This window comes from Hylobates moloch, unplaced genomic scaffold, assembly GCF_009828535.3.
Source record: "Hylobates moloch isolate HMO894 unplaced genomic scaffold, HMol_V3 SCAFFOLD_3, whole genome shotgun sequence".
Lineage (NCBI taxonomy): Eukaryota > Metazoa > Chordata > Mammalia > Primates > Hylobatidae > Hylobates > Hylobates moloch.
This window is the reverse complement of record NW_026652278.1, coordinates 72255305-72319467: the sequence shown is the minus strand read 5'-3', so window position 1 is coordinate 72319467 and position 64163 is coordinate 72255305. Positions and strand designations below refer to the sequence as shown.

Sequence of the window (64163 nt, the reverse complement as noted above, 5' to 3'; positions counted from 1 at the left end):
CATGTGCCAACACGCCCAGCTAATATTTTGTATTTTTAATAGAGACGGGGTTTCACCATGTTGGCCAGGCTGGTCTTGAACTCCTGACCTCATCAGCCCACCTCAGCCTCCCAAAGTGCTGGGATTACAGGCGTGTGCCATGGCTCCTGACCACACTTTTATTATTTTCACATCGCTCTAGTGTATCGACTTTGGAAACAAAAGACATCATCCTGGGTATGGTGGCTCACGCCTGTAATCCCAGCACTTTGGGAGGCCAAGGCGGGCGGATCACGAGGTCAGGAGATCGAGACCATCCTGGCTAACACGGTGAAACCTTGTGTCTACTAAAATACAAAAAAAATTAGCTGGGCATGGTGGCGGGTGCCTGTAGTCCCAGCTGCTTGGGAGGCTGAGGCAGGAGAATGGCATGAACCTGGGAGGCGGAACTTGCAGTGAGCCGAGACTGCGCCACTGCACTGCAGCCTGGGCGACAGAGTGAGACTCCATCTCAAAAAAAAAAAAAAAAAAAGATATCATCCTATTTATAGCATTCTGCTTTTAGTAGTGATATTTCCATTGACAAAATATAGTAATTCTCAATTGCTAAAAATGTCAAATCCTAGAAAATGTAGCTTTTTTTTTTTTTTTTTGAGACGGAGCCTCGCTCTCGTTGCCCATACAGGAGTCCAATGGCGTGATCTCTGCTTACTGCAACCGCCACCTCCCAGGTTCAAGTGATTCTCCTGCCTCAACCTCCCGAGTAGCTGAGATTACAGGTACCCACCACCACACCCAGCTAATTTTTGTATTTTTAATAGAGACGGGGTTTCACTATGTTGGCCAGGCTGGTCTTAAACTCCTGACCTCAGGCGATCTGCCCACCTCCGCCTCCCGGGTTCAAGTGATTCTCCTGCCTCAACCTCCTGAGTAGCTGAGGTTACAGGCACCCACCACCACGCCCAGCTAATTTTTGTATTTTTAATAGAGACAGGGTTTCACTATATTGGCCAGGCTGGTCTTGAACTCCTGACCTTAGGTGATCTGCCCACCTCGGCCTCCCAAAGTGCTGGGATTACAGGCGTGAGCCGCCGCACCCGGCAAATGTAGCATTTCTTTTTTTTTTTTTAATTATACTTTAAATTCTAGGGTACATGTGCACAACGTGCAGGTTTGTTACATAGGAATACATGTGCCATGTTGGTTTGCTGCATCCATTAACTCATCATTTGCATTAGGTATTTCTCCTAACGCTATCCCTCCCCCTGCCCCTCACCCTTTATCTGAAATATATGATTCTCATGATTCAGATGATCCTGATGTTAGTTCTGTTTAGAATTAACTCCAAGAACAATTTTTCTATTTTCTATTTTCTTTTTTTTTTTTTTTGAGATGGAGTCTCACTCTGTCACCCAGGCTGCAGTGCAGTGGAGCCATCTCAGCTCACTGCAACCTTTGCCTCTCAGGTTCAAGCGATTCTCTTGCCTCAGCCTCTCGAGTAGCTGGGATTACAGGTGCCCGCCACCATGCTCAGCTAGTTTTTGTATTTTTAGTAGAGACTGGGTTTCACCGTGTCTTGAACTCCTAACCTCAGGTGATCCACCTGCCTCAGCCTCTCAAAGTGCTGGGATTACACTCCTGACCTCAGGTGATCCACCTGCTTCAGTCTTTCAAAGTGCTGGGATTACAGGCGTGAGCCACCGTGCCCAACAGTATTTTATTTTTACATTGAAAATCAGTCAGATTTGCTCCAAACTCAAGGGGTGTGTTTAGGTAAAATTAAATGAGCACTGGCAACGAGCTGCACTTTTAATTTTCTAAACAGAAAAAGGGTTAATAGATGCTAAAATTAGTGGGCAAAAATAGAATGAAAAAGAAGAGATTTGATTGGTCTCAAAATATGTCTCCAGAAGATACTAATTATAAAGGGGAAATAGTAACTTTACAGTTAATAAATGTGACAAGCATCACCTTAACCAATTGCTAAAAATTAACATGAGTCATAAGACATATTGGCATCTTGTACCTCTTGATAAGATGCACTGAGAAGGGCACAACATGGTTTCTGTAGTGTTCATGCCAAAATTGCATAACTACAACCTAATGATGAGGAAATATCAGACATAAGCAAGTTGACAAACATTGTGCAAAATAATGTTTTGCAAAAAGGTGTCAAAATTATGAGCTGTCTCAAATTGGAAGATACTAGGGACATGCGACAACTAAATGCAATGTGGGGGCCTTGATTGGATCCTGGGCCAGAAAAATAACATTAAATTAAGAGGCATTGGTGAAATTTGAATGAGGCCTATAGATTCATTATAGTATTGAATCTATGTTAACTTCCTGATTTAATGTGTTGCTATACAGTTTTTCATGATAGCCTCTAATGATTCTTTGTATTTCTGAGATATCAATTGTTATGTCTCCTTTTTCATTTCTGATTTTATTTGGGTCTTTTTTTCTTAGTCCGTCTAAAGGCTTGTCAATTTTGTTTATCTTTTCAGAAAAACAACTTTTCATTTTGTTGATGTGCATTTTTTAGTCTCAATTTCATTTATTTCTGCTCTGATCCTAGTTATGTCTTTCCTTCTACTAATTTTGGGTGTGGTTTGTTCTTGCTTTTCTTATTCCTTGAGGTGCATTGCTAGGTTGTTTATTTGAAGTCTTTCTACTTTTTTGACATAGGCACTTACTGCTAAATACTTTCCTCTTAGTACTGCATTTACCATATCCCATAGATTTTGGTATGTTGTATTTCCATTTTCATTTGTTTCAAAACTATTTTGAATTTTCTTCTTAATATTCTTTCATTGACCCAGTGGTCATTCAGAAGCATGTTGTTTAATTTCCATGGGTATGTGTGTTCTCTGAAGTTCCTCTTGTTACTGTTCCATTGTGATCAGGAAAGATACTTGATATGATTTCTATTTTTAGAGTTTGTTCAGACTTGTGTTTTGGCCTGAGATATGATCTATTCTGAAGAATATTCCACGTGCTGGTCAAAAGAATGTGTATCCTTCAGCAGCTGATGAAATGTTCTATAAATGTCAGCTAGGCCCTAGTATGTAGTTTTATTTATTTTTATTTATTTATATATTTATTTTTGAGATGGAGTTTTCTCTTGTCACCCAGGCTGGAGTGCAATGGCACGATCTCATTTCACTGCAACCTCTGCTTCCCAGATTCAAGTGATTCTCCTGCCTCAGCCTCCCAAGTAGCTGGGATTACAGGCACCCACAACCATGCCTAGCTAATTTTTGTATTTATAGTAGAGACGGGGTTTCACCATGTTGGTCAGGCTGGCTAGTATGTAGTTTCAGTCCACTATTTCCACTATTTCTTTCTTTTTTTTTTTTTTGAGGCAGAGTCTTGCTCTGTCACCCAGGCTGGAGTGCAGTGGCCAGATCTCAGTTCACTGCAACCTCTGCCTCCGGGGTTCAAGTAATTCTCCTGCCTCAGCCTCCCAAGTAGCTGGGATTACAGACACGTGCCACCACATCTGGCTAATTTTTTTTGTATTTTTAGCAGAGATGGGGTTTCACCATGTTGGCCAGGTTGGTCTTGAACTCCTGACCTCAGGTGATTGCCCACCTGGGCCTCCCAGAGTGCTGGGATTACAGGTGTGAGCCACCATGCTTGGCTTAACTCTACTATTTTTTTTTGTTGATTTTCTGTCTGGATAACCTATCTGTTACTGAGAGTGGGGTGTTAAAGTCTCTTACTATTATTGTATTGCAGTCTATCTCTCCCTTTAGATTTATTAACATTTGCTTTCCCTGGGAGTTCCAATGTTAGATGAATAGCTATTTATAATTGTGATATGCTCCTGAAGAATTGACCCCTTTATTATTATATAGTAACCTTCTTTGTCTTTTTTTTTTTTACAGTCTTTGATTTGTAGTCTATTTTACCTGATATAGCTACACCTAGCCTTTTCTGGTTTCCACTTGGCATGTTATATATTTTTCCACCCCTTCCGTTTCAGTCTGTGTGTGTCTTTGTAGGTGAAATGGGTTTCTTGAAGGTAGCATATAGTTGGGTCATGTTTCTTTATCCATTCAGCCACTGTGTTAGTCTGTTTTGCATTGTTATAAAGCATGCATCCCAGGACAGCTCTGAATGCAGCCCAACACAAATTCATAAACTTTCTGGAAACACTGTGAGATTTTTCTGCTATTTTTAAAAGTTCATCAGCTATCATTAGTGTTAGTATATTTTATTTGTGGCTGAGGACAGTTCTTCTTGGCACAGGGAAGCCAAAGGATTGGACACCCCTGTAATTTAAAGAAATACCCGAGACTGGGTAATTTGTAAAGAAAAGTTTATTTGGCTGACAGTTCTACAGACTATACAGGAAGGACGGCACCAGCTTCTGCTTCTGGTGAAGGCCTCAGACTGCTTCCATCCATGGTAGAAGGCAAAGAGGCAGTAGACGTGTCACGTGGCAAGAGAGGGAGCAAGAGAGAGAAAGGAAGTGCCAGATTCTTTTTAAACAACCAGCTCTTGCATGAACGAATAGAGTGAGAACTCACTCATCACCAAGGGGATGACACCAAGCCATTCATGAGGGACCCACCCCTGTGATGTAAACACTTCCCATTAGGCTCCACCTCCAGTGTTGGAGATCAAATTCCAACATCAGATTTGGAGGGGACAAATATTCAACGATATCAGCCACTCTATGCCTTTTAATTAGAGAATTGAGACAATTTACTTCCAGTGCTGTTATTGATAAGAACTTACTTGTCTCATGACCTACTTTTGGGGAGGTCATGGTTCCCTGTTTGTTGTTGTTTCTTGTGAGTATCCATCTACGTCTTTGCATTGAAGGGTTAGTTATTTATTCCAATTTTCTCCGTTCACTTTTGTTTTTTATTGAATATATCAGCTTAGCAAATCTTTGCTAGTAGGTCGCTGCCTCCGTTTCGGCTGTAGATGGCACCTCAAGCCCAAGTTCACGTTGGCTGTAGTAAATGGTCAGAGCCAAATGAGGGAGGTCCCAAAGGGATTGTCCAGGCAGTGTGGGACCGCTGGCTGGGGGTTTGTGCTGGGGAGTAGGGGTTGCTGTGGAATGTACCTCCTGCAGTGTGGTGCTACTGAACAGCCGCTGTTTGATTTGGGGTCTCCTTTGGCTAAGTTACAAAGCAGAGTTTCCAGGGCTGGGGATGGTATTCCCACAATCCCCCTTTGTCTCAGCAGTGGGATTGCTGGGTCATATGGTAGTTCTAGTTGTAGTTTTTTGAGGGACCTCCATACTGTTTTCCTGAGTGGCTGTACTAGTTTACATCCCCATCAGTAGTGTATAAGTATTCCCTTTTCTCTGTATCCCTGCCAGCATTTGCTATTTATTTATTTATTTATTTATTTATTTATTTATTTATTTATTTATTTTTTGATAATAGCCATGTTAACTGGGGTGAGATGATACCTCCTTGGGGTTTTGATTTGCATTTCCCTGATAATTAGTGATGTTGAGAATTTTTAATGTATTTATTGGCCATTTGTATGTCTTCTTTTGAGAAATATCTGTTGATCATTTGCCCATTTTTAATGGATGATGATGATTATTTTGCTGTTGAGATCTTTGAGTTCCTTGTATATTCTGGATATTAATCCCCTATCAGAGGAGTAGTTTGCAAATATTTTCTCCCATTCTGTAGGTCGTCTTTTCACTTTGCTGATCGTTTCCTTTGCTGCGCAGATTTGTGGTTCCATATACTCCTGTTTATTTTTACTTTACCATATACTATTTGTTTATACCGTATGCTATTTGTTTATACCATATACCATATACTATTTGTAAGCCAATTTATTTATTTTTACTTTACCATATACTCCTATTTATTTTTACTTTTGTTTCCTGTGCTTTTGCAGTCTTATTCATAAAATCTTTTCCCAGACCAATGTCTTGAAGTGTTTCCCCTGTTTTCTTCTAGAAGTTTTATCACTTTTGGCCTTATATTTAGGATTTTGATCCATTTTGAATTGATTTTTGTATAGGATGAGAGGTAGCTGGGCACAGTGGCTCACGCCTGTAATCCCAGCACTTTGGGAGGTTGAGGCGGGCGGATCATGAGGTCAGGAGTTTGAGACCAGCCTGGCCAACATAGTGAAACCTCATCTCTACTAAAAATACAAAAATTAGCCAGGCGTGGTGGCACGAGCTTGTAGTCCCAGCTACTCAGGAGGCTGGGGCAGGAGAATTGCTTGAACCCGGGAGGCGGAGGTTGCAGTGAAACGAGATCACGCCACTGCACTCCAGCTTGGGTGACAGAGTGAGATGTCTTTAAAAAAAAAAAAAAAAGATGAGAGGTGAGGGTCTAGTTTCATTGTTTTTCGTGTGGATATCCAATTTTCTTAGCACCATTTATTGAAGACACTGTCCTTTTCCCCAAAAGTATTGTTAGCACCTTTGTCGAAAATCAGTTGGCTGTTGTACACTATTCACAATAGTAAAGACATGGAATCAACCCGAATGCCCATCAATGACAGACTGGATAAAGAAAATTTGGTACATATACACCATCAACTACTATGCAGCCATAAAAAGGAATGAGATCATGTCCTCTGCAGGGACATGGATGGAGCTAGAAACCAGCAAACTCATGCAGGAACAGAAAACTAAACACCACGTGTTCCACAAGTGGGAGCTGAACAATGAGAACACATAGACACAGGGAGGGGAACAACACACACTGGGGCCTGTCAGGGCATGGGCAGCAGGAGGGAGAGCATCAGTAATGCATGCTGGGCTTAATACCTAGGTGATGGGTTGATAGGTACAGCAAACCTCCATGCCACATGTTTACCTATGCAGCAAGCCTGCACATCCTGCACGTGTATACTGGAACTTAAAATAAAAAACTAAAAAAAAAAAAAAAATCAGTTGACTGTAGATATGTGGATTAATTTCTGTGTTCTCAATTCTGTTCCATTGGTCTATGTGTTTTTATGCCAGTACCATGCTGTTTTGGTTATTAGAGGTTTGTAGTAGATTTTGAGTTCTGATAGTATGATACTTCCAGCTTTTTTCTTCGTTCCTTGTGCTCAGTATTGCTTTGGCTATTTGGAGTTTTTGTAGTTTCATACAACTTTTAGGATTTTTTTCCTATTTCTGTGAAGAGTATCATTGGTATTTTGATAGGGATTGCATTGAATCTATAGATTGCTTTGGGTAGTATTGTCATTTTAACAATATTAATCCTTCTGATCCATGAGCATGGAATGTCCATTTGCATCTTTTTCTATTTTTTTCATCACTGCTTTGGAGATTTCTTTGTTGAGGTTTTTCACCTCCTTGGTTAAATTTATTTTAGGTGTTTTATTTATTTGGTAGCTATTGTAAATGAAATTGCCCTCTTGATTACTTTTTAGCTAGTTCATTGTTCATATATCAAAACACTTACAAATTTTGTATATTAATTTTATATCTTGTGACTTTGATGAAATTATTTATCAGGTTTATTTTTTTAAGAGTACTTAGGTTTTTCTATACACGAGATCATGTTATCTGCAAACAGGGACAATTTTACTTCCTTTCCCATTTGGATGTCTTTTATTTCTTTGTCTTGTCTAATTGCTGTGGTTAGGACTTCCAGTATTACCTTGAATAAGAGTGGTAAGAGTGGGCATCCTTGTCTTGTTCTAGTTCTTAGAAGAACAGCTTTCAGCTATTCCCCATTTAGTTAAATGTTATCTGTGTGTTTGTTATATATGACCATTATTATATTGAGGTACTTTCCTTCTATACCTAATTAAGAGGTTTTTTTTTTAAATCATGAATGGATGTTGAATTCTATCAAAAGCTGTTTCTGTGTCTATTGAGATGATCATATGGTTTTTGTTCTTCATTTTATTGATGTGATGTATGAAGTTTATTGATTCATGTATGTTGAAACATCCTTGCATTCCTGGAATAAATCCCACTTAATCTTGGTGTATTTTCTTTTTGATATGTTGTTGAATTAAGTTTGCTAGTATTTTGTTGAGAGATTTTGCATTAATGTTCTGTAGTGATATTGGCCTGTAAGTTTTTTTTTTTATTATTGTGTTCTTGTCTGGTTTTGGTATCAGGGTTATGCTGGCCTTGTAGAATGAGTTAGCCAGAATACACTCTGCTTCAATTTTTGGGAATAGTTTAAGAAGGACTAGTACTAATTCTTCTTTAAAAGTTCAGTATAATTCAATGATGAAGGCATCTGGTCTTGGGCTTTTCTTTGTTGGAAGACTTTTTATTACTGATTCAATCTCATTACTTGTTATTGTTCTGTTTAGTTTTTTTTTTTTATTTCTTCTTGGTTCAGTCTTGGTAGGTTGTACGTGTTCAGGAATTTGTCTATTTCATCTAGGTTTTCAGATTTATTGGCATATAGGTTTTCATAATAGTCTCTAATGATCCTTTGCATTTCTGTGCTATCCTTTGTGATGTCTCATTTTTTTTGTCATTCAGTTTATTTGCTTGGGCCTTCTTTCTTTTAAAGTTTTAAATTTTGATGATGTACTACTTAACCTTTTTTTTTTCTTTTATGAATTGTGTTTTTAATGCCATGACCAGGAACTCTTCACCAAGCCCTAGGTCCTAAAGATTTTCTCCTATGTTTTCTTCTAGAAGTTTTATAGTTTTACCTTTAAATTTATAATCCATTTTTAATTGGATTGTTTGTTTTTGCTGTTGAGATGTTTGAGCTCCTTGTATGTTTTGGATATTAATCCTCTATCAGATGAGTAGTTTGCAAATATTTTAAGTTGATTTTCTTATAAGTTGTGAGGTTTAGGTCAAGGTTCATTTTTTGCCTATGGATGTCTACTTGGTCAAATACCATTTGTTGAAAAGACCATTCTTCCTGCATTGATTACTTTTGCACCTTAAAAAAATCAGTAGATTGTACCTGTACAGGGCTACTTTGGGGTCTTCTAGTCCATTGATCTATGTGTCTATTACTCCACCAGTATCACAAAGTCTTGATCACTGTAGCTATGCAATGTCTTAAAATTGGGTTGAATTATCCCTCCTACCTTAGTCTTCATTTTCAAAATTGTTTTAGCTTTTTAAGTTCCTTTGCCATCCCATATACATTTTCAAACAATCTTGTGTATATCTGTAAAAAACTTGCTGGGATTTTTATAGAAATTGTAGCAAAAGTATATATTAACAGCATGGTGGGTGTTGTAACCCATGAACATGCTATGTCTCTATTTATTTCTCTTTATTTTAATCTTTTAATTTTTTTGATCAGCATTTTGTCATTTTTTGCATTCAGTCTTGTATAGCTTTTGCTATATTCACACCTAAGTATTAGAAATTTTTATTACAGTCATAAATGGTATTTTAAATTTCAGTTTCCATGGATATATAGTAATACAAGTGTTTTTTTGCATGTTGAACTTGTATCTTTTAGTCTTACCATAATTCCTAGGAGTTGGATGATTTTGTTTATTGATTTTGTTTCGTTTAGGTATATTCCCTGAGGATTTCTACTTTTTTTTTTTTTTTTTTTTTGAGACGGAGTCTTGCTCTGTCCCCCCGGGTTGGAAGGAAGTACGGCAACCCCAGCTCACTGCAAGCTCTGCCTCCCGGGTTCACGCCATTCTTCTGCCTCAGCCTCTCTAGCAGCTGGGACTACAGGCGCCTGCCACCACGCCCAGCTAATTTTTTGTATTTTTAGTAGAGATGGGGTTTCACCGTGTTAGCCAGGATGGTCTTGATCTCCTGACCTCATGATTCGCCCACCTCAGCCTCCCAAAGTGCTGAGATTACAGGTGTGAGCCACTGCGCCCCACCTCCCTGAGGATTTCTATAGATGATCATATGATGTGCAAATAGGACAACTTTTTCTTGATGATTTTTGTGTATTTTATTTACTTTTATTTTTTTGAGACAGAGTCTTGCTCTCTCACCCAGGCTGGAGTGCAAAGGTGCAATCTTGGCTCACTGCAACCTCTGCCTCCTGGGTTCAAGCCATTCTCCTGCCTCAGCCTCCTGAGTAGCTGGGACTACAGGTGTGAGCCACCACACCTGACTAATTTTTGTATTTTTAGTACAGACAGGGTTTCACCATGTTGGCCAGGCTGGTCTTGAACTCCCAACCTCGTGATCCACCTGCCTCAGCATCCCAAAATGCTGGGATTACAGGCATGAGCCACCATACCTGGCCTTTATTTCCTTTTTTTTTTTTCTTTTTATTGTTATACTGGCTAGCCCTTCCAGTACTAGAAGTGATAAAAGACATCCTTGTCTTGTATCTAATCTTAGGGAGAAAGTATTCCATCTTTTACCATTATATATGATGTTATCTGTAGATTTTTTTTTGTAGCTGATCTTTATTAATTTGAGAAAGTTTCTCTCTTAAGTATTTTGAGAATTTTTGTTATAAATGAGTGTCAACTTTTGTAAAATTCTTCTTTTGCATCAATTGACATAATCATGTAATTTTTTTCCTGTAGCGTGGCAATATGGTAGATTACCTTGATTTATTTTCAAATATTGAACCAGCTTTGCATTCCTGAAATAACCCTTACTTGATGGTGGTGTATAATTCTTTTTGGATATTATTGAATTCTCTGCTACTTTTTAATAAGGATTATTTCTATATTCATCAGGACTGTTGATTTGTCATTTTCTCTTTTTAAAATATATTTGTCTGGTTTTAGCATCAGGGTAATATTAACTTTACGAAATAAATTGGGATGTGTTTCTTTATTTTCTATATTCTGGAAGAGATTGTGTAGCATTGGAGTTAATTCTTCTTTAAAAGTTTGGCATAATTCAGTGGTGAAGGCATCTGTGCCTGGAGATTTGGTTGGGGGAGGAGTTTTAAAATTAGGGGTTTAATTTTCTCAATAGTTATATGGCTATTCAAACTTTTTATACCATATTAGTTGACTTTTGGTCATGTGTGGGTTTCAAGGATTTGGTTCATTTTATGAAAATTGTCAAGATTTATGTGTGTAAAGTTGTAGTATTCCTTTATTATCCGTTTGATGTCTGTAGGGTCTGTAATGATATCTCTTGTTTCATTTCTGATACTGTATTTTCCCTCTTTTCCTTTGTCAGTCTGTTTTTTTTTTTTTTTTGACAAAAAAACCTTTTTTTTTGGAGTGCAGTGTTGTGATCTCAGCTCACTGCAACCTCTGCCTCCTGGGTTCAAGCAATTCTTGTGCTTCAGGCTCACGAGTAGCTGGGACCACAGGTGTGTACCACCATGCCTGGCTAATTTTTGGTTTTTAGTAGAGATGGGGTTTCACCATGTTGGCCAGTTTGATCTCGAACTCCAGGCCTCAAGTGATCCACCCGCCTTGATAGAAGTTTGTCAATTTCACAAATCTTTTGAAATAACCAGTTTTGCTTCATTAATTTACTATGTATTTTTTCAATTTCATTTACTTCTGCTATTGTCATTTTTTCTTCCTTCTGTTTGCTTTTTGTTTCATTTTCTTTTTTTTCCTTTTTTGTTTTGTTTTGTTTTGTTTTTTGAGATAGGATCTTGCTTTATTGCCCAGGCTGGAGTGCATGTGAGGATTTCAAGGATTTGGTGCGATCTCGGCTCACTGCAATCTCTACCTCCCAGGCTCAAGCAATTCTTGTGCTTCAGCCTTCCAAATAGCTGGGGTTACAGAGATGGGGTTTCACCATGTTGGCCAGGCTGGTCTTGAACTCCTGGCCTCAAGTGATCCACCCACCTTGGCCTCCCAAAATGCTGGGATTCCACCATGCCCATCTCCTGTTTAGTTTGTTCTTATTTTTCTAGTTTCCTGATATAGGACCTTGTAATATTAATTTGCAGCTTCTTGTCTTTTCTAATATAAATATTTCACTCAGTGCTATACATTTCCCTATCAGCACTGTTTTGGCTGCACCACACAAATTTGAATATGTTGTATTTTCATTGTCATTGAATCTTCATGTACGTATTGGTCAGTATAGGGACAGATAGTAAATACTTTAGGCTTTGTGGGGCACATAAGGTCTGTGTCACTCCTCCTTTTTTTTCTTTTTCCTTGTAACATTTTCTAAGTGTAAAAATTATTCTTAGCTTAGAGCTTGTACCAAAATTGGCTTGTGGGGCTGTAGTTTGCCTATCTCTGCTTTAGACCTATTTCTTACCTTTCACAGTCAGAGTATGTGTCTCTAGCCTAGCATAGTGTATGTCCTGGTTGAGCTTTTCAGCTTAAAATGCACACACACACACACAATTGCCTTCCTTCTTGCAATTTTTCTACAACCTTCTTTTTTTCTAGGACCCATTTCAGTTCTTAACACCACTTCTATGAAATTTGTTCTACCTGAGTCACTCTACATCTGACTCTCAGAAAACTTACTGAATGTGGGTTTGATAATACTATTTCGTGCTGAGCACAGATTGCCATTATTTCCTACTTACGTATTTTAATTTCATGTATTTTATTTCTACAACTGGATTGTAGGTTCCCGGAGAGCTAGAATTTATCTTAACTTCAACTATAATAATGCTTTGTTTTAAAACAACCCCTTCTGGATTATAAAGCTTTATATAAAGTGTTTTTGTGTGTGTGTGTCTGTGTGTCTGTGTGTTTTGGTTCCTCATGAAAATCCTGTGAAGCAGCCGGGGCAAGGAATTTTATCTATAGTTGATAAATGAAGAAACTGAGGCTCAGACAGTTAACATGGACCAAGGCTCCATGGGTAGTAAAGGACAAAATCAGATCTCAACCTCAATGCTGGCCCATTGCTCCCTTCAGCTCCCTGAAACCCAGCAGTGGGATGGGCATATCAAACATCCTTGACTTAGCCTGTTGAGTATTAATGTCCATTTCCCTGGCCATGTCACCCAGTCCTTAAGTCCATACCTCTACTTCTTCCCCTCCCTCTCCGCTGTCTTTCTGCTGCCTACTACTGTTGTTTCAGTGAGAACTTGGACTGTCGTCCTTTGAGAAGACATGGTCAAAATAGGAACCTTGATTCTTTCATATTTAGAAAAGTCCCTCTCTAGAGAAAGAGGACTGAATCTGACACTATATTCATTTCCTGGAGCTGTTCTTTTTTATTTTTTTGAGATGGAGTTTCGCTCTTGTTGCCCAGACTGGAGTGCAAAGGCACGATCTCAGATCACTGCAACCTCTGCCTTCTGGATTCAAGCGATTCTCTTGCCTCAGCCTCCTAAGTAGCTGGGATTATAGGTGCCTGCCAATTTTGTATTATAGGTGCCTGCCTAGCTAATTTTGTATTTTTAGTAGAGGTGGGATTTCACCATATTGGTCAGGTTGGTCTCGAACTCCTAACCTCAAGTGATCCACCTGCCTCGGCCTCCCAAAATGCTGGGATTACAGGCGTGAGCCACTGCACCCGGCCTCCTGGAGCTGTTCTTGATAGGAAGGGCCACATTCCAGTGGAGGGGGCATATCACTCAGGGGCTTTACAACTGTCCCCAAAGAAAGACCATTTCCTTGCCATTGCCTTGTCTTCCATGATAACACACTGAGGATGGGAGCCCAGGCCTGTTGGGCTCTGGCACATGAAATTGGCTCCTTTGGGGCTTCTGCATTTATGGTGAAGAAGTTAGTGGAGAATCTAGGGATGGGATTTTCACACCCCAACAAGTGACTTGAAAAACACAGAAGCAAATGAAGGCCTGCTCACCGCTGCTGTGAAACAAATACTCTATACTTGTCCCCACCATGAGCCGGATCTCCTGAGGCTTTGAGGAAGGTCTTCAGCTTAGATTTGAGATTTCAGAATAGCCACTCCCCTTCCGGACACCCTAAGCCCGAGCCTGAACCCTGCCTGGTGCGTGCTTGCCAGTGTCCTTGCTGTCTTCACACAGGCACTGGCCACACAGGCTCTGCCTTACCCGGGAAGGGCTTGCCCATCACTACCCCCATCCCAGAGCTAGAAGGCAGCCTGTGCACAGACCTTGTCCATGAGTCAAACTCCCCCAAATCTGACTTTCAAAGGAGAAGATAAATGGGACCCAGGCAAGGAGGTTCCCTTGAGCACATGATGGGAATACTCAAACACTGGAGGGCTCTTTCTTCAGTGCTCAACACCCGTTAATTAAAAAATAACACATCTAAATCAGCTGGGTGGCCATGGTTCTATGTGCCTATTGTCCTAGCTACTTGGGAAGCTGAGGTGGGAGGATCGCTTGAACCCGGATTTTGAGGCTGCAGTGAGCTATGATCACACCATTGCACTCCGGCCTGGGTGACGGAGTGAGACCCTGTCTCTAAAACAAACTCTAAAAACGCAAAACAAAGATAACACATCTATCATGCCTGGAGAAGCTCATCTTCCTATAAGACCCCTTCTTCTGTCCAGTCCTCTACAATCATTCAAATCTTTGTGAGTACCTCCTCCAGGAAGCCTCTGAAGGCTGGATACCTTGGGAGGATAAATAATGGATACCATTTACTGAGCACTTACTGCAGGCCAGCTGTGCTAGGCACTTTCCTCGCATTAACTTACTCTATCCCCACAACAACTTCATAGGGTAGATGCTATTATTCTCTGCACTTTATGGAAGATGATGCCCGGTCACTTGCCAAAAGTGTGAAGTTTAGTAAAGCAAAAGCCTGGAGTTCGAGTGCAGGTATGTGCTCCTGAACAGTACATCCTATTGAACCTCCCATCTTTCTATCAGTCAAGGACATTAGTTGCAGATAATAAAAACCAATCTTGGCTGGGGTCATCAGAAAATGAACCTCTGAAAGGATAAGAGGTGGCTCATAAAATCTCTGAGAGAGTGCTCACATATACCACATACCAAAATTGGAAGAATAAAATTTCTTGGAGGGTAAACCCTGGCTGAATCCTCCCCAGTCCCATTTCTACTTCCTAAGCACATAGGAAGATGAGGTTTCTCAGCCTGCCTTTCAGTTAGGCCAATGGAGCATAAGGGGAAATTAATGCATAGTGTTTCCAGGCCTGTCCCTAAAATTTCTTGCCATATCCTTGGCTCTCATGGTTCTGTGAAAGAGAAGGAACTGTGATGCTGGAACCACACTAGGAACAGCCCAGGGCATGAGTCGCTGCCTGGAGACACACTGCCCAGACCAGCTGTCCAACCCACATCCACCTGCGTGTGATTGGAAAGCAAAACTGCTGAAATGTTGAGATTTATTTGTTTCATGGGATGACCTAGCCTATTCTGACCAATAAGATTGGAAAGTTAAGCTTGGTGGCTTCATGCTGAAGCCCAGCATCCCAAATCACAGGCTAGAACTGCTTCGGTGAAGACATTAATGCCGTCGTTGCTGGCATAGATGCTGCAACTTGCACCAGTATCACTGCTGGCCCTGTACAGTGGACACTGGACAGAGCCTGTGCTGGCTGCTTCTGGAGAGTAGGAGCTGACACCACGCTTGCTCGAATACGTTCTGTGCAGCTGGATCATTAAGATACGGATTTGACCTTCAAAGTTCCAACTGTCTAGTCCGAGGAGTGAATATCCACAAAAGGCCATTGTAATAGAAGAGAAAGTGCTGAGTCTGCTGGCAGAGGACAGTTACTGGACTCTGATTCCTGGAAGAAGATAGGATTTTGGGTCAGGATAAGTTGCCTGTGTGGTTTTGGGCTCTCGGGATATTGTCTAAGTGTATGTCAAATTAAGTTACTATCTTTTGAAATTCAAGAACCTAAGGAAAGCTAGCAGAAGGCAAGAAATAACTAAAAGCAGAGCAGAACTGAAGGAATTAGAGACACAAAAAACCCTTCAAAAAATTAATGAATCCAGGAGCTGGTTTTTTTAAAAGATCAACAAAATTGATAGACCACTAGCAAGACTAATAAAGAAGAAAAGAGAGAAGAATCAAATAGATGCAATAAAAAGTGATAAAGGGGATATCACCGCTGATCCCACAGAAATACAAACTACCATCAGAGAATACTACAAACACCTCTATGCAAATAAACTAGAAAATCTAGAAGAAATGGATAAATTCCTGGACACATACACCCTCCCAAGACTAAGCCAGGAAGAAGTTGAATCTCTGAATAGACCAATAACAGGCCCTGAAATTGTGGCAATAATCAATAGCTTACCAACCAAAAAGAGTCCAGTACCAGATGGATTCACAGCCGAATTCTACCAGAGGTACAAGGAGGAACTGGTACCATTCCTTCTGAAACTATTCCAATCGATAGAAAAAGAGGGAATCCTCCCTAACTCATTTTATGAGGCCAACATCATCCTGATACCAAAGCCGGGCAGAGACAGAACAAAAAAGAGAATTTTAGACCAATATCCTTGATGAACATTGCTGCAAAAATCCTCAATAAAATACTGGCAAACCGAATCCAGCAGCACATCAAAAAGTGTATCCACCATGATCAAGTGGGCTTCATCCCTGGAATGCAAGACTGGTTCAATATACGCAAATCAATAAATGTAATCCAGCGTATAAACAGAACCAAAGACAAAAACCACATGATTATCTCAATAGATGCAGAAAAGGCCTTTGACAAAATTCAACAACCTTCATGCTAAAAACTCTCAATAAATTAGGTATTGATGGGACATATCTCAAAATAATAAGAGCTATCTATGACAAACCCAGAGCCAATATCATACTGAATGGGCCAAAACTGGAAGCATTCCCTTTGAAAACTGGCACAAGACAGGGATGCCCTCTCTCACCACTCCTATTCAACATAGTGTTGGAAGTTCTGGCCAGGGCAATTAGGCAGGAGAAGGAAATAAAGGGTATTCAATTAGGAAAAGAGGAAGTCAAATTGTCCCTGTTTGCAGATGACATGATTGTATATCTAGAAAACCCCATCGTCTCAGCCCAAAATCTCCTTAAGCTAATAAGCAACTTCAGCAAAGTCTCAGGATACAAAATCAATGTACAAAAATCATAAGCATTCTTATACACCAATAACAGACAAACAGAGAGCCAAATCATGAGTGAACTCCCATTCACAATTGCTTCAAAGAGAAAAAAATACCTAGGAATCCAACTTACAAGGGATGTGAAGGACCTCTTCAAGGAGAACTACAAACCACTGCTCAATGAAATGAAAGAGGATACAAACAAATGGAAGAACCTTCCATGTTCATGGGTTGGAAGAATCAATATTGTGAAAATGGCCATAGTGCCCAAGGTAATTTATAGATTCAATGCCATCCCCATCAAGCTACCAATGACTTTCTTCACAGAATTGGAAAAAACTACTTTAAAGTTCATATGGAACCAAAAAAGAGCCCACATCACCAAGTCAATCCTAAGCCAAAAGAACAAAGATGGAGGCATCACGCTACCTGACTTCAAACTATACTACAAGGCTACAGTAACCAAAACAGGATGGTACTGGTACCAAAACAGAGATATAGATCAATGGAACCGAACAGAGCCCTCAGAAATAACGCTGCATATCTACAACTATCTGATCTTTGACAAACCTGACAAAAACAAGCAATGGGAAAAGGATTCCCTATTTAATAAATGGTGCTGGGAAAACTGGCTAGCCATATGTAGAAAGCTGAAACTGGATCCCTTCCTTACACCTTATACAAAAATTAATTCAAGATAGATTAAAGACTTACATGTTAGACCTAAAACCATAAAAACCCTAGAAGAAAACCTAGGCATTACCATTCAGGACATAGGCATGGACAAGGACTTCATGTCTAAAACACCAAAAGCAGTGGCAACAAAAGCCAAAATTGACAAATGTGATCTAATTCAACAAAAGAGCTTCTGCACAGCAAAAGAAACTACCATCAGAGTGAACAGGCAACCTACAAAATGGGAGAAAATTTTTGCAACCTACTCATCTGACAAAGGGCTAATATCCAGAATCTACAATGAACTCAAACAAATTTACAAGGAAAAAACAAACAACCCCATCAAAAAGTGGGCAAAGGACATGAACAGACACTTCTCAAAAGAAGACATTTATGCAGCCAACAAACACATGAAAAAATTCTCATCATCACTGGACATCAGAGAAATGCAAATCAAAACCACAATGAGATACCATCTCACACCAGTTAGAATGGCGATCATTAAAAAGTCAGGAAACAACAGGTGCTGGAGAGGGTGTGGAGAAATAGGAACACTTTTACACTGTTGGTGGGACTGTAAACTAGTTCAACCATTGTGGAAGTCAGTGTGGCGATTCCTCAGGGATCTAGAACTAGAAATACCATTTGACCCAGCCATCCCATTACTGGGTATATACCCAAAGGACTATAAATCATGCTGCTATAAAGACACACGCACATGTATGTTTATTGCGGCACTATTCACAATAGCAAAGACTTAGAACCAACCCAAATGTCTAACAACTATAGACTGAATTAAGAAAATGTGGCACATATACACCATGGAATACTATGCAGCCATAAAAAATGATGAATTCATGTCCTTTGTAGGGACATGGATGAAACTGGAAATCATCATTCTCAGTAAACTATCGCAAGGACAAAAAACCAAACACCACATGTTCTCAATCATAGGTGGGAATTGAACAATGAGAACACATGGACACAGGAAGGGGAACATCACACTCCAGGGACTGTTGTGGGGTGGGGGGAGGGGGGAGGGATAGCATTAGGAGATATACCTAATGCTAAATGACGAGTTAATGGGTGCAGCAAACCAACATGGCACATGGATACATATGTAACAAACCTGCACATTGTGCACATGTACCCTAAAACTTAAAGTATAATAATAATAAAATAAAATAAAAAGAACCTAAGGAAAAATATTAAGGATAAAAGTGATACGGAATTAACTTTTACCAACCAAAAGAGTCCTACAATCCCCAAATACATAGTCTCAGTGTATATATAGGTATGTATATATACATTTATACTCCAGTCTTCACTCTTAGGTCAATACTTACCTCTTTCTCTTCCAGTATGGCCTTATTTGGCAGAGTGAAGTAAAAGGTAACTTTATTTTTTGTTGTTTTAATTATAGGACATTATGGTTTTTTTTAGATCTTTTATTAATGAACACAAAGTCCTATCCTTTTCCTGTCAGTACTTTCATTAATGGCACAATAACAACACCACCATCAATTGTTTTACTAGTACTCTTAATTGTCATTTGGGTTTCATGTCTGGAATAGTTTTCCAAAAAAAAAAAGAAAAAAATCTCATGGCATTCAAATGCTTTTCCAGGAAGTTTTATTTAATAGTTAATACAGAGAGCTGTTAACATTGACCTCCTCACAATCATTCTTGGTTTTTCTTCTTCTATTTTTTTTTGAGATGGTCTCGGTCTGTCGCCAGGGTGAAGTGTAGTGACACGATCTCGGCTTACTGCAACCTTCGCCTCCCAGGTTCAAGTGATTCTCCTGCCTCAGCCTCCTGAGTAGCTGGGACTACAGGCGCATGCCACCATGCCTGGCTAATTTTTGTACTTTTGTAGAGAGATGGTTTTACCAAGTTGGCCAGGATGGTCTCGATCTCTTGACCCCGTGATCCACCCGCCTCGGCCTCCCAAAGTGCTGGGATTATAGGCACATTATTGGTTTTTCATACTCGTCAATCATTCCTTCACACATCTAGTTTCCTGACTCATAACATAAAACATTGTATTTCTTAGTAGCCATTTAAAATATAATTCCTAATGAAATTATTAATGACATATTAATGTCATACTTTTACTATATGTTTATGTTCCCAATCTTCCTGGGTCCCTTGATGTTTGCTATTCTACAGGTGTTAATAAGGGATAGCAAAAGATTGGAAACAAGCTGAATATCCAGAGAATGGGAACTGCTTCAGTTACGGTACATCTCACAGTGGAATACTAGGTAGTGGTAAAAAATAATGAGGAGGCACTTCACGTTCTGATGTGGATTGATCTTCAAGATTACAGTGATGCCCTGCCTAACAAATGTTTTTGTCAGTGATGGACCACATATATAATGGTGATCCCATAAGATTATAATGGAGTTGCCCTATGCATGTATACCATTTTTAATCTTTTCTACCATATTGTTACTGTACTTTTTCTATGTTTAGGTGTGTTTAGATGTATAAATACTTTCCATTTTGTTACAATTACCTACAGTGTTCTGTAAATTAACATGTTTAGGTCTGTAGTGTAGGAGCAGTAGGCGTTACCACATAGCCTAGGTGAGTAGTAGGTTACTCCATCTGGGTTTGTGTAAGTACTCTAAGATGTTCACAGAACAACAGACAAAATTGCCTAAGGCCATATCCCTGTCATTAAGTGATGCATGACTGTATTAAGAAAGACAGCCAGGCTGGGTGTGGTGGCTCACGCCTGTAATCCCAGCACTTTGGGAGGGCGAGGTGGGTGGATCATGAGGTCAGGAGATTGAGACCATCCTGGCTAACAGGGTCAAACCCCGTCTCTACTAAAAATACAAAAAATTAGCTGGGTGTGGTGGCACACGCCTATAGTCCCAGCTGCTCAGGAGGCTGAGGCAGGAGAATCGCTTGAACTCGGGAGGCGGAGGTTGCAGTGAGCCGAGATCCACACCACTGCACTCCAGCCTGGGCTACAGAGCGAGACTTGGTCTCAAAAAAAAAAAAAAAAAAAAGAAAGAAAAAAGAAAGACAGCGAAATGCAGAATAGACTATAGAGAATGATCTCACTTTTGTTATAAAAGAGATATTAGGGTATGTATTGTTTGTAAAAGCATGAAATGCCTCTGTGAGGATATATCCAAGAAGGAGATAACATTTGTTCGCTATTGGGAAGGAAATTGTGTAGCTGAAAGGCTATGTTGAGGGGGAGAATTTTCAGTGATGATAATTTATACTCCTTAATACATCAGTGTGTATTTCCTAAGTGTGAGGACATTCTCTTACATAACCACTATGCAATGATCCAAATTTGGAAATTTAACACGAATATACTATAATCTACAGCCCATATTAAAATTTCAATTGTCTCAATCATGACTTTATAGCCATTTTTTCCCCCAGTTTAAGACTGTCTTAGTTCATTCAGGCTACTATAACAAAATACCATAGACTGGGTGGCTTATGAACAACAGAGATTAATTTTCACAGTTCTGGACACTGGCAAGTCCAAGAGCAAGGTGCTGGCAGAGTCAGTGTCTGGCGAGGGCCTTACTTTCTGGCTCATAGATGGTGACTTCTTGCTGTGTCCTCACATGGTAAAGGGGTGAGGGGTCTCTCCGCCTCTTTTAAAAGGGTGCTGATCCCATTCATGAGAACTTACCTCCATGACCTAATAACCTCCTAAAAGCCCTACCTTCTAATATCATCACTTTAGGGGTTAGGATTTCAACATTTGATGGTAAGGATGGGAGTTTCAGAGGCACAAACATTTCAATCATAGCAAGAACCCAACTCAGGATTGCATATTGCATTTAGCTGTCTTGTATCTTAGTGTCTTTTAATTTGGAATGGTTTCTAGGACTTTCTTTGTCTTTCTTTTTGTCAACAGCAGCAATGATTAAGCCTCTAAGTGGCTTCTCAGGCAGTAGATGTAGACAAATGGGAGCTGGGTTTAGAGAGTCAGAGTATAGAAAATGATAGGGATGGCTGTCAGCTTCTGCCTAGTTTGTGGTCTAATATGCAGAACCCCTTTGTGGGCTTCTTGGAATAATGGAGTATGGAGAGGATGAGAATATGCCCCTGCTTGGGGAGGTGGCAGATGGGGGCAATGCTTACAGTCATTCTAAATTGGGTCTAAATAGAAATAGGACCATATTTTGAGATCATAAGCTGATGAGGCCGGATAATATTTAGAATGCATTCTTAGGTAGATTTATTTTTATTTATTAATTATTAGTATTATTTTTTGAGACAGAATCTCACTCTGTTGCAAGGCTGGGGTGCAGTGGCATGATCTCAGCTCACTGCAACCTCTGCCTCCTGGGTTCAAGCGATTCTCCTGCCTCAGTCTCCTGAGTAGCTGGGACTACAGGTGCACGCCACTACGCCCAGCTAATTTTTGTATTTTTAGTAGAGTTGGGGTTTCACCATGTTGGCCAGGATGGTCTTGATCTCTTGACTTCATGATCTGCCCACCTCGGCCTCCCAAAGTGTTGGGGTTACAGGCGTGAATCACCACACCCAGCCTCTTAGGTAGATTTATAAAACGAGATTGCCTATAGCTTTCATCAGTTTTTTAAGAGACTTTTTATCATGTGAAAATTTTAACAGATACAAAAATAGACAAAACAGTTTAATGAACTTGCATGTACCCATCTCCCAGATTTAACAATTATTATCATTCTTCCATTCTTGCTTAATCTATTCCCTGACTTTCCCCTGCCTGAAAGAATGTTAAAGAAAATCCCCATACATCATATCTTTTTACCCTCAAATACTTCAGAATATCTTTCTAACAAATCAGGATTAAATATACATGACCACAACTTCATTATCACATCCAACAAATTAATAATATTGTCTTAATAAGATCTAATATTAATACACATTCCGTTTGCAATCTCTCGTCAATGTCTTTTTTTTTTTTTTGAGACGGAGTCTCAGTCTGTCACCCAAGCTGGAGTGCAGTGGTGCGATCTTGGCTTACTGCAGGCTCTGCCTCCTGGGTTCATGCCATTCTCCTGCCTCAGCCTCCCGAGTAGCTGGGACTACAGGTGCCCACCACCATGCCCGGCTAACTTTTTGGATTTTTAGTAGAGACGGGGTTTCACTGTGTTAGCCAGGATGGTCTTGATCTCCTGACCTCATGATCCACCTGCCTCGGCCTCCCAAAGTGCTGGGATTACAGGTGTGAGCCACGGTGCCAGGCCTCATCAATGTCTTTTTACAATTGGTTTGTTTGTGTGGAGATTTAAACAGGAGGACTTTCTGGTGTGGCCCTGAAGGACAGTAGTGAAGGAAAATACTCCTACTGGGCATAACTTCAAGCAGTACCCCTGATTGTTTATTTCCCTTAAAGAAGAGGTTACCAGAGATATGGATCTACACTGATTTATGGGCAGTGGCTAATGGTTTAGCTGGCTGGGCTTGGAAGGGACACAATTGGAAAATTGGTCACAAGGCATTCGAGGAAGCAATGTATGGACAGACCTCTCAGATTGGCCACAAAAGTGAAGATATCTGCATCCCATGTGAATGCTCACCTAGAGTAATTACAGCAGAAGAAGATTTTAATAATCCAGTGGGCAAGATAATCTGTCCTCTGGATCAGCCAGCCTCTTTCCTCAGCTACCTAAAGTGTTCATGCTCAAAGTGGCCAAGGCAAGGGTGATGTGGACTGTCCACTTACTAAAGTCTAATGCCTACCACCATTGCTGAGTGGCCAACCTTCGAACAGCAGAGACCAACTGAGCTCTCAATGGCACCTTTCCCTGGAAGAACCAGCCAGCCTTTGCTTTTTCTGCCTGCAATACCCCTGCCAGAGCTATTATCCATATACAGAAAGAATGCCTTATTCACCATGGTGGTATGACACTCTGCCTTGCTTCTGGCCAAGAAGTTCATTTTACAGCAAATAAAGTACAGCAGTGGGTTCATGCTCATGGAAATTGTGGGTCTACCTTACTGTCTTCATTACTATAGCTTTATAGAAAGTCTTAAAATCAGATAGTATAAGTCTTCTTTGTTCTTTTTAAAATTGTTCTGGCTATTGTAGATTCTTTGTATTTTCATAAGCTTTTAGAATAAGCTTGTGAATTTCTACCAAAAAAAAAAAAAACCTTGTTGAAATTTGAATGAGATTGTGTTTTATCTGTAGATCTATTTGGAGAAAATTGGTGTCTTAACAATACTGAGTCTTTCAATCCATGAACATGGCATATCTCTCTATTTATTCAAGTCTTCTTTATTTTATTTCAGCAATATTTTACAGGATTTTATTTTTTGTGTGTGTGAAAAACTTTTAAATAGAGATGGGGTCTTGCTATGTTGGCCAGGCTAGACTCAAACTCCACTCAAGCAATCCTTCTTCATCAGGCTTCCAAGTAGGTGGGACTATAGGTTTATGTCACCATGCCTGGCTTACAGCTTTTTGCATATAGGTCTTGTGTCCACATTTTGTTAAATCCAGTCCTAATTATTTTAATGTTTGTGAGGCTATTGTATAAATGGTATATTTTACATCTTCATTTCCCAATAGTTTATTGTCAATATGTAAAAATCAATTGATTTGATTTTGTAATTTATGATATTGACTTTGTAATTTATGATTTTTATATGTTTTCTTATTTTAGTAGTTTTGTGTATTTCTTAGGATTTTTACACACAAATATAATTGTGTCCTCTGCAAAAATAGTTTGACTTCCCTCTTTCCAATCTGTTTGTTTCTTCTTCCCTTCCCTTTCTTTTGTTCTTTCTTTTCTTTTTCTTTCTTCATCTCTTGCTTTCTTTTTTCTTTCTTCCTTATTAAATCTTTTCATTTCCATAGGTTACTGGGGTACAGGTGGTGTTTGATTACATGAGTAAGTTCTTTAGTGGTGATCTGTGAGATTTTGGTGCATCCCTCACCCAAGCAGTATACACTGCACCCAATTTGTGGTCTTTTATCCCTTACCCCCTTCCCACACTTTCCCACTGAGTTCCCAAAGTACATTGTATCTTTCTTATGCCTTTGCATCCTCATAGCTTAGCTTCCACATATGAGTGAGAACATATATTTGGTTTTCCATTCCTGAGTTACTTCACTTAGAATAACAGTCTCCAGTCTCATCCAGGTCACTGTGAATGCCATTAATTCATTCCTTTTTATGACCGAGTAGTATTCCATTGTATATATATACCACAGTTTCTTTATCCACTCATTGACTGATGGGCATTTGGGTTGGTTCCATGTTTCTACAATTGCAAATTGTGCTGCTATATCTTTTGTACGTGTACAAGTATCTTTTTCATATAATGATTTCTTTTCCTCTGGGTAGATAGCCAGTAGTGGGATTGCTGAATTAAATGGTAGTTCTACTTTCAGCTCTTTAAGGAATCTTCAGTGTTTTCCATAGTGGTTGTACTAGTTTACATTCCCACCTACCTCAAAGGTCTCTGAAATGCCTTGGAGGCTTTTCCCCATTGCCTTGGATATTAACACTTGTCTCCCTTTTAGTTATGTAAATATCTCTAGCAAGTGGTTGCTCCATAGAGACTGGTTAAATACTTGTTACCAAAAGGAAATATCTCTAGTAAGTGGTTACTCCATAGCCTGCTTGGATTCTTCCCTTGAAAAAGCTTTTTCTTTCTTTGGCACATGGCTAGACTGAAAAATTTACAAACTATTATGCTCTGCTTCCTCTTTAAATATAACTTCCAACTTGAAGTCATTCCTTTGCTCCCACATCTGAGCTTATGTTGTTAGAGGCAGCCATGCCACTTCTTAAACACTTTGGTGCTCAGAAATTTCTTCTGCCAGATAATGTAGGTCATCACTTTGAAATTCAAACTTCCATAGATCCCTAGCGCATGGACACAATATTGCTAAGTTCTCTGCTAAGGAATAACAAAGGTGACATTTGTTCCATTTCCCAATAAGTTCGTCATTTCCATCTGATACCTCATCAGCCTGGACTTCACTGTTCATATCACTATCAGCATTTTGGTCACAAGTATTTAACCAGTCTCTAAAAAGTTCCAAATTGTCTCTCATCTTTCTCTCTTCTTCTGAGCTCTCCAAACTTTTCCAACCTCTGCCCATTACCTAGTTCCAAAGCTGCTTCCACATTTCCAGGTATCTTCATAGCAATGTCCCACTCCTTGGTACCAATTTTCTGTATTAAGCAATTCTTGTATTTCTATAAAAATACCTGAGACTGGTTAATTTGTAAAGAAAAGCGGTTTAATTGGCTTATAGTTCTTCAGACTGTACAGGAAGCATAGCCCTGGCATCTGCTTCTGGGGAAGTCTCAGGAAGTTTACAATCATGGTGAAAGGTAAAGCAGAAGCATGCATCTAACATGGTAGGAGTAGAACAAGAGAGAGTAGGGGAGGTGCCACACACTTTAAACAACCAGATTTTGCAGGGAAAGCACCAAGCTATGAGGGATCCACCTCCATGACCCAGACACCTCCCACCAGGCCTGACTTCCAACACTGAGGATTTTATTTCAACATAAGATTGGGGTGGGGACAAATATCCAAACTGCATCAACCTCTGATGTAAAAATCCAATAATCAAGCAGCAATACTTTAAGTGCAGCACAGAGTCTTCCATGTCATTATTTACAAGACCTGAATCTCTTTACATAATAACAAAATTGAATACAGATGACTTAGCCATTAAGTCCATTTAAAAAATCTGTCCTTTTACATCGTGACAGATTTTACTTTTTGTTATCTTTCTCCTTCTCTTTTTCTTTTGCTCTTCCTTTACTTCCTTTTCTTATGTCTGTGTTTTTTGGCTTTTTTCCAATTCCCCTGCAGTACCTACATGTATGCTTTTTAAAAAATGTTTCTTGTGCTTTTCCTCTTCCTACTTTTTCTTCTTCTTCCTGCTATTCTAACTTTCAGTGGAACTGGCCCTGCTGCTATGGCCTCAGGTCTGGCTCCCAGAAGGGCTCTGACTTCTGCTTGGACTCTGGCTCCTCCTATGCCTACCTGGCCAACTGTGTCCAGGCTTTCTTTTGCTTTCTCCATTATCTTATCTTTCAGGACCTTAGAAGTGTTTCCTGAAGTTTCCTCATCTTTTAGAGATACATTACTTCCACTGTCACTTTCATTATAATCTGGCCCAAAAGCAGCTTCATCATTGTCTCTAGTTAAGTCAGGGGACAGTCGAAAGGAGTGACTTAACTGGGGTTTAGGGCTGGTAGCATTCTTCTCAACTTGCCCAGTAATTTGCTCTTTCTCAATCTGTGTGTCTGGTGGATTAAGAATATCAGGCCGGGCGCGGTGGCTCAAGCCGGTAATCCCAGCACTTTGGGAGGCCGAGGCGGGCGGATCACGAGGTCAGGAGATCGAGACCATCCTGGCTAACACGGTGAAACCCTGTCTCTACTAAAAATACAAAAAATTAGCCGGGCGTGTTGGCGGGTGCCTGTAGTCCCAGCTGCTCGGGAGGCTGAGGCAGGAGAATGGTGTGAACCCGGGAGGCAGAGCTTGCAGTGAGCAGAGATCGTGCCACTGCACCCCAGCCTGGGAGACAGAGAAAGACTCCGTCTCAAAAAAAAAAAAAAAAAAAAGGATATCAAGTAACTTATTGCCACTTGACTCTTCGTTGTTCTTTGCTTCAATATATGTGTCTCATGATCTTTACAAAGACTTTTATCTATAAATTTTGCCTCTTACCTTGAGTGTTTAGTATCACAAGTGGCTTTGTGATCATGAGGTCTTTTGGTCTCTTGAGTGACTAGAATTACTTTTTTTGGAATCTCCTCTGCCGTTTTTAAGAAACTCTCTTTCCTCCATCAGCTTAGTTTTCTGTTCAGATGCAGAAGCTATAGTTTATTTTTGTTGTTTTTCAAAAGTTTTTGCGCACACTTTGCACTTTCTGTCTGACACGGCGCCATCGGAGGATTCATCCTTATGGCTGGGTTTGTTCTCCTGTTGGTTATCTTCCCCAGCCCCATTTTGCTTGGACACTGGCTGAGGTTCCTTTAACTTGTGTACAATGAAGAGGTGCCTGGACAGAGAGACGTGAGATGTGTAGCAGAGGCCACACTCCTGGCACTGGTAGGAAGAACTATCCGATTTGTGCTGAGGGATGTGTTCGTGGAACTGAAGCAGGTTTTCGGCGGTGAAGCCACACTCGGCACACTTGAGAACCTTAAAAACATTGATTTTCAGCTTTTTCAGTGGTTGAGTGATTGCTCCTCGGGGAGGCCTGAGCTCCAGAACTGGTTCTTCCAACTTCCGCTTGGGACTGGGGACCTTGGTGTCTTCTTTTATTTCTGTTTCCTCCTCATTGGTGGTGTCTGTCATTTCTTTCAGGTCAGGATCCTTGATGCTGTGCATCAGCTGGACGTGCTTCTCCAGCATCAATCGTTTGGTAAAGGTACGTCTGGAGTCTGGGCAGTGTGAGCAGGCGTACACTTTCCTGATGCCTTTGTGCTTGATACAGTTGTGCTGGCACAGGCTGTGGGACGAGCTTGTCACACTGGCGGCAGGGGTGTTTCTTCATTTGCTTCCCTTGCTCCTTCCTCACGTGGGATATGTACACATCTCTGCATGAACAGGCAGTCACACTCCCAACACTTTCTTGGTTTCCATCGATTTTTTCACAGGAGATGGAGATTTCTTTTCCAATTTCTCTTTCTCATTCATGGATTTGGTGTCCTTTTTGTTCTGATTTGCTGAATTTTGAGTTACAGGCTTAATGCTCAAAGGCAAGTTTATACCCAAGTTTGGAGGCCCTTCAATACTGTTCAATGTTCCATGCATAGACTTGATATGGTCCATCATAAGTTGCTTCTGTGCATATAAAAGATAACAGTCTGGACACTTGAAAACAGACACCTTCTGGTTTTCAATGTGTTGGTCAAAGTGGCAATACAGCAAGGTTTGCAGGGTGAACACAGTGTCACACATGGAACACTTATATATTATTTTTGGTTCTCCTATCTTGATGCCAGGATGCTGTGTGTAGGAGTGGGAATGTGTGCTTGGGGCAGACTTACACACCATTGGACAAATAGGACACTTGTAGAAGACTTCACAGTGAGAACCTTGAATGTGAGACTTCAGAGAAGCCACATTAGAGTACACAACATTGCAATGCACACATCGAAAACCAACTCTCCTCATGTAGTGCAGACAGTTCTTGGTGACGTGGGTCTGGAAGTGCACCGACCTGCAGATGGCCCTGCACTCAGGGCAGATGTAGGGAGATTTGTGCTGATGGATTCTCTGGTGTGATGCATAACTGCACTGGTTAGGAAGCAGCATCTGGCAGATAGTGCAAGTCTTTTGTCCGCTCGTGTCTGCAGCCTGCTGGAAATGTGTAGCCAGTGATGTCTCATCCTGAAGACTTCATTACACTCCAAACATTTTAGACTATGTTTACACAGTTTGGAGGAGTCTTCATCTAGGGGCATCGCTGGGGTGATGGGAATGCTTAAAGGAGCCGATATGACTGTCCCAGTTATGCCAGACTGAATTTTTGTGACAGTGTGTGTGCCGGCTCCCACAGGGCTCTGAAGAGTGGAAGTTGAAGTGGAAGTATTGCTTGACGGAGAAACTATCATTTGACCTGCTGGGACTGGCTTTAAAATTAAGTGGGAGCATTGCATTACCACCCCTTTCTCCTTATGCCCACGGGCATGGGAAAGGAGGCTGCATTTGTTGTAAAACATGAGGTTCTTTGTACCATAGTTGCATGTTACTTCGATGTCCATGCTCTGTCTGTCGTAGTGCTGTGTCAGCCTCTTTTCAAGTGCAAAGGAGTCCCCACACTCCAAGCACTTGTACCTACGCATCAGTAACGTGATCCCTGCATTGGTGGGAGGACTGAGGTTTGGGATGTAAACAGGGACTGGATTGACACTGCTTAGCACCTTGTTGAAAGCTTCCACCACAGAACTCTGCAAGGACGACACCACCTGGACTCGAGACACCTTTTTGGGGGGTTGCGAGGCTGCTGCATTGATTATTGCCTGCTTTATTTGTTGCTGAGGTTTGGTTAGCACTTGGCGGAGTTCAGAGGTGGCCTGGTCACCCTGAGGCAAAAGGTTAATGTTGGCAAGGTTCACAGTCTTTGGCACGAGTTTGGCGTTGGCCAGGCTGGGTGCCAGCACCATGACAGTTTGCTGCTGGATGGCATTGGCGGCTTTAATGATGGCGCTGCTGGCGCTCTGGACAGAGGCAGCAGATATGACTGTGGCTTTTACCGTTGTGTTGTTAGCGAGCTTCAAATTAATGACTTGGGATCCTGCTGTCTTCACAGCAGACACTGGGAGGAAAGCAGGCTCGATTGTGACCTATTTAGGGGTGAGCTCTGCCGGTGAAACTGCATTGGTCATGACCATGGACTGGAGAGGCGCCCTGAGGGGAGAGGAAAGGATGGCAGCTGATGCTGGAGATGACAGAAGGGATGTCACAGAGGCCATAACGGATGCCATCTCCTCAGAAGATTTCTTCCCAGAGTCAAGATCCACTTCTGGCAATACCCTGGTCACTGTCCTCTTGATTTCCCCAGAAGACGTCTTAATGGTTTTTATGCGGACTTTGAGGATTGCTGGTGTGGACCCTGCGGGAGAGGATGGGGAACGCTTGCTGCTATTCTCACTTGAGATGCTTCTGGGATTATCCGGTTGCTTTAGGGATGGTTTTTTGGTCCTGTCTATGAGATTCTGGAATTCAGGAGACATGTCGGTGGCTCTCGGACTGTCGTTTACTTCTTCTTCTTCTCTTTTTTTTTGAGACAGAGTCTTGTCCGTCACCCAGGCTGGAGTGCAGTGGCGCAATCTCGTCTCACTGCAACCTCCGCCTCCCAGGTTCAAGCGATTCTTCTGCCCCGGCCTCCCGAGTAGCTGGGATTACAGGTGCGCACCTCCATGCCCAGCTAATTTTTGCATTTTTAGTACAGACAGGGTTTCACCATGTTGGTCAGGCTGGTCTCGAACTTCTGACCTCGTGATCCGCCCGCCTTGGCCTCTCAAAGTGCTGGGATTACAGGCATGAGCCACCGCACCTGGCTGTCGTTTACTTCTTTTGGTAATGGGGAGGACTCCCTCGAATTGACCACTGGTTCTTTGCAGGAGTCTGAAGCCGCCTTTTTAGCGCTGAGGTCCGCGATGGCAGCGCTGCAGGACGAGAGCTTGGAGGATGACTTTGTCTTTGATGGCGCAGTGCCGGGGAGGCAGGTGTCATTCTTCTCGGAGCTCGGCTTCCCATCCAGGACTTTGTTTTCAAGCACCTTGTCAGAGTTTTCCTTCAGTTTATCCTCTGCTTTTCTGACTTTAAAAGGTTCATAAACACTCAGGTTTATAGAATTGGCTTCTGCTTCTCTCTTAACAACTTTGTTTTTCTCCATGTTGCCTGACGTAGAGAGTCCAGTTTTGCTGGAGTTTTCCCCTCCAAATGCCTTCAGCTTATCATAGTCCTGCTGGGGAGCCGACCCTGTCAACACGTTCAACCTGAAGCTTGATCGCACGTCCTCTTTGTCAGGGGGTCATCCATCTTGATCTTCTCGTCATCACCACACTCTTCAGCACTAGAGACTGGACTAAACTGGCTGAACGTCGAGTCTTTCAGTGTCACCTCAGAGGCAAGCACGTCTCCTTTCAAGGACTTCGCTCCATCTTTACTGTAACTGTCAAGGGAGGACGCTGTGAGAAACCCATTATGTAGGCCATTGCCAGTGGGGTTATGGCCGTCTTTCTTCCCGCCCTCGGAGGAGTGGATGTTGTGAACATTCTTGAAAGGGAGTCGTCCTCTCCGTGAGCATTCTGCTTCATGTGGCTTTGGTGGTCATCATGTCCAGACTCAATAGCTGCTTTAAGATCGACCATATCTGGGATGTCAAATGCTGCCAGGAGGTCATCAAAGTCTGGGGACTTCATATCCCCCATGGTCATGAATTTGAGCAGATGTTCTTGTGAACCTTGACCTTTTGGAAAGGCTTTAGACCAATGTTCAGTTACTGTCACACGGCTGCATTCTCAGCAAATAGGAAAGGGTTAAAAGCAGCCCCAGTCAACAGGCCTTTTGGCCTTCATAATAGAAGCATCTCCAACACCTTTTTGTAGCTTCTAAAAGAAAAAGCACAAAACAGAACATACCCCCTTCCCGGGGTGGGCCTTCGCGGTGGTCAAGCCCTGGCGTCTGGGCCGCAGCCCGGATGACCTTTGTTCAGCGCGGCGCGGCCAGCGGCTGTTGTTGTGACTGCTGCCGCTGTCGTCAGAGCGGTGGCAGCGGCGGCTGCTTCCATGTTACAGGCGTGTCATCTGTGTTCCCGCTGCCGGGGTCTGTGTGTGTGTGTGCGGAGGAGAGGCCTCGCCGCCGCCGCCGCCGCCGCAGGGCCTAGTTGATCGCCCGGCCCGGGCCCCGCGCCTCCCCGCGCACCGTGCTCTAGGCCGCGCAGCGTCGGCCTGTTGTTGTTTTTAATAGATATCCGTCATTAGGTTGAAAAATCCAAGTTTTCTAATACTTTAATGAGAGTTTTTGTTGTCGTTGTTGTTGTTTTGCGATAGGGTTTCCTTCTGTCGCCCAGGCTGGAGTGCAGTGGTGCAATCTTGGCTCACTGCAACCTCCACCTCCTGGTTTCAAGTGATCCTCCCACCTCAGCCTTCCCAGTAGCTGGGACTGTAGGCATGTGCCAACACATCCAGCTAATTTTTGTATTTTTTATAGAGATGGGGTTTCACTGTTACCCAGGCTGGTCTTGAACTCCTGGGCTCAAGTGATCCTCCCACCTTGGCCTCCCAAAGTGCTGGGATTACAGGTGAGCCACCGCGCCTGACGAGAGTATTTTTGTTTGTTTTTTGTTTTTCTAAATGTCATAAACACCTATTTCTGTTAAGTTTTTTCACATCTCTCAAGATTATGATTTTTCTCTTTTATCCTATTAATGTCACGAATTACACTAATTTTTCAAATGTTAGACCAACTCTGCATTCTGGGATAAGTGCCCCCCCTCCAAGTCACATGTATTATCCTTTTTCTATATTACTATATTTGATTTGCTAATATTTTGTTAAGGGTTTATATTAATAAGAAATACTATTAGCCTGTAGTTTTCTTATAATGACTTTGTTTTTCTTATCAGGATAATACTGGCATCATAAAATGATATGGGAAATATTCTCTCCATCTCTTTTTTGAAAGTGTTAGTATGATATTGGTGTTATTTTCTCCTTAAATATTTTATAAACTTCACCAGTGAAGTGATCTGTGTTGGTGTTTTCTTTGTGAAAAAACATTTTAAAACTATGATTTTGATTTCTTTCATAGATATAGTATAACTTAGATTATCTCTTCTGTCATTTTTGTAATTTGCTTCTTTGAAAAAATGGATAATTTCATTATATCCATAAATGTATTTGCATATGTTTGTTTTTATTATTCCTTTCTATCATTTTAATGTTCGTAGGACTTGTAGTTATGTCTCCTTTTAAACTTCTGATATTGGTAATTTTTGTTTTTTCTTGAGCAGTCTAGAGGTTTATCAATTTTATTATACTTTTAAAAGATACAGCTTTTACTTTAATTGGGTTATCTCTACTGTTATCCATTTTCTATTTCATTATTCTTATTCTCACCTTGATTTTATTCTTTTCTTCTATTTATTTTCAGTTTAATCTATCTTTCTAGTCTTTAATGTGGAAGCTTAGATGATTGCTTTTAGACCTTCCTTCTAAGTACCACTTACCTGCTCTACAAATGTCTTTTTGTTTTCCTTTTGCAGTCCTAATTGTTCTATTTGTCCCTGGAGGGCACTGGGAGTTTCAAGTGTCCTGCAACTGAAGCTACCTGCCTTAGACTCTTCATCAGATTTTAAAAAGGGTTTGTGACCAGAAAATTTCAGACTATTTGACACTGATTAAGTAGAGATTTTTAGGTAATCTCTTACAGAATCTATCAATTGTACACTTCTACATAATAAGGCCTAGAGCAGTTGACTGAACATTGTGGGGAAAGAAGATGTGTGTTTCATCTTTTTAATTCTCTTTCTCTCCCACTTCAGGAGAATCGTTGCTGCATAAGGCCTCTCAGGTCAGTGCCGTTTCCCTCCTATTTTTCTTTATGTGAAATAGCATGAATTCTGGCTATGCCCAAGTTTGTTGGTGAGCAGAAAGTCAAACTCTCTCTTCAGACTCAGTAAGTTTGTTAGAAAAACTGATTTCTGGATTTGGTTCTAGTCTAGCACAGACCAAGAAGTAGAAATATGTTGAAATGAGGATAAAGAGCATTTTAAATGATAACAGAGATCCAGTATGATGAAATGGGGGTAATTTTTTTTTTTGCTTCATTTTCCTCCAATTTCATCTTAAAACAGGTGATTTTTTAAAAAGAAGATGTTTTTGTTCCAGTGGGCATTTGGTGCATTAGCCTTCCTGGGCCTTCCCAGCAGGGATATAGACCTAGCTAAATGACCTGGTGGTATTTTCTCTGAGTCAAGTTAGCATTAAATGTGGTCCCTGGATATGGAAAGGGATGGATAATCTAATATTCTACAGATGTCAGAAACTTTATTCTCACCTTTTCTCTTCATATTTTAAATGTATAAGTCTTTTTGAAAAACATTTAGACTGCCACCTCCAATTAGGATGTAGAAAGTTTAAAGAGATCATTGCTGTCACTGAAATAATGTGAGTAAGCTGGATAAGCTACAGAAGCATAGTTGTTAAAAACCCAAGCTGAAGATAAAGAAGTGGAAATAAACTAAATTCCAGAGTGCAAAGAGCCCTTGCTAGGAAAGTGAGACCCAAGGCTGCTTTCCTCATAGGGGTATGGTGGATGGAAGATTGAACCCACTGTAGATGGGAATTTTTGCAGATGCAAGGAGAAACTAGCTGAACTTTTAACAAATTTGCATGAGCTGGCAAAATGTATTAAAATCCCCCAAAGTCCCAAATACAAAATGACATCTATATGCCAATTCTCATCTACAGGGCCTTCACCAGCTTCACAGCCCTGTTCTGGTAAAGGCTAAGGACAGGAAATGAGGGTACAGAGATTTCTCTAGGATCATTCACCCATCAACTCTTCCTAACTAAGTCTTCACTGAGAACCTGGCAGCAGGAGGAACAGGGAGAGGAAAATTAAGAGAGGCTTGCTCAGGGCACACCTGCCCACTAATTCTTTCTAAATGTGCACATAACTAAATAGAGAAGACATGTTTATAAAAAGCAGGAAGGGCTGGGTGCGGTGGTTCATGCCTGTAATCCCAGCACTTTGGGAGGCTGAGGTGGGTGGGTCACCTGAGGTCAGGAGTTTGAGACCAGCCTGGCCAATATGGTGAAACCCCATCTCTACTAAAAATACAAAAATTAGCCAGCCGTGGTGGTGCACACCTGTAATCGCAGCTACTTGGGAGGCTGAGGCACGAGAATTGCTTGAACCTGGGAGGTGGAGGTTGCAGTGAGCCGAGATCTGCACTCCAGTCTGGGCAACAGAGTGAGACTGTCTCAAAAAAAAAAAAAAAAAAAAAAAAAAAAAAGCAGGAAGATGTAATGAATAATCAAGAGAAAGAAAAAAAAAAAAAAAACAGAATGAGGAATGACCCAGATGTTGAAATCAGCCGACAAAACTTTAAAATAAGTATTACAACTCTGTTAACATATTCACTGGAAAAGCCAAGCAAAATGTGTGAACAGATTGTAAATTTCGGCAGGAAATCTGAAACTCTACAAAAGAATAAAATGGGAATTCTAGTACTGAAATGAAAAATTCATTTGAAGGACTTATCAGCAGACTGAATAGAGCACAAAAGAAGATCCATAAACTTGAAGATAGGTTAATTAATCCAAACTGATGCATAAAGAGAAAAATTAAAACTCAAGCAGCATAAATACAAAGAAAACCATACCAAAGCACATCATGGTCAAATTGCTGAAAACCAATACTAAAGAGAATATCTTAAGTGCTATCAGAGAAAAAGGGCAAATACACTTAAGACGGTAACAATAAGAAAGAATGATGGCTGAATTCTTATTAAAAATGCAGAAGACAATGTAATGGCTTCTTTAAAATGCTGAAGAATTTAACAAAGCATTCAAAATACATACTTCAAAAATAAAGGCAAAATAAAGACATTTGTAGACAGGGAAAAGCTGAGGAAATTAGTCCAGTAAGTAGACTTGCACTACATAAGTCTGCAAATTATAAACATTTTAGGTTAAAAGGAAATGACACCTGATGATATGGTTTGCATCTATGTCCCCACCCAAATCTCATGTTATATTGTAATCCCTATTCTCGGAGGTGGGGCCACCCGGTGGGAGGCGATTGGGGGCTGATTCATCATAAATAGTTTAGCGTCATTTCCTTGGTGCTGTTCTTGTGATTATGAGTGAGTTCTCGTGTGATCTGGTTGTTTGGAAGTGTGTAGCACTTCTTCCTTTTTTTTCTCTCTCTTGCTCCTGCTCCCTCCTTATAAGATAGCCTGCTCCCACTTTGCTTTCCACCACGAGTATAAGCTCCCTAGGCCTCCCAAGAAACAGAAGCTGTCATGCTTCCTGTACAGCCTGCAGAACCATGAACAAATTAAACCTCTTTTCTTATAAATTACTCAGTCTCAGGTATGTCTTTATAGCAATGGAAGAATGGCCTGATACACCAGATAAATCCTGGATGTGTAGGAAAGAAGAGCGTTGGAAAGGGTAAATATGTAGAAATGTATGTGTGTGTATTTGTGTAGATGCATGTGGATGCTCACATACATCAAGACGCTATTATTATTTTATTGCTTATTATTTTATCTGTCTTTATATATTATATAAATATATATTATGCATATGTTTAATACATATTAATATGTAATTAATATATTAACATGTATGTATTTATTAAGCAAATAATAATGTCTTGATGGATGTGAGTATGTACATGCAGGCACATACATACATATATACACATATACATACATATATATTACTTATATATGTGCATACATACATATAAGTAATATATATGTATACACACACACACATATCACTTTCTTGGCTCCATATTGAAGAATGAGTACTGGTATACTGGTGGTGAACTCCCTCAGATTTTATCTGTTGAATATATCTTTAGTTTGTATTTATTGTTGGTGAGTTCTTTTCCTGGGTAAAGGAAATTGTAAATTTGTATGTTAACAGGTATATTAGGCCGTTCTGGCACTGCTATGAAGAAATACCTAAGACTGAGTAATTTATCAGGAAAGAAGTGCAGTTGGCTCACTGTTCTGCAGTCTGTATAGGAAGCATAGAGGCATATGCTTCTGGGGAGGCCTCAAGAAGCTTTTACTCATGGTAGAAGGCAAAGCAGCAGCAGGCACTTCATATGGTGAAAGCAGGAAGCAGGAGCAAGAGATGGGGAGTGAGCAGGGGTGCCACACACTTTTTTTTTTTTAGACAGAGTTTCGCTCTTTTTGCCCAGGCTGGAGTGCAATGGCACGATCTCGGATCACTGCAACCTCTGCCTCCCGGGTTCAAGCGATTCTCCTGCCTCAGCCTCCTGAGTAGCTGGGATCAGAGGTGTGCACCACCATGCCTGGCTAATTTTGTATTTTTAGTAGAGACAGGGTTTCACCATGTTGGCCAGGCTGGTCTCAAACTCCTGACCTCAGGTGATCTGCCCACCTTGGTCTCCCAAAGTGTTGGGATTACAGGCATGAGCCACTGCGCCCGGCCAGGTGCCACACACTTTTAAATGACCAGATTTTGTGAGAACTCACTATCACAAAGACAGCACCAAGCCATGAGGGAAACACCCCCATGATCCAAGCATCTTCCACCAGGCCCCACCTCCAGCACTGGGGATCATAATCCAACATGATTTGGGAAGGGACAAATATCCAAACTATATCATTCCACCCCTGGCCCCTCCTAAACTCATGTCCTTTTCACATTGCAAAATATAGTCATGCCTTCCCAACAGTCCCCCAAAGTCTTAATTCATTCCAGCATTAACTCAAAAGTCCAAAGTCTCATTTGAAACAAAGCAAATCCCTTCCACTTATGATCCTGTAAAATAAAAAACAAGTTACCTCCAAGGTACAATGGGGGTATAGGCATTGGATAAACATTCCCATTCCAAAGGGAGAAACTGGCCAAAAGAAAAAGGCTACAGGCTCCATGCATATTTGAAACCCAGCAGGACAGTCATTCAATCTCAAAGCTCCAAAAATAACCTTTTTTGACTCTATGTCCTGTAACAAGGGGACACTGGTGCAAGGGGTGGGCTCCCTAGGCCTTGGGCAACTCCACCTCTGTGGCTTTGCAGGGTACATCCCCTGTGGCTGCTCTCACAGTTGAGTGCTTGTGGCTTTTCCAGGTGCAGGGTACAAGCTGCCAGTGGATCTGCCATTCTGGGATCTGGAGAAAGGTGATCTCCTTCTCACAGCTCCACTAGGCAGTGGCCCAGTGTGGGGGACTCCGTGTCGGGGCTCCAACCTCACATTTCCCCTTGGTATTTTCCTAGTAGAGGTTTTCTATAAGGACTCTGTCCCTGAATCAGGTTTTTGTATGGGCACCTGGGCATTCTCATACAGCCTCTGAAATCTAGGCAGAGGCTGCCTAGCATTCTTCACTCTTGCATTCTGCTCATCTACAGGTTTAACATCACATGAAAGCCACCAAGGCTTATGGCTTGCATTCCCCAAAGTGGCAGCCTGAGCTGTACCTGGGCCCTTTTGAGCTACAGTTGGAGCTGGAGCAGCTGGGATGTGGGGAGCAGTGTCTTGAAGCTGTGCAGGGCCACTGGGCCCTGGGCCTGGCCCATGAAACCATTCTTTCCTTCTAAGCCTCTGGACCTGGGAGGGGAGGGACAGGCATGAAGGTTGTCTTCAAAATGTCATGGCCTTTTCCTTATGTCTTAGATAAAGGTACTTGGCTCCATTTAGTTATACAAATATCTCATACAAGTGGCTATTCCACAGCCTGCTTGAATTCCTCTCCCAAAAAAGCTTTTTCTTTCTCTGTCACATGGTCCAGCTGCAAATTTTGCAAACATTTAAGTTCTGCTTCCTGTTTATATATAAATTTCAACTTTAAGTCATTTCTTTGCTCCTGCATCTGAATGTGGACTGTTAGAAGCAGTCAGGTACATCTTGAACACTTTGCTGCTTAGAAATTTCTTCTGCCAGATACTGTCAATAATCACTTCAAATTTCCACAGATCTCTAGGGCAAGAGCAGAATGCAGCCAAGATCTTTGCTAAAGTATAACAAGGGTGACCTTTGCTTCAGTTCCCAATAAGTTTCTGATTTCCCTCTGAGACCTCATCAGCCTGGACTTCACTGTCCATATCATTATCAGCGTTTTGGTCACAACTATTTAACCAGTCTCTAAGAAGTTCCAAATTTCCCCTCAGCTTCCTGTCTTCTTTTGAGCTCTCCAAACTCTTCAAATCTCTGCTCATTACCCAATTGCAAAGCTGCTTTCACATTTCCAGGTATCTTTTTGGCAATGCCCCATGCTAGGTACCAATTTTCTATATTAGGCTGTTTTTGCACTTATAAAGAAATACTTAAGACTAGGTATTTATGAGAAAGGAGGTTTAATTGGCTCACAATTCTTCAGGCTGTACAGGAAGCATAGTACTGGCATCTGCTTCTCGGGAGGCCTCAGGGAGCTTTTACTGATGGTGGAAGGTGAAGCAGGAGCAGGTACTTCACATAGTAAAAACAGGAGCAAGAGAGAGAAAATTGGGGGGAAGTGACACACAGTTTTAAATGACCAGATCTTGTGAGAACTCACTATCATGAAGACAACACCAAGCCATGAGGGATCTGCCTCCATGACCCAAACACCTCCCACCACCAGGCCCCACCTCCATGATTGGACATCACAATTCAGTATGAGATCTGGGTGGGACAAATATCCAAACAATATAAGCAGTTATTTTCTGTTGGGAAAAGCTGAGTGTTGAGAGAAGCTGAGGCAGGGTTTGCATGTCTGACATAATGTAAAAAAGTCTTGGAATATGTCCGGGGTCCAGGGTCTAAAGCCCCTTGTGGGCTTTGGAACACCAAGCTCTGTGCTAAAGGGTGGAAGGCTATCCTGATGCACCATAATCTAAACCCAGGGCATAAAATCCCTCATAGCTTGGATAGAATCCAGGGCTTGAGGCTCTGGAATGTGTCTAGACTTGCTGGCTGCTTGCTCCTTGCTTTCCTAGGATCGATTGTATCTTGAATTAAAAGAATCTGCTCTCAATTATCTCAAGTAGCAGGGCAAATGCTAAACCATCACAGCTGTAAATCATGTGCTTAATGCAACATGCCCTTTTGACCTCCACATTCTCATCACCTGTTTCTTTGCTGGATTACCAATAAATAGCATGGGCTCCTAGAGCTCAGGGCCTTCGCAGCCTCCATACACTTGTGATGTCCCCCTGGTCCCAGGTTTTTCTCTCTCAAACTGTCTTTTTCTCAATCCTTTGACTCTGCCGGACTTTGTACCCCCACGACCTGGTGTTGGATCTGATCACCCCGACAATTTTCTTTCAGTGCATTGAGATGGTCATTCTACTGTCTTCTAGCTTCCATTGTTTCTTTTGAGAATTTAGCTGTTACTCTAACTGCTGCCTCTGTAAAGACATCTTTTAAGGTTTCTCTTTGTCTTTGGTTTTTTGCAGTTTCACTATAATGTATCTACATGTTGATTTATTTTTAAAATTTTCTGCCTTGAGATTTATTTGGCTTCTTAAACACGTGGTTTTGTGTCTTTAATTAGTGGGTTTTTTTTTTTTTTTTCTGAGACGGAGTCTTGCACTGTTGCCCAGGCTGGAGTGCAGTGGTATGATCTCGGCTCACTGCAACCTCCACCTCCCAGGTTCAAGCAATTCTCCTGCCTCAGCCTCCCAAGTAGCTGGGGTTACAGGCACATGCCACCGTGCCCAGCTCATTTTTGTATTTTTAGTAGAGATGGGGTTTCACCATATTGGCCAGGCTGGTCTCGAACTCCTGACCTCATGATCCACCCGCCTCAACCTCCCAAAGTGCTGGAATTACAGGCATGAGCCACTGTGCTTGGCCTTTCATTAGTTTTGGACACTCTTTAGTAATGCTTTATTCACATTTGCCTCTGTTCCCATTATTTTTTTCTTTAGGGACACCAATAAAACATATGTGTTAGATTGTGTCACCATATCCTCTGCATCTCGATCTGTCAAGAAGCAATTATTTTTGTGTCTCTTCACAATTAAGACTTTCTGAGCAAATGTTATTGATATCTGAGTTAAAGAATGTTAGAGGGTGTTAGGACTAAAGCCATCTGCTCCCATTCAAAGGGCAATAAGATTTATCATCTTCTAACTCCCTCCCACCCAACCTCAGGCCAAATGCTTGTATTCTGTAGTAGAGACGTTTCCATTTTTTTTTCTGAGACTATTAATTTACGTTTCAAAGGGGAATAAAACCTGGAACCATGGAGCCAGTTGCTTCCATTCTGAAGGATTGTAAATGACTGGAGGGCAAAGGTGTTTCTCTCTCTGAAAGAGGATTGTAGCTGGGAATGGTGTAGTCTATATGAATTACGTTCCTAATTTAAACTGTTAGATTCATAATTTCAGAATTTCTCTCCTGAAATTCTGCAAAACTCCTCTGCATAGACTCCTCTGCAAAGACTCCTCTGCATAGACAGGCTCATCGAACTATGCACTTTAAATAGGTGGATTTTATTGTATGTAAACCATACCTCAATAAAGCTGTTAAAAAGATAAAATCAGGCAGAAAAAAAATTATTGAATTTTTAATTTTAATAGTATTGTATTTTTCAATTCTAAAAAATCTATTTGGTTTTGTGAAAGGAAAATAAATCTGGGGGCCCCCAAATCACTAAGTTAAAGGCAAAAGTCAAGCTGGGAACTGCTTAGAGTCAACCTGCCTCCCGTTCTACTCAAAGTCACCTCTCTGCTCACTGAGATAAATGTATATCTGATTGCCTCCTTTGGAGAGACTAATCAGAAACTCAGAAGAGTGCAACCATTCATCTCTTATTTACCTATGACCTGGAAACCTTGCCCTGCTTCGAGTCTTCCCGTCTTTGCTTCGAGTTGTCCCACCTTTCCAGAGCAAACCTGTGTTCATCTTGCATATGTTGATTGATGTCTCATGTCTCCCTAGAATGTATAAAACCAAACTGGGCTCTCACCACCTTGGGCACATGTTGTCAGGACCTACTGAGGGTGTGTCACAGGCACATGTCCTCAATCTTGGCAAAATAAACTTTCTAAATTAATTGAGACCTGTCTCAGACGTTCAGCGTTCACAGTTTCCTTACATATCTGTTATGTCACTTTTTATGATTTCTAGTTTTCTGCCAAAATGGTTTAAATAAACTTTTATCTCCTTGAACATAGTAGACCTATTTATTTTATGGTATCTGCTGATGATTCTATTATTTGCAGTTCCTGTGGGTGGGTCTGTTTGTTGTTTCTGTTTATTCTCATCCATAGTATTTTTTTTATCTTTTTTTTTGAGACGGAGTTTCGCTCTGTCACCCAGGCTGGAGTGCAGTGGCACGATCTCAAGTGATTCTCCTGCCTCAGCTTTCTGAGTAGTTGGAATTATAGGGTCCCCTCACCACGCCCAGCTAATTTTTGTATTTTTAGTAGAGATGGGGTTTCGCCATGTTGGCCAGGCTGGTCTCAAACTCCTGATCCCGTGATCTGCCCGCCTCAGCCTCCCAAAGTGCTGGGATTACAGGTGTGAGCCATGGCACCCGTCCTCATCCATAGCATTTTATCTTCACGTGTATTGGTTATCCTTGACTCTGTGTTAGACATTGTGCTTGGAAAACATAATTTAAGGCCTATGCTGTGCCCTTGTCTTCTAAAAGTAGGTTCTTTATTCCTTTTGCTAGGTAACTGAGAGCACTACCAACACAGGATTACCTTAATTCAAGTTCAGGCCTTGTTGTTTTCTCCACCACTCAGATTTTTGAACCACATTTTCATCTATGCGAGGACTGGTTTGTTTCTTGTTATTCTTACTTCAAGTGTGCAGCATTTTGGGGTCACATCCCAAAGCCTGATCATATATTGGGTCTGACACTTGGTGGGCCCTGGATGCCAACTTTTTTCCCATAGTATCTTGAGGCCACCAAAGCCCAGAAGCACAGCTAAACTCGGAACAACAGAGGCCCAATTGTTTTACTAACCTCTCTAGATTCGGGGCCTCTTTTGGAACTTGGCCAGATAATTTTTCACTATCTTGCAAGCTCTGTGATGCTTGTAAGGCCAAGGAGGGAGGAGCACTTGAGCCTAGGAGTTCAAGACTTGCCTTGGCAACATGGGGAAACCCTGTCTCCACTAAAAATACAAAAATTAGCCGGGCATTCTGGTGTGTTCCTACAATCCCAGCTACTCGGGAGACTGAGGCAGGAGAATCGCTTGAACCTGGGAGGTGAAGGTTGCAGTAAGCAGAGATTGCACCGCTGCACTTCACCCTGGGTAACACAACGAGACTCCGACTCAAAAAAAAAAAAAAAAGGAAGTAAAGTCTCAGAGCCTCCGCTTGGGACCCCACTGTAGCTTGGACAGGGACCAGAACCAGCAAGAACATCCCATCAACAGACCACCAGAGCCAACCTTGCAGGATACGCCTTCCATAGCGACACCGTGTGGCAGCATCCAGCAATGGCAGCATAGGGCTGGAGTTGTTCTTTGTCCATCTGGTTTCAGGGAGCAGGACTGAAGAAGAGGATTCTTGGACAATATAGGGGAGGAGGGAGGGCCCAGGAAGGAGGCGTTGGACTTCCTGTGCATCAGGGTAGGCGAGTGCTGAGGTAATTATGAGAGAAGGCGAGCTCACATCTTTGCTCTGCCACAGCCTGGGGAGTTGGCAAGTCACTGCATCTTTCTGCCTCCGTTCCTTTATTTGCAGAATGGTGACAATAATAGAACCTATCTCCTAAGGTGGTTGTGAGGATCAAATGAATTAGTGCATGTTGAATAGTGCCTGGCACATCTTAGGTGCCCAGTAAATGTTGGAGGTTGCTGTTGTTATCATTATTATTAGAAAAGATGAAAAGGGATGAGTCAATATTGTCACCCAAGTTAGCTTATGCCGTAAGATACCATAATTCTCACTTTACAAATGATGAGACTGAGTTTCAGAAAATGCAAATAATTTGCTCAAAAGCAAACAGGACTGATCGCACCAAATCTTTTCCAGAAACTGAATTTATTGCCAGTAGAGATCATATCTGCACGGAAACTCTGGTCTTCCGGTCTGACTTGTGTTTCCCAGAAGTGTGAAGTTAACCTAAAAACCAGATCTCCACGATGCTTCAGTCAGGATCAGAGTCAGATGCAAAATTTTATGGCAAATGAATCTGAAGTCCAAGTGAACCACACAGGGGATAAAAACCTTCATTTTTATTACCTCTGATTTCTTTTTATTTAATCCATGTTCTCTTTCCATCCTCAGTGCTTCTGCCTGAGTTTAACTCTGATCTCCTGCCTGGACTATTCTTCTTTCTTCTTCTTCTTCTTCTCCTTCTTCTTCTTCTTCTTCTTCTTCTTCTTCTTCTTCTTCTTCTTCTTCTTCTTCTTCTTCTTCTTCTTCTTCTTCTTCTTCTTCTTCTTCTTCCTCCTCCTCCTTTCTTCTTCTTCTTCAGATGGAATTTCGCTCTTGTTGCCTAGTGCAGTGGCGGGATCTCGGCTCACTGCAACCTCCGCCTCCCAGGTTCAAGTGATTGTCCTCCCTCAGCCTCCGGAGCAGCTGAGATTACAGGCACCTGCCACCATGCCCGGCTAGTTTTTTGTATTTTCAGTAGAGATGGGTTTCACCATGTTGGCCAGGCTGGTCTCAAACTCCTGACCTCAGGTGATCCACCTGCCTCGGCCTCCCAAAGTGCTAGGATTACAGGCGTGAGTCACCATGCCTGGCCCCGTCATCTCCTACTTAGTTTTCTTTCTCCCAGCACTGCTGCCCTCTAGCCTGCCCTCCATGCATGTAGAAGGGTGGGGTGGTTTTCCTAACTAAAATATCCCCCACCTAGATCCTTCCAGAGACCCCCCCATCTCCTGTAACACTGCACTGCCTCCTTAGCTGTGTTCAATCTGACCCTGTCTCCCTGCTGAACCTCTTTTCCTGCTGCTATCTCAAGAGCTGGCTTCTCTTTCTTTTTGTTCCTGAAGCATTTAGGCACACTCCTACGATAGCACTCACCATGTTTTATTGCAACTATCGTTTGCACTGAATCTTCCCAGGAGACTGAATTCATTGCCAGTAGAGATCATATCTGCTCCCCTGGTGTCCTCTTAGTCACCAACATGGTGCAAACTAGAAAGTGTTGATGAATGGGGCATATTATCCTTGGGGCTCATTTAATATACAGAGGTGGCCACTCGAGTTTAGGATCAAATGCAGCTCTTTCTTATATTAAGTGATAGTGAAAAAAAAAAAGAAAAAAGTAAATGGCCATTACATGTTATATCAATGTGTCAATTCTATATATGCTAAGAAACCTCAAATAATGCAGTGTGGCTGTACATCAGAGCTCTGTAATCAACAAGTGGAAGAAAAGATATTATCATGGCCAGAATTTATAGAGGTACTTTCTGGTGATATCAGAGAACAACAGCTCAAATTGGAAAGCTTAGGCAGGTCCCAAATGGCAGGTTAGAAGACCAGAGTACTAGAGTAGTCTGCAGATTTATGGGGGCATGCTGGGAGCATCAGCAGCAACTCCTTGTTCTTCTGGCTGTTGGTGGCACAACAGAGAAGTCAGGCATTCCTAACTGAGCTACTTGGATTCAATCCTAACTTAGCTGTGCTACTAGCTGTGTGACCTTGGACAAGTTCCTCAGCCTCTCTGTGACAAAGTCGACTCATATGTAAAATGGGGTAGTCATAGCACACCCAGTGTTATTGTGAGGAGTTAATATTTACAAAGTGCTTGGCACAGTGTCTTAGTCCATTTCTGTTGCTATAAAGGAAAGCCCAAGGCCGGATAACTTATAAAGAAAAGAGGTTTATTGGGCTCACAGTTTGGCAGGCTGTGCAGGAAGCATGGCACCAGCATCTGCTCCTGGTGAGAGCTCCAGGCTGCTTCCACCCATGGTGGAAGGTGAAAGGGAGCCTATGGGTGCAGAGATAGCTGCTGAGAGGAAGAGAGAGAGGAGGGAGGAGGTGCCACACTCCTCTAAACAAAAAGCTCTTGCGAGAACAGAGTGAGAACTCACTTATCCCTCCACCATCCCCCAGGGAGGGCATTAATCTATTCATGAGGGATCCACTCCCAAGATCCAAACACCTCCCATCAGGCCCCACCACCAGCCCTGGGGATCGAATTTCAACATGTGATTTGGAGCAAAACCATCCCAACTATAGCAAACTGTGTCTGGCAAGTAGTAAGCAGCACACACGTGTTGGCTCATGATGTCACCCATCCAGGAATCAGTCCTATTCTAATGAAGGCTAACCCACAACATCAAGGTGTCTGGGAGAGAAGGGTCTTGTTTCCTTCCACTCACTCTGATGCTCCACACTCATGCATGTGTAGTTCTTGTGTCACATGGAGTGTAGCTCTGGTTTTGAAAACACGTAGCCCTCACTTCCCTTCTCCTGGAGAGCTGTGGTCAACAGCTAGGCTCGTTAACGAGTCATCGTTCCTCTGAGAATAACTGAATCTGGACCATCTGATCAGTATATTACCTGAATGCATTTGGCTCCCCATGGCCTGTCTCCCTGAGAATTGGCTCCCTTGTCTCACCTCCTTGGCATTGCAAGTTTAAAAACAAAAGCTTTCCGGGCTTTGAGTTATGGCCACCTGCTGTTTCTGTTGCCCAGCCGGCACTGAAGAGTGTTCTGTCTTAGGCGCTTCCATTATTGGCAACAAAGGTTTTTTCCCCCTGATATATTGCTTCAGTTGCATCAATTGATTAATGATCTGTAGAGTGCATTTTCTAGCACTTTTCTATCAGTGCCTCCTGAGTGGGCTCGTTCATGAGCAAAATGTGTCTGCTTTTCTCTCTCTCCCTTGCCTCACTCACGGCTGTTTCTGGGTGGTGTGTGGTGGGCACGGAATGGGGTTTTATGGCAAGACAGGAGCTGGATCCCAGGATTCATCTGTCAACAGTGGGCACTCGAACCACCCCTTCACTTCTTGGGGCCCAGGGTCTTCTGTGGAATGAGAAGGTTGGACTTGGGATTGCCAAGGCTCCTTCCAGCTCATTATTCTTTGATGCTTCTCAGCTTCTCTCCTGATTCCTGCCTTAGAGCTGACCATTCAGGAAACCCCTTAGAGGGGGTGGCACAGGGAGCCCCTGTCTGCTGCAGTTGGAGGGAGTTCAAGACATATAATGGCCAGACTTTCCAGCCTGGAGGCCTGGCCCCCAATAGAGGCTCTGCTGATGCAGAGGGTCCATGTGCTCCTAATGAGACCCTGGATTTGGAATCAGTGACGACGACTCCTTGAGGATCTCCTTTGGGACCTGAAGATCTTGTCCAGTTGCCAGTTAACCAGCATTTCAGTGAGACTAACAGTGGCTTCTAAGAGGCTGAGACCAGGCCTCTTGCTTCTCTTGCACTCCTGTGACATCCAGCATAGGGTTGGGCACACTGTAAATGTTTCTAAAGATTCTGAAGAATGGTAAGAAGTCAATGGTAGGATGTGGCTGCTGGGAAACCTGATGTCATCTCCGGTTGCATTAATAGAAGCATGTTAATTAGAATGAGGGAGGTGATAGCCTCACTGTTGCATGCTGAAGAGAACTCATCTGTAGAACTCGGTTCCATTTTGATTACTCACTAATGCTCCATGAGAGTAGGCACAGTGTTTGCCTTTTTTGCTACAGTGTTGCCAGAAAAAGCACTGGGCCTGTCAGATACCAGGCTTGCAATAAAGGTGTCACCTGCCCAACAAAGAGAGATCTTGGGCTCCTTCAAGATTGGAAGGAGGCTCCTCCGCATGTCTCGTGAAGAGCTGCAGAAGTAGCTGGAGAGATTTAACCCACTGACCCCAGGAAGCCTGAGAGTTACCCCCAAATATTTGAAGAGTTGCTACATAGAGGGGAATTGTAACTCTGAGTCTTGCACAAGACTCGGAACATAGTAATTATCGGAGCATCCACAAATAGATTGGGTATAGTGGAATGGTGAGCCTTCTGTCACTGGAGGCACTCAAGCCTAAGCCAGGGGGCCACCTGGTGGAGATGTCACAAACATTCAAATGTCACCTGGGGAGGGGCACAGTATACCTCTGTGTTTTTTCCTGCCTAACTAACATCTATCCCCCCTTTTAGTCATAGTATCCTGTTTTTCATTTGAAAATCCCATTGATTTCAGCCTTGTGGGACTTGGTGATCCCACTGAGTACAGCTGTGGTGGGGACTATTTCTCAGTGTGCCCCATACTCCCTAGCTAAGTGTGACACAAAACTTAAGTGAGGTTTACTTAGAGTGGTGATTCTCAAAGTATGGTGCCCAGAACAGCGACATCGGCATCGCCTGGGAACTTGTTAAAAATGCACATTTCTGGAGTTCTACCCCAGGATCAGGAACTCTGTGGGGTCCAGCCATCTGTCTGCACGGGCCCTCAAGAGGCCATGTGTTTTATTTTACATTCCCTGCCCATTCCCTGCCTGCTACACCACCCAGAAGCAGCCATGGGTGAGGCAAGGGAGAGAGAGAAAGGGGAAAACATTTTGCTCATGAACGAGCCCACTCAGAAGACACCAGTGGAAAAGTGCTAGAAGATGCACTCTATAGATCATTAAATCCATGCTCTTAAAGTCCCTGGAGCCTGTCCTATTAGGACACAAGTCCTCAGCTTTTAAAAAAATTTTCCAATTCTTTGAGCTTCTTCTTCTACTTTAAATAAACTCTGAGTCTTCTTTTGCTTCAGTTAGCTAGAGTCGACGTCTGTGGCTTAGAGTCAAACAGCCCAGTGAACACCGGATGGGAAGGATTTGGCCAGATGAGCCCTAAGGCCCCTTCCAGCCTCACCACTTTGAATGGATGAGTGAATGAATGAATGGTTGATGGAACTGAACCAGATCCCTTCTAGTTTGAGCTCTGAGAGAAAGTCAAGTGATGGTGGTGGGAGGCAGGGGGAAGGTGAGGAATGTGACCACTGCAGATGCTGATCCCAGAATGACCAGAGTTCTGCAAGGACCAGGATTAGGAGATGCTCAGGGAGCCTGCCCCTGCTGAGCGCTTCTTTTCTGACTGGCTGAGTGACCTGAGGGAAGCCATGCAAGCTCCCGAGGTCCCATTTTCCTCTCTAAGGAGAGGATTATTCTGTGCTCTTTGCTCCTTCCTCTTCTGTAGCTAAATTAAAATGCACGCGTGACTAACAGCAGCGCTGGGGTGGTCTGCGTGGAGTGCTGCCTGTTGGGCTGTGAGCAATTTGCCGAAAAAGTCTTCATCCTGGTAATTTGGGCCAGATGCTTCAGTGCAGACCCCGCTGACTCATCAACAGCCCTGCCTTCCTGAAGACTGAGCTGGGGGTCAGCTCTCCGCTCATGCCATCTGCCTTTCCAGAAGCACTCTGCTGGAGGGGGGCGGGGGAGTGGGGGGCAGGAAGAACACGCACTTAGGGAGACTACTTGGTGTGAGGGGATCTGAAGGATAGGGAGTTATTTTAGCTGTCATGAAGATTTATCGGAAGGAGGAATTGGTATAAGTGAGTGTCTACATGTGGGACTCAGGGGGCTGTGAAACTTGCATGCATTTGGAAGAGGAAATGTTCAAAAGCACCAGTTCACGATATTTTCACAGCTGTTTGGGAAGCAGTCTGTGGGCAGAAGCAGCAAGCTCAGGGACAAGAGAGAGAGCTGGTGGTTTGGCAAGATGGGCAAAAGGCTCTTTATAGCTTTGCACCTTTGTTCTTTCTGCTGCTCTCGGCTTCTCTTTCCTCTCATTTTTCCAGATCCTCTGGCCTTCTGGGTTTCTGCCTCTTGTCTCCATATGTCACCTTCTGTGGCAGAGCCCATTTTGGTTGCAACTGACTATTCCCCAACTTGTAACAACTTGGGGACACAGTGGGGCTTTATTGGCACCTGGAGTCAAACCCTGAATTTGAACAACCAAGTTTTAGAAAGGGAAGGCTGCAGCTGGATTTCAGGAATGGCCGGAACGGGGACTTGAACTCTGCTGGCAGAGCCTCATCTTTGCTTCTCTCTGTGTGGTGGTTTTATCATCTCTTACCATAGACCAGCTTCTGCTACACGGTTGGAAATGTGATTGCCAACAGGACCCTGGTTCACATTTTGTAATTCTGACTGCTGGAGAGGGGCTGGCTTTTACTTTCTTTTCTTTTTTTTTTTTTGAGACGGAGTCTCGCTCTTTCACCCAGGCAGGTCTGCAGTGGCGCTATCTCGGCTCACTGCAAGCTCCGCCTCCCGGATTCACGCCATTCTCCTGCCTCAGCCTCCCGAGTAGCTGGGACTACAGGCGCCCGCCACTGTGCCTGGCTAATTTTTTGTATTTTTAGCAGAGACGGGGTTTCACTGTGTTAGCCAGGATGGTCTCAATCTCCTGGCCTCGTGATCCGCCCGCCTTGGCCTCCCAAAGTACTGGGATTACAGGCGTAAGCCACCGCGCCTGGCCAGCTTTTACTTTCTCTATCCCAAGTTGAATTAGGGAGAAAGCTCAAGACTAAAAATCACAGCTCTGCCAATGACTACCTGTGTGACCTCGCAAGAGTTCATCGCTCTGAACAGCAGTTTTCTCGCCTGAGGAGTGGGAATGAATATAGCTCCCAGATCAGAGAGGCAGGTATTGCCTGGTGGTTGGGAGCAGAGGCTCTGGAGCCAGAACACCTGGCTACAATTTCAGTTTTGCTGCTTAGATGCAGTGTGACTTTGGTATGGGTCCCCAGTCTGTGAATGTCCCAGCTTTCTCATCTCTAAAATAATGGGGATGATAATGACACCTATTTGTACGGGTGGTGTGAGAAGTAAATGAGTCAATACTCATAAAGAATGTAGTTCATTGAATGGCATTTGGCAAACAATCAGTGCTAGCATTTACTGCTTGCTGTCTCCACAGTTCTTGGTGATATTTCTCTAGGGCCTCCCCATGGCTGCCACTTAACCGGGACAGGCTGTGAGCTCTGGGCCATTCCTTCTGCAGCCAGTGGCCCCTCTGCTTCTTTTTCTGCTACTCCAGAATGGAAGTGAGTAAGAATTGAGAGTGATGTTCTTATATTGAATCTGTTCTGATTTGTAGTTTTAAAAAGTAACCATTCTAGAGCCTTTGTTCCCTATTATGAGTGGATTGCTTTTAAGAATAGCTTCTATTCTGAGCACTGCATCAAATGCTCTACATTCATGATTTAATTGTAACAACAACACAGCCAGGCAAGAGTTCCTAACCACCCCCCACCCCTTTTTTAAATAGGTTAAGGAAATGCATCTGTAGTTAACTAGCCAGAGATCATGCACCTGGCTTATGAAGGCGGCATGATTAAAACCCAGCTCTGTCCGGCTAGAGGCATCTTCTGCGGAAGGCTGAGCCGAGATTGAGCGTGGAGACCACGTTTCCTGGAGCGCCAAGGCCTGGGCATCGTGGTGGCCTCGGCGGGAGCTTCTCATCTGCCTCAGTCTCCCCTGCTCCGAGTCAGGCAGGCCTGTTTGCATAGAAGCTTAACCTCTGCTGGCTGGTGTTTTGTTTGCTCACACACTGACTTTCACTCTGTGCGCCTTTGCCTTGACTTGTTTCCCAACTAGAGAATAGGTTCTATGTGGTGGGTGTTGTGCCCAAAGTCTTTGTCTCCCTCACACCCCTCGCCCAGGGCGGGAGATGCAGCTGCGCGCCTCGGTGATCTGGGCTGGAGGAGAGGGAGGAGAGGAGCGCGTCAGTCCCCCTCCACGCCAGGCGGTGGCGCCAGTGTGCAGGCCAGGCCCGGCTCAGCGTGGCTGTCGCGGCTCGGCAGCTGCAGCCCAGGCTCCTCAGGACCCCACCTGGAGAAGCACTCTTTCTGGGCGTTACCTGTGGGGCAGGGGGCAAGGGGAGAGGCCCAGGGGAGTGGCGAGGCTGTAGCAGAGAATGTGGGCGTTCGTGGGCCCCGCAGTTCGGGATCCTGCTTTCTTGGGACAGCCAGCATGGCCCTGAAGTCCGCCGCCCTTCAGGGCGCGCCCCTCAGAGCCCAGGGGTGCCCGCGCCCGCTCCGGTCCCTCCGCCTTCTGCGGAAGGAAAACCAGGCCCTGGCTCGCTGGGACGGGTCCTTTCGGGGACTGTGGCTGCTTCCCTGTTCGTAGACTCAGCAGCCAGTGATGTGACTTCAAGGCCCCCTCGAGCTCTGCCTTCTTAAAAAATAAGACGTAGACCTCTCCTTAGCCATGTGGGTTATGTGAGAGCAGCCTGATTTGGTGCTACTATTCATTCATTCATTAGTTCATTCACTCATAAGACCATGGTATGCCAGGCCCCTTAGCAGGGCAGAAGACAGAGCAAGAACCCGGCAGACACCGCCACTGCTCTTGCGGGATCTGAGGTTTAGTGGGGGACACAAGGAATTGAGCACATGGTACGGAAAGTGCCCTTAAACCAGCCCAGGAAGATCAAGGCGAGCTTCCTGGAGGAAGAGGCACCTAAGCTGATGACTGAAGGCAAGAAAGAGTTGGCAGGGCTTAAAAAGGGGGGTGGGGGTGGGATTGAACATGAGACCTCAGAGACTCCTTGTTTCTTCAGGGGGTGTGGGGAGCTGGCTCTGTGCTCTCCTATTTTTGTCACTGAGTGCAGAGACCCATGACCTGGGTAGGGAGGAAGCTTATTTCCATCTGTCCCTGTGCAAGGCATGTCCTGCACAGGATTAGGACTGATGAAATCGAATTTTCTTTCTCCCCAGGAAAACGATGCCTGTAAGGGTCTCCCCGGTTTTGCCCACAACTGCAGGGTCCTATGGATGTCCAGTGGAGCCCACGGTGAGACCCTGAGTGAGGCTGAAGAGACCGTGCTCCCCTGTGGTAAGTACCTGCCTTCCTGAACCGCCCTTCCCACCTGCTGCCACGGTGACTCTGCCGGCCTGTGTGTCTACACAGGCTGTGGGGAGGGAGGTGCTGGGGGTGGGCTCTGCCCTGGCTTCTCGCCTTGCTTCCATCTAGTGTGGCTCTGCGGGGTGAGCCTACTCCCCTTAGGATACCCTTCTGGTTTTGGTGGCGAGAGACAAGTGTCATTCTTGGCCCACAACAGCACCCCAGGATGCCTGGTGAAACACAATGGGTTTTCCCAGCAGGGTGGGGTGAGCTGTGCCTGGCTGGGCTGGCCTCCCTGCTTTCTTCATTTGGGGTCTCTGAATGACGGGTTCCCGGCACCCATATCTTGGGGCCACTGGGGGACGGGGCTTGCTGCCTTTCCCCTGCTGTTTGGTGAAGGGCTGAGACTGCCGGTGTTCCCTACCAGGCCAGTACTCCTCCTCTGGTGGTCTCCCCTGACCAGAGGAGGGTGGGAGGCAGTGCCCTGGAGGAGAAAGGGCTTGGGGGTTGGGAGCAAAAGGCTGAGGGGCTGGCCTTTTTGGGCTCTTTACCCACAGCAGGGTTTTTACAAAGTCCTGCAGGCTAAGGTGTGAACCTTGGTTTCCTATTATAAAACAAAGATGCCCATGCCTGTGGTGACTTGGGCGTAGTATGAAGCTATGAGATACAAGGACAGTGACAGTAATGATAACCAGGGCTGCTGCTTATCAATTTTTGCTAAGCCAGCTCTTGTGCATGGCCTTTACATTTGTGAATCATGCACGGGGCATAGATGTGAGCTGTCTACATACTGAAGAGCACAGTGTTACTGAGAGTGGGGTGTTGACGAATGCTGCCCTGGGCTCCCTAGACCTGGGTGAGCCCAACAGGAACCCCAGGCCTCCTGTGCAACCTAGACAAGTCCACCTCCTCTCTGGAGCTCATGCTTTATCATGGAGGAGGTTGGCCCAGATGACCCATGAGGGTCCATCCTGTGAAGTGGCCTTGGGAGTGTCACCATCAGGAATCTGCCAGGGATGCTGAAGGCAGGGGACAAACAGACCAAGGTGCTGGTTATTGATGACAGGTAAGGGTGGGAACCTGGTGGAACCAAGATCCAACCCTTGAAGGGCCTCCAAATCTATGGTTCCTCATTGGTAGTTATTCTCAGCCCTAAGAAGAGGGTGTCCCTTGCTGGAGGTGATTCAGAATCATCATGACAGTGGGGCATGGAGGCTTTGTCATCCCAGCACTTTGGGAGACCAAGGTGGGAGGATCGCTTGAACCTAGGAGTCAGAGCCCAGCCTGGGCAACAGCATGAGACTCCATTTCTACAAAAAATTTAAAAATTAGCCAGATATGGTGGTGTGTGCCTGTACTCTCAGCTACTCAGGAGGCTGAGACAGGAGGATCCTTTGAGCCCAGGAGTTTAAGGTTGCAGCGAGCTATGATCATACCACTGTACTCCGGCTTGGGCAACAGAATGAGATCTTGTCTCTAAAAAAAATAAAAACAATACTAAAAGCAAAAAAGACAGGGAAAACAGAATCACTGAGACTTTTTGGTAAATGAGACTTCCCTGTTGGGAGTCAAGCTGCTCTGGGGAGTCAGCCTTAGGCATCAGAAGCAATAAAGGTAGAAATCAGGCCCAAGCTCCAAGAAAGGCCCGGAAAGACCCGTAAATCCAATCAACAAGCTTTATTAAACACCTTGCCTATTCAAACTTAGGTCTGGTAACCATTTACTGGGTTTGCAATGTTATTATTAAAGTTCAAAAAAATGCCAGTGCAATCCCCATTGCCCCCACAATTTGTACTTTTCTTCTCTTTGCATTATTTTCCATCTGCCTCCATTCTCTCTGACCCAAGACAAGTAAAAATAAGAGCCACCATTTAATGAACATGTATAATATGGTTTGGCTGTGTCCCTACCCAAATGTCTTCTTGAATTGTAATCCCCATAATCCTTGCGTGTCTAGGGGGAGAACTGGTGGGAGGTGATTGGATCATGGGGGCGGTTTCCCTAATGCTGTTGTAGTGATAGAGTGAGTTCTCATGAGAGCTGATGGTTTTATAAGGGACTCTTCCCCCTACTCCTCACTCTTCTCTCTCCTGCTGCCATGTGAAGAAGGACCTTGCTTCCCCTTTGCTTTCCACCATGATTGTAAGTTTCCTGAGGCCTCTCCAGCCACGTGGAACTGTGAGTCAGTTAAGCCTCTTTCCTTTATAAATTACTCGGTCTCCAGTATTTCTTTATAGCAGTGTGAAAATGGACTAATACAATGCATTGTGTGCCAGACCCTGTATTAAGTGCTTTATGTGCATTATTTCATTTAAGATTTCTGTGAGGTAGCATCATTATAATCACTTCCTTTTTATTTATTTTTTAATGAATTTTTGATTGTTGATTTTTGTTGGTATATAGCAAGTCTATATATTTATGGGTTGCATGAGATATTTTGATACAGGCATGAAATGAATACTAATCACAGCATGGAGAATGGGGTATCTATTACCTCAAGCATTTATCTTTTGTGTTACAATCCAATTGTAATCTTTTAGTTATTTTTAAATGTATTAAATTATTTTTGACTATAGCCACGGTGTTGTGCTAGTAAATACTATATCTTATTCATTCTAATAATATATTTGGGTCTATTAACCATCCCCACTTCCCCCCACTCCCCCACTCCCCTTCCCAGCCTCTGGTAACTATCTTTCCGCTCTCTATGTCCATGAGTTTCATTGTTTTAATTTTTAGCTCCCACACATAAGTGAGAACATATATTTGTCTTTCTGTGCCTGGCTTATTTCATTTAACATAATGACTTCAGTTCCATCCATGTTGTTGCAAATAATAGGATCTCATTCTTTTTTTGTAGCTGAATGGTACTCCATTGTGTATCTGTACATTTTCTTTATCCATTCATCTGTTGATGAACGACAGATGAATTTTGACTATTTCCAAATTTTCACTGTTGTAAACAGTGCTGCAATAAACACGAGAGTGCAGATATACTGATCTTTGATATACTGATATCCTTTCTTTTGGGTAAATACCTAGGAATGGGATTGCTGGATCATATACTAGCTCTATTTTTAGTTTTTTGAGAAACCTCCAGACTGTTCTCCATAGTGGTTGTACTAATTTACATTCCTACCAACAGTGGACAAGGGTTCTCTTTTCTCCACATCCTCGCCAGCATTTGTTATTGCCTGTCTTTTGGATAAAAGCCATTTTAACTAGTGTGAGATGATATTTCATTATAGTTTTCATTTGCATTTCTCTGATGATCAATGATGTTGAGCACCTTTTCATATGCCTGTTTGCCATTTGTATATCTTCTTTTGAAAAATGTCTGTTCAGATCTTTTGCCCATTTTCAAATTGGATTATTTTATTTTATGTTTTCTATAAAGTTGTTTGAGCTCCTTATGTATTCTGGTTACTAACCTCTTATCAGATGTGTAGTTTGAAATATTTTCTCCCATTTTGGGGGTTGTCTCTTCGCTTTCTTGATTGTTTCCTTTGCTGCTCGGAATCTTTTTAACTTGATGCGATCCCATTTGTCCATTTTTGCTTTGGTTGCCTGTGCTTGTGGGGTATTGCTCAAGAAATCTTTGTCCATTATAACGTCCAAGAGAGTTTCCCCAATGTTTTCCTTTAGTAGTTTCATAGTTTGAGGTCTTAGATTTGAGTCTTTAATCCATTTTGATTTGCTTTTGTATATGATGAGACTTTGAGGTCTAGTTTTGTTCTTCTGCATATGGATATCCACCTTTCCCAGCACTATTTGTTGAAGAGACTGCCCTTTCCCCAATGTATATTCTTGGCACTTTTGTCAAAAATGAGTTCACTGTAGATATGTGAATTTATTTCTGGGTTCTTTATTCTGTTCCACTGGTTTATGTGTCTGTTTTGATGCCAGTACCATGCCGTTTTGGTTACTATAGCTCTGTAGTAAAATTTGAAGTCAGATAATGTGATTCCTCCAGTTTTGTTCTTTTTGCTTAGGATAGCTTTGATTGTTCTGGGTCTTTTGTGGTTCCATGTAAGTTTTAATATTGTTTTTCTATTTCTGTGAAGAATGTCATTGGTGTTTTGATAGGGATTGCATTGCATCTGTAGACTGCTTTGGGTAGTATGAACATTTTAGTAATATTGACTCTTCCAATCCATGAACATGGAATATTTTTCCATTTTTTTGTGTCCTCTTCAATTTCTTTAATCAGTGTTTTATAGTTTTTACTGTACAGATCTTTTATTTCTTTGGTTAATTATTTGTTGCTATTATAAATGGGATGATTTTCTTAACTTCCTTTTCAGATTGTTTGCTGTTGGCATATAGAAATGCTATTGATTTTTGTATGTTGATTTTGTGTCCTGCAACTTTACTGAATTTGCTTATCAGTTGTAATAGTATTTTGGTGGAGTCTTTAGATTTTTCTGACTATAAGATCATGTCATCTGCAAACAATGATAATTTGACTTCTTCTTTTCCAATTTGGATGCCTGTTTTTTCTTTCTCTTGTCTGATTGCTCTAGCTAAGACTTCCAGTACTATGTTGAATAACAGTGGTGAAAGTGGGCATCCTTGTCTTGTTCCAGATCTTAGAGGAAAGGCTTTCAGTTTCTCCTCATTTGTTATCATCACCTCCTCTTTAGAGATGAGGAATCTGGTATACAGAGAACATAAGTAGCTTGTCTGAGGTTACATTGTTAGGTTACATCCAGAGCCTGATTCAAAACCAGGTCTGTTAGACTCCACTGAATTGTGTTCCACAAAGTAAGGAGATATTTTTTGGTTTTTTATTGTCCCTTGTATTGATCTGATGTGGCTGGGATTGTTCACCTGACTTTACGTTGACCATACTGTTCTCCCCAAAAAGCTGGCCAGTTTGTGTTTTGTTTCTCTTGTCCTTCTGCCTAATAAACTTTGGGAAACCTAAGTGTCCCCAAGAAAGCTGCAGGCAAGTCAACTGCTGTGGCCTCCACTTTTGGCTCAGGGTCAGCACCTCAGTTATAGCAGGACTCAGCCCACCTACAGGCAGTGACATCAAAACATTGGGGTAGAAGGGGCTCTGAGGTCAATAGACGGAAATGGAAATGTTTCTTCCTTTTGGCATTTATTTTCTGGGTGGCAGGCCTTAGGGAGGAATGGTGAGAGGTGAAGGATTCATTCTTTCTAGCATCAGACTGATTTAGTGGGCTTCTTTGCCACTTCTTCAGTCCAGTGGTGATTGCCCTGTGCCAGGTCAGACAAGAGGGAGACCCAAGAACATCCAGGGAGCAGCTGTTCCCAATGTCATGGTGACAACACCCTTTCTTTTTTTATTTTTATTTTTTTTATTTTATTATTTTTTTGAGATGAAGTCTCGCTCTTGTTCCCCAGGCTGGAGTGCAATGGTGTGATCTCGGCTCACTGCAACCTCCGCCTCCCGGGTTCAAGTGATTCTCCTGCCTCAGCCTCCTGAGTAGCTGAGATTACAGGCACCCGCCACCACGCCCGGCTAATTTTTGTATTTTTAGTAGAGATGAGGTTTCACTGTGTTGGCCAGGCTGGTCTCAAACTCAGGTGATCCACCTGCCTTGGCCTCCCAAAGTGCTGGGATTACAAGTGTGAGCCACCGCGCCCGGCTGACAACACCTTTTCTTTTGGGGATCCTTCCTGTCTTGCCCACTGCCCCCCTGCCAACAATAATCTCGCTTCCCTGTCTTCTAGGAAAGGAGCAATAACTCAGTAATAATAAAGAATAAGTGACTATCAATGTTGAGTAGCTCCCTGCTCCTGAGGGGTGGTGAGGGGTGAGACGGGAGCTGCATCTCAATTGTAAAGTTGAAGGAATTACCATTACTTCTGGAACTTCAAATGTCAGTGAGTGGCTTGGGGAAAGGATATCCTAGGTTGGATGCTGATGCCGCTAGTAGTCACAAAATATTCTCGACTTTTTTTTTTTTTTTTTTTTAGGTTTTAGGTTTAATTTACAAATGCCAACCTTCAGGCCCATATTCAATGGGTTCTCACCAGACTCACTCCCAGTCTCCTTGGTCTACGCACTCTGAAAACAGCTCATTGGGTTCCTCCAGGTGTCTCCCTGTTAGCAGGTGGAATCCCCATAAAAATCCAACTGTTGGGTGCTTGGTTTTGAGTGCCACTAGCCTGATAAGCCCAAGTTCCCATGGTATGATTTCCCAGGGTATGGGCACCACCCTCTTTAATGTCATCCCCAAAGCTTTGACTACATCCCAGGGTGGCTTTAGACTGATGTAACAAAATACCATAGACTGAGTGGCTTATAAACAACATAAACTTATTCCTCACAGTTCTGGAGGTTGGGAAGTCTAAGATCAAGGTGCTGGCAGATCTGGTGTCTGGTGAGGACCTGCTTCCTGGTTCATAGATGGCACCTTCTGGCTGTGTCCTCACATAGTGGAAGGGGCAAGAGGTCTTTCTGGGGTCTCTTTTATAAGGGCACTAATCCCATTTGGAAAGGCTTCACCCTCATGACCTAACCACCTACCAAAGGCCTCATTGCCACATACCACCACATTAGGGATTAGTTTCAGCATATGGATTTGGGGAGGATACAAACATTCAGACCATGGTGCATCTGTAGTGTGGATAACTCCTTTTCAGTCATCAGAACACCTTCTGCTTGCCTATCCTTGCAGGCATTATGGCCCAATGAGAAGGAAACTGAACTCAGACCAAGGAAACTTGGGTTTGAGTCCCATCCTTGTCACCATTTTTCTATCACGTGATGTTGAGCAAGTCACTTTACATTCCTGGCTCTCAATTTCCTCAGCTATTATAACTCTTGACCACTTTGAGAGGTTTTTTGTCAGGATCAAATAAGATAATATAAATAAAAGTAATTTTACATAATTTTAAGCTGAATAGTGATTAGGATGCTTGCAGCAAACAGGCAAAATAAAACAAAACCAAGACTGGCTGTCTTAGTCTGTTTTACACTGCAATAACAGAATACCTGAGACTGGATAATTTATAATGAACAGAAATTTATTGGCTCATAGTTCTGAAGGCTGGGAAGTCCAAGATCAAGGTGCTGGCATCTGACGAGGACCTTCTTGCTGTGTGACCACATGGCAGAAGGTGGGAGGACAAAGAGAGGGCAAGAGAGAAACACAAAAGGGACCAAATATGCCCTGTCATAAGGACATTAATTCCACCCATGAGGGCAGAGCCCTCACAGCCTAATCACCTCTCAAAGGCCTCCCCTCTTAATACTATTACAATTAAATTTCAAGATGCATTTTGGAGGAGACAAACATTCAAACCATAGCACTGGCTTAAATAATAAAGGAGATTTATTGGGTCCTATAAGTGAAAAGTCCACAGACTGGACACATTGACACCATGGTTTCTCTGTGTGTCTCTCAGCTCTGTCCTTCTCCTGGTGCTGGCTTCATCCTGAGGCTTGAGCTGTGGTGGCTTCAGGATTCACAGGCTCTCATAACAACCCCAGTAAGAGAGACTCTTGAGAAGGAGGAGCAGTTTCCCCAAAGCATCCACCAAACCTACCCTTGTATCTCATGGGCCAGAATTGGGTCATATATCTGTTGTGCTGTCTGAAGAGACTCTCAGTAAATGGGACTTCTAAATTTCGATATATAAAACAAAAGAAGAAAATATGACCTCTACTTCTAATACTGTTGGAGGCTATAATCTAGTTATACAATGGAAATTAAGGTCCATAGAGATTAAGATATATGCCTAAATTATATTGCAGAGTGGAATTTAAACTCAGGTTGTTGACTGTAAAGTCTCTAATTTTTCTTTTTCCCAGTTTGCCTGTTTTTAACATATGAGAATATCTGTAATGTTTTTGTAAGAATGACCATGTTCAAACCCATGTTGTTTAAGGGTAAAGAAAAAAAGGATGACCATGTCTATCAAAAAATTCAATGTAGAAAAGTTCAGAGAAGTAAGTAAAAGTAAACTGAGATCTCCTATCCTATGATAAACCACAAATACATTGGTAAACATCCTTCCAAATGTAACACTGCATAAAAACACATGTAAGTGTACAACTTAATAAAAATGGAGTTATACTCTACGTGACTAAGACTGCGAATTGCCTGCCAAGCATATATTCTCATCTTCTCCTGTGGTAACAGGGCTCTTGGCCACATGCCCAGTAGAAAAGTTCTTTTCTAGGCTCCCTGACAGATAGGAGTGGGACGTGGCTTAGTAGGAGTCCTGGTCAAAGCTATTGTGCCCCTTCTCTAGGATCCCCAGACATGACATGATGGCTGAAGCTCCAGTAGCCATAATGTAGCCTTGAGGGTAGAAGCCACCTTCTAAGGATGGCAGAATAGAAGGACTGAAGGATCCTGAGCCTCTGATAGTTTCAAGGAGCTGCCACACGAGCATAACCTGTCTATCTCCAACTTCTTTTATGTCAGAGAATAAACCATTAGTCTGTTTCAGCCATTAGGCTTTAAAAACTATGTACCTTATACACATTTTAAAGTTGAAATCTAAAATTCTTAATAAGTTTAAATAGTTGCAAATAATGTAATTCTGACCTACTGAAACTGTTAACATTCTAAAACTGTCACATCATTCTTTAAAGTGCATTCAGAGGAGGCTGGGCGCAGTGGTTCATGCCTGTAATCCCAGCACTTTGGGAGGCCGAGGCAGGAGGATTGCCTGAGCTCAGGAGTTTGAGACTAGCCTGGACGACATGGGCAACCCTGTCTCTACCAAAAAATACAAAAATTAGCTGGGTGTGGTAGCTTATGCCTGTAGTCCCAGCTACCCAGGAGGCTGAGATGGGAGGATCGCTTGAGCCCAGGAGCTCGAGGCTGCAGTGAGCCCTGATTGCACCACTGCACTCCAGCCTAGATGACAGAGCGAGGCCCTGTCTCAAAAAACAAAGTATTCAAAGAAATATAAATTTTATAATAATCTGATATTCACTATCATCTGCTTAAAAATACGTGAATAAGGCCGGGCGCAGTGGCTCACGCCTATAATCCCAACACTTTGGGAGGCCGAGGCGGGTAGAACACGAGGTCAAGAGATTGAGACCATCCTGGGCAACATGGTGAAACCTCGTCTCTACTAAAAATACAAAAAGTAGCTGGGCATGGTGGCGCACGCCTGTAGTCCCACATACTCTGGAGGCTGAGGCAGGAGAATCGCTTGAACCCGGGAGGCAGAGGTTACAGTGAGCCAAGATCGTGCCACTGCACTCCAGCCTGAGTGACAGAGCAAGACTCCGTCTCAAAAAAACAAAAACAAACAAAAAACACAAAAAACCGTGAACAAAACCTCCTTTAGTGGTTTGATTTTAGATCGTTCATTTTTCTGCTTGAACTCTTATTTTCATTTTGTGTATCTTATAGGAATTCAACCTAACATACTTTTATGCTTGAAAGTCTTTTATAGATTACATTTGCCAATGTTTCTACAATAAAATTCCATACACAGGAACGCATACATTAAAATCCTTTCTCATTTCGTGTGACCATACATCTCTGAGGATTAAAATTTTGTCCTGAATTAAGCTACATTACAATTTTAATGAATATACAATTGAGAAAAAAAGTATTTTAAAATTTTATAAATAATAAACATAAACATAAATAAGTTGAGAAATGCATTTCTTAATAAGATGGAGTATTTTTTTTCAACTAATTGGTTTGTTCGTTCATGGTTGAATGTTACATACTGCTAGAATGAAACAGGATTCAGCTAGTCTTCCTATTAATTGTTTTTGTAGATGTTAGCACTCAGAAACCTTGTTCATGTAAATAAGTAAATAAAAATGGAATATGTTTTATTATAGCACTGTCATAATTCTTTGAACTTTTTATGAATTGCCTGCTAAAATTGCATAATGATATCATCAAAACCATTTTTAATATTCTATCAGCTAATAGTTTGATTAAGCCTTCCTTTAATTTTCTTGAAAGCAAGGAATTAGAAATCATTGGCTTCATAGGATTTGCAACCCAATCATTAGAGTAATTCACGTTCTCAGTTTCTGGGAATTGTATCAAAAGGCTATGCACCAAAACCTATCAAATGACTATTAATTACCTTCCCATTCCTTTACACAGGGGCACTTGTTTAAACTGCTATTCACAAAACGTGTTGGGAGATATCCAAACATAAATTTCAATTTACCTTTATCGGCATAATATTTTTGATGGAATGCTTTTGTCTGAGTGCCAGCTTTAAACATATTTTCATCCAAACGTTGGAAAATGTCCACCAAATATCCTAGATGGCAAAGCTAGTTCTTATTGCTGAACCAATTAGTCAAGTCAAGATTATTTATTTTGAAATATGACACCCGTTCAGAAAATTGCACTAAGCAAACTTTTACAAGTCAATAAATAATCAAAAGCCAACATCCATGCAACTATCACTCTTTTCTGGCGTCCTAGAAACCACAGCTCCTCTCCTTTCCCACTCACCCCTCCCTCCCTTCCTGCTAGAGGATACCACTATCCTGACTTTATGGTAAGCGTGCTTTTCTTCTTTATAATTGTACCATGCATGCACTTATCCCTAAACAATACAGTTAGTTTTTGCTTAATTTTGAATTTTTTATAAATGGAAATCTTACTGTGTGTTTCCTTTTGTGTTGCAACATTGTGTTTGAGAAATTTATACATATACTTACATGTGTTCATTTTCATTTTGCTACTGTTGTCCATTGTATAAAATTGGTACAATAAATTTACCCATTCTGCTATTAATGGGCATTTAGGTTATTTCCAGTTTGGTACTACAATGAATTATGTTGCTATGAATATGCATTTCTATTCTACCTACAAGTAGAATTGTTGAATTCTAGAACATGTCTGTCTTCAATTACAGTATATTGTGCCAATGTTTTTCAAAGTGGTTGTACCCAAATTGCACTCCTACTCACAGGAGAGTGCTTGTTGCTTCACGTCTTCACCCACACTTAGGTTCATCCGCTCAAACACCACACATCTGTACCTTCTTTATAACTCCTGCATATACCTTTGCATTTTATGTAGCTTCTGGAGGGCACATGGTTGTAGCTCACCATGGTTTTAATTTGCATTTCTCTGATAATGAATGAGACTTAGTTCTTCCTGTGAGTTGCCTGTTAAGACTTTGCCATTTATCTATTGCAATCTATTTCTTGCTGTTTTGTAGGAGTTCTTTTTTATATTTTGGATATGATCCCATTAATACTTACATGTATTACAATGTTTTCTCCCACTCTGTGATTTGTCTTTTTACTTTTAAATGGTTGTTTTTGATGAACAAGAACTTCTTTTTTTGATGGGGTCTGAATAACAAGCTTTTCCTCACTGGTAGTTCTTCTTGTGTCCTGATGAGGAAATTTTTCCCTACACTGGGGCTATGAAGGTAGTTTCTCATATTATCTTCTAGAATCTCAATGAACACAATTTTAAGCAATTTTTACTTGCTGTGTTTTTCAATTCTAGAATTCCCATTTTTTTTCCCCAAATCTGGTGTGTCTTTTTGTATAGTTTCCGGATTTTGCTGACATTGTTTTTTTTTCCTTTTATCTGCTTATACACAGGAAGCACAGAATTTTTAAAACTTTTAAATTATGAACATTTGTGAATGGATCTGGGTATTAAATATGCACAGGTGGAAAAAATAGTATAATGAATTTCTATGTATTCACTCTGCTTCAATAATGATCAGTATTCTTTAATTCCTTTACAAAATGTATTCCCTACTCCCTCTCCCATTGCTGCTGCTTCTGCTCCCCTCCTCCTCCTTCATAATCATCTTCCTCTTCTTCCTTTTCTTCTTCCTCTTTCACTTCCACTTCCTT

At 42.3% G+C, this 64163-nt stretch overlaps 1 protein-coding gene and 1 pseudogene across 1 annotated transcript; both read right to left on the bottom strand.

The window, feature by feature from the left end:
- Positions 1-15318: 15318 nt before the first annotated feature.
- LOC116480773 (zinc finger protein 532-like) lies at positions 15319-31583 on the bottom strand. The gene is given in 9 exon segments (XM_032754634.2): positions 15319-15478; positions 27138-27936; positions 27938-28015; positions 28017-28043; positions 28045-28810; positions 28813-30170; positions 30473-30959; positions 30962-31210; positions 31213-31583. Coding segments are annotated over 8 exon segments (3759 nt in total). The 5' UTR covers positions 31364-31583; the 3' UTR covers positions 15319-15478; positions 27138-27293.
- Positions 26157-27290, bottom strand: LOC116480779 (E3 ubiquitin-protein ligase RBBP6-like; annotated as a pseudogene).
- Positions 31584-64163: the final 32580 nt, after the last annotated feature.